We start from the raw sequence: 72,089 nt of genomic DNA, 5'->3' as shown, positions 1-72,089 counted from the left end.
ATAATAGGTGTTGGTCCACTTAACTACTCTTTAATTATTACAGGCGGGTATCTTTAAATTTCTTGAGAGTAGATACATTTTATTAATTAATTTACATATACACAGTCAACATAACAAAATTTCATAACGAAAACATTCGGCCAACGAGACACTACTAGTAAGTAAATATATTTCTTTAACTAAAAGTTATTTTATATTTCTATCAACTTTCCCTCCTAAAAATTTGATTTTTAACTATAAACAACCCAATTAACAACAATTTAATTATATTATATTCAAAACAATATGATGAAGAAGAGTAACTAACATGTAGTATGACAAGCCCATTTTTCGAACACCTTAAAGTTAAATTAGATACATACCATTTGTAAGAAAAATTAAAAAAACACAATCATCAGAAACCCCAGCAATTAGCTATAAAAGTACTGGTGATTTTTTCCTGTTCATCTTTTAGTATTATGATTTCCGTTTGGTTTTTTTTATTTTTATTTTTTTTTATTTTTTTAAAAAAAGAAATTGTAGTAGTCACCAAAACAAGATCGGGAGCGAGTAGGCCTCCACCAAATGATGTGGCTGGGAATCTCAACTTTTTCAGCTTCTCTCTGCTTGAGTTTATCATCCATGACTGCTACGGTCTTTGTAGCGCCCGGAAAGGGGCCGAAAAAAAAAAAAAGCCACGTCGGCGGCCACGTCAGCAGGTCCGGTCAGCAGTCCAGGCCAACCGGGACCTGCCACGTGGCAAGATCACGTCGTTCCGAAACGGGCCATGTTGGCGATCCGCGTAGGCGTGATCGGACGACCCAGATCAAGCGTGCGATCGGACGACCCAGATTTAATCGTACGGACGACCCAGATTTAATCAAAAACGGACGGCCCAGATTAAAACAAAATGGACGGCTGAGATCAAAAGGCAAAGGGTTATAAATAGAACCCCCACACCAGACCACAAACCCTAGCCGCCTGCCGCTCGCCGGAGAAGACGAACCAGAAGCCGGCCGCCGCCACCCGCCGCCGCGGCGGAGGGATTTCCGACCGCCGATCGAGGTAAATTTCATACCCCCGACTCGTTTTTCCACGCTGATTTCTCCGGTGGCCAAATCGGAGCCAAAATCCCGGCCAAACGCCGAAAAACACGGTCGAAAGCCAGCGGCGCCGCCGCACCCCTTCTCGGTTTTTGCCTCCGATGAGGCCCTTCCCGGCCTCCGTTTAATGCAATTTTTATATCACCGTGATCACCATTCTTTTCTCTACAGGTTGATCGGAGCCGAATCACCAAAACACGAACTTCACCGGAGAGCCGCCGCACCCGAGAGCACCGCCGCCTGTAAGCTTCGGTTTTTCATAAATTTTCGGCCCCCCGAGGGCCGTAGGGTTGTTTTATCGCAGGAACCAATGCGAGTGTGGCCGAATTTGGCCGAAAACGGCCGAAAACGGCCAACCCGAGGCAAACCGCCGCTGCAAGCGGCGGCGTCGTCGCCGGAGCACGGCAGAGCCGCCGTGCCGGAGTTGCGATTTGGGCCGAAAGGGGCCCTGGGCCTAATTTGGGATTTTTTTGGAACACGTGCAGGTACCAGTAGTGCGTTTCAGTTCCCCGAGAAAAATTCAGGAAAAATTAGGGACAACCTGTAGGCGCACTGTGAAGCCATGTTCGGACCCCGAAACGAGTAAGGACCCCTCACCCTATTTCCTATCACGGTTTTAAAGTTCAATGAATGATAAAACGGTATTTCATGAATCAACGAATGTGTGAAATTGCTTAAGGTCGCTAATGGAGCCCGAGTCTAGTGTGTTTGTCGGTTAACTGTTATTTGGCCTGTTTACGGTTTTAAATGCAGTATGAGATTTGATGTTTTCATTTTATAGTTTTGTGTGCATATTCTACTGTTTTATTGATTATGGATTGAATGACCGGGATATTGATGCTGTATGTTGTCTGTTTGGCATAAATTATCGTTTTGCTTGTTTGTATGTGATTGATAATGCTGACTGAGGGAAAAGGAGAATGAAAGATTATGTAAATGAAAATTGTATAATGTGGTCAGCCTGACTAGATATCCTGGGAGATGGTGGACGGACCGGGTCCGTAGGGAACCCTACCGGGATTGTGGTCTCCCATTCCGGACGGGGTATGGAGATCTTATGTGTTTTGGCGCCCATACCGGACGGGGTATGGGGACGGCCCATTTCACCCTCATACCGGACGGGGTAATGAGGTCTATGGTTTGGCGCCCATACCGGACGGGGTATGGGGACGGGCCTGGAATATGATTTCAAGTGTTAAGGGTTAACAGGTAGCGGGACCCCTATGGATCCCCATGGATACTAGTGGGCTGGTAAATGAGGAAAATATGTTGTGTAACGATTAAATTACGAAAAGCTTAATAGGTATTATGTTATACAGTTCATATATATGCTTTCATGATGATGATGATGTTATTGCTTTCGTATATTGTTTTATGAATTTTACCGAGGTAAGTGAATGGTAAAGGTTTTATTATTAATAAAAGAATTTGTTGTAAATTATGCTCCATTGGTCTTTTTGTGTTTTCTACCCACCTTTACCTCCGTGACGGTGAGATATCGTGATGTCCTTACTGGGCTAGTGTAGCTCATTCCTTATTTAATCATTTCAGATCAAGAGGACATCGTTCCCGAGCCGGTTCCGCAGGAGGACGACGAAGGGGACGCCTAAGGACTCCATAGTCACATTCATAGTTTTTACTTTCAAGTTTCCCCTTTAGGTAATTTAATCTTTTATATTTTGTGAGCACGTTTTTGGTTTTAGTGTAAGGGATGTTAATCAAATTTTGTCTTCGCTTCCACATTTGATATTTATAATATAATTTCCATTTTAAATTTCCGGGGCTGTTACAGTCTTCTTCTCTACTTGTTGTGCTTTACTGACAGTAAGCTGCATCCCCTTAAAAAGACTTGCCGGATTCAGCCATGGGTTTGGCTTGAGGAGTGTTGAATCGGTCCATTGAACGTCGGGAGATCTGGCGTTTCATGCCTTGAATTCCTCTTATCACACCTTGTTCGAGTAGGTTAATCTCATCTTTCTCTGTAAATTTAATTTGTAGCAGAAGAGAGAATGCATTTTGGGTGTTCCCTGTATGGCGCAGCAACTAACCAGCCGTTGTTTAACAGAATTTAATCCCTCCGATTTTTGGCAACCCCAGAAAAACGACGTCGTCCATTGTATGTTGATATACAAGGCCTTGTTGTGGGCTAAAATCAATGGGCCTGCTGCTATTTTACATTTTAGGATTTCGTAAATAAGAAAAAAAAAAGAAGAAAGAATTACAGTTTCGTCATACTTATTATGGTATTATTTTAATTTAAAATAATAGTTTATTTTTTATAATTTAGTATTATTTCATATAAAATTATTATATTTTAAACTGTTATGTTATTTTGTATTCTTTTTTATATAATTTTAATTTATTTAATTTTAAGATTTTGAATGTTTATGAAATCATTTAAATCATCAAAGCTTATGCATTGCTTTCTATTGCTGGTTAAGAAAAGTAAAGATTTCAATTTTGTTTATTTCGTTCGATTTTCCTCTCTATGGTGCCACCAAATGAATGAAATCAAAGATAAAATACAGTTTCATAACCTATACTTGGGATATTTCAGATTCAATTCATGAGACATATTTTTATCAATTTCAGTACTTATAGTTTTACATTTATTCATGTAACATAATAACATTAGTTTAAATACATGAACGGTATGGATTCTACGAAATTTGACTTGCAAACAGCTTAGATAAGATCTAAAACATTAAAAACCGAAAAAATAATTGAAAGTTTTATTAGCTTTAATATAAGACTTCTGCAAAACCTTTCCAATTTCTAATTTTGATATTTTAGTTTTATTTCATTCTAATTTTTTTTATTTTATATTTTTCTAATAGTAAAAAGTCTAATTTGAATTGTTCATGTGTCAAACATTTTAACACCTAAACCATCTACGTATTAAACTAATAATATTATATTGGCTTATTAACATTCAATTACGAGAATTGAAACAACAAAAATTTAAAAAACCTCAAAACTACAAGGTATTAAAATTTAATATTATATTGGCTTATTAATATTCAATTGCAAGTATTGAAACAACAAAAATTTAAAAAACCTCAAACTACAAGGTATTAAAATTTAATTTGTGCTAATTCAAAAGCAAGACATTAGTTTCCATCAATATACACTCTTCAAAATTTTGGTCTGGACTTCTATTCACAACAATGCCAAAGACCAGTTGCTTAGACGCAAATATAATACCCGAACATTAAATTTTGTCCGGAATTAATTTTAAAATTGAAAAAATATATAAAAATATAATTTTAAAATTAATAAATTTTTATTTAATGTAAAATTAGAAAAAAAAATAGGTTGAGAATAAAATTGAAAATAATTTTAGAAAAAAGAAGTGAAAATTTAGGTTCGAATGGTGTTTTTGAAAGAAAAATAAGAAACTGAGGGTCAAAACACAATTAAGAAAAACTGCGCCACGTATAACCGCTTAGTAAGCAGCTCCGAAAAACCTGAGCGCGCCGCGTGGCAAGGCACGCTGATTCGGTGCCATGCGGGAGGCTACGCTGGCATCTGCGTGCCCATGATCGGACAATCCGGAAGCGTTCCCGCGCGCGTGGACGGAGATCCGTTCCCTTCTCAGACGTGATTGGACGGACGTGATTAAATGCGATGAACGACCCAGATTTGTTCCTTCTTTAAACACAATCGAATGGTCGAGATCAAATTACGATGAACGGTTCAGATTCATTTCTCTTTAAATGTGATCGGACGGTTGATATCAAATGCGATGAACGGTCGAGATTTAAGTGAGACAACTATAAATATCTCACATCATACCGAATCCAAACCGTAGCCGCAACCTGTCATCGGAGAAGAAGAACCAGTCGCTGGAGAATGGAGCCGACTGCCACCCGTCACCGCGCCAGAGCCACCTCCGACTGCCAAAAAAGATAAGAATTCTCATATTCGCTCAGAATTTGATTCTGAGCACCCCCATAGCCAAATCGGAGTAAAAGAAAAGGCGGATTAGTAAAAAATTATGGGCAAATCTTGGCGGTGCCATCGCGGGTAAAACCCGAAACCGCAAATGATGAGCTCCTTCCCGTTTTTTATTTCGTACAATTTTTCCACCATTGTGTTTACCGTTCAATTTTCTACAGGTTCATCGAAAAAAAATGTCCAATTGTGAAGGTGAGTCGGCGGAGCCGCCGCACTAAAAAATTCTGCTGCTGGTAGATTTTTATTTTTTGACTTTTTTTCGATCAACCGATGCCCCATAATATGTTTTCTCCCATAGATGGGTATAAAATCGGATGAAACCGGTCAAAACTGCTCAAAAACGGCTAAGCTGAGGCAAACTGCCACTGCGGGTGGCGGTGTTATCATGCCAGAATTTCAAAATTGGTCGAAAAAAATTTTTAACACCGATTTTGAGTTTTTAAGAATATTTTTAAGTACGTGAATCTTATTTTAATCTCCGCAGAAAATTCAGAAAACCTGAGGACTGCCAGTAGGTGCAGTAAAAAGTTTGGTATTTTGAACACCAATTCGGGTAAGAATCATTTACCTTATTCTCTATTATGGAATTAAAGCTTAATAATTAGTAATATGGTATTTCGTGTAATTTAGAAAACTTTGAGAATAATTACAGGTTACCAATGTGCTGGAAACCGGTTAGTCATTTATTTGTTGTCCTGTTTAACTGATTGTTAAATTTACAGCTTTAAATACATGATGATATACTAGAATGGTTAAATAATTCAATTGTTCTTCCTTGATATATATACATTGCTTATCTTACATGATTTACGATTGATTTGTGAAATTGGTTAATATGCAAACGAAAAATTGTTTGGTCATGTGAATTAATGAATGATAGCCTTACTGGATATCCTAAGAGATGGTGGACGAACTGGGTATATAGGGAACCCTACCGTGAACGTTGCCTCATATCGGACAGGATATCAAGGAATGGTATTTTTTGCGCTCATACCGGACGAGATATGAGGATGACTCGATTGACCTTCATACCGGACGAGATATTGAGGGATGGTATTTTTGGCACTTATACCGGACATGGTATCAGGACGGCTGGTTTGTTCACAATGTAGGATATGAGTTCGCGCGTAGTGGGACATCCCTATGTGCCCCCAAGGATACCAGTAGGCAAATAAAAAAGGAAATGTATTGTTCTTGCTCACTTGAATATGAGGTTGGAATGTTATTTGAGTTATTGTCTCTATAGGTCGATTTTAAAAATCTCGTAACGGTAAATATATGCAATAAATGATTTTTCTTATGATAAATGAATCTATATAAATCAAGAGTTTCATTGGTTGTTTCTATGATTTTTACCAACCTTCAGTTTCTGTATCGGTAAGTAGTGTGATATTCTTACTAGGCTAGTGTAGCTCACCATTCATTAACTATTTCATATAAAGAGGACAAAGACCCAGATCCCAATCAACAAAAGAGTTGTGAATAGTTCACCATCCGGACTCCCTTTAAAAGCTAGTGAAGGTCGTCCTAGAATACTCAGTTATTGGCTTTTTATTTATTTTCTTGATTTTCATAATTTCTTTTAGAAAGGACATTTCTGTATCCCTATTGGACATTCTAAATTATTATGCAAGGAATGTAAACCCTAAATTCTATCATTTTGCTTTCGCATTTAATTCATGAATTTATTTCTTTTTAAGTTTCGAGCCTTTACAGTTGGTATCAGAGTCGCGTTCCTCGGAACCATTCCTTACACAAAAACTTTAGAAAATACCAAAAAAATAAATTATCACTCAACAATTTCTTATAAAATGCAGGTATAAATAGATGAGGAGAGAAAGATCTCCACTAAACCGAGCAGCCCGAGAGAGTTCGTTTCGAGAGGATGTTGACCGACTATTTAAAATGCTGGAGAGACTCATCAATACTCAGTAGGTCCTGGAGGAAAGGAGGGAGCTACCTGACCCTCCCCTGCTGCCACAGTTTGAGCCACTCATGCAGCGGGAGGATCCTGAGCCACTCTGGTATGACTCTGTTCCTTCACAGTACCATCCAGCACCACCATAGTATGGTCCGGTGCTCCAACCACATCACCCAGCACCACCACAATATATTTTGATGCCTTAACTGTATCACCCAGCACCACCACAGTACAATTCAGTGTCTCCGCCATATCATCCAATAACACCACAGGGCCATCCGTTACCTCCTTAGAAAATCCAGTCTATCTTCCACGGGACCCAGTTCCACCTATGATCGACCTAGGCTACATTGAGAGGTACAAAAGACTAAACTCATCTACTTTTGTAGGGGCATCCTTATTTGAAGAGATCGAGTACTAGTTAGCTGAGACAAAGAAGGTTTTTACGACTCTTGGGGTGGTTCCCGAACAGAGAGTTATACTTGTCACCTATATACTGGTGGGAGAGGCAGATCATTGGTGGCAACTCAAGCAGGCCACACTGCTCGTTCTAGTCACTTGGGAATAATTCATGATGGCCTTCAATGCAGAGTACCTCCCAGAGCATCTCCGACATATGAAGAAAATAGAGTTTGCACATCTGGTCTAGGGTGATATGATTGTGTCAGAGTATGCCTGAAAGTTCCTAGAGTTGGATCGGTATTCCCCTAAGAGCATGATGGATGAAGGCAGAAAGGCAAGGAAGTTCGAGTGGGGCCTCCATTATGAGATTAGACAGTAGCTGTATGTGTTCGAGCTCGGTATTTACTCGCCCATTCTGGCCAAGGTACAGCTAGTTGAGAGGAAGCTTCACATTTTTCCTCCAGCAGTAGGGAACCTCAGGCCCTCGGTTTCACACCACAGAGTAGCACCCACTGCACCTGTTTAATAGAATAAGAGACATAGGCCAGTGACTCAGGCTCCTCTTCAGATTTTGGTAACAGGACGCGGTAGGACTTGCCAGTACTGTGCCAAGGATCATGGGGACCGACCCTGCTATCACCTCAACAATACTTACTGTATATGTAGGAGTTCCCAACATTACGCGAGAGAGTGCTCTAGGAATCAAAATCAAGACAGACCTCCTATCTAGGGTAGGTCTTACAACCTCACTCAACAAGATGCAGAAGCTAACCCGGATGTGATACAATATACGTATACTATCTGTAATTATCTTACACATGTTTTGATTGATACTGATGTCTCACATTCATTTATTTCACATGCTTTTATACCAAATTTGAATGTATTACTTGAAAGACTTGATTGTATATTGTTTGTGTCTATTCTTGGGAGTAGGACACTATTGGGGGAGGTTATGTAGAGAGCTTGTATCATAGATATAGCATATAATGGACCTAATAGAGATTGACACAGGGGACTTTGGTGTAATCCTAGAAATGAATTGGCTAGCGGCGTATCACGCCACCGAAATTTGTATTCAACCCTCCTAATGAAGAGTCATTTACAAATTAATAAAATTCTTTAAACATTATTCCTTCATGTCAATTTTTCTATTACCAAGTACTTTAACTGGGTTGTTTTCTCTAACTAGGCAAATCTAAGAAAGAAATTTGTATTCGAGAGATTCCAATAGTCCAAGACTTTCCGAACGTATTCCTGGATGAACTACCCAGACTGTCAGTGACAAAGAAGTTGAATTCACCGTAGATCTTCAGCCAAATACCTAACCTAATTCAGTTGTCTCTTACCGTATGAGTCCTGTTGAGATGGAGGAGCTGAGGAAACAGATCAATGAATTGCAGGATATTGGATTCATTTGACATACTGTGTCCCATTGGGGTGCTGGAGTCACATTTGCAAGGAAGAGGGATGAGATGTTAAGATTATGTATTGACTACAGATGACTAAACAGGGTCGTGATCAAGAACAATTACTCTCTCCCTAGGATCGATGACCTTTTTGATCAGTTGTAAGGTGCCCAGGTCTTCTCCAAAATAAACATGCGTGCAGGCTACCATCAGGTAAAGATCAAGACAGAAGATATTCCTAAAACAACTTTTCGAACCAGGTACGGACACTATGAGTTCCTGGTCATGTCATTTGGACTAACCAATGCGCCAACCATCTTCATAGATTTGATGAAAGGGGTTTTCAGACAATTCCTGCATCAGTTCGTCAATTTATTTATCGATGATATCCTGGTCTATTCAAAAAATAGAGAGGAACACGTTCACTATCTAACTCAGGTTTTATAGATTCTCAGAGAAAAGAAGTTATATGAAAAGTTGAGTAAGTGTGAGTTTTGACTCGAGCAGACTACCTTCATAGGGTATATCATATCAAGGGATGGAGTGTCACTAAACCCTAAAAAAGTTGAGACAGTGCTCGGTTGGGAGAAATTGACCTCAGTTAAAGAGATTCATAGCTTTCTGAGGATGATAGGTTATTACCGCAGGTTTGTAGAAGGATTTTCTAGCCTAACTGCTCCTTTAACTCGACTCATAAAGAAGAACGTCAAGTTTTAGTGGAACGAGTACTATGAAAGGAGCTTTTCAGAACTAAAGAAGTGGTTGACTATTGCACCTGTGTTGGCCTTGCCGAGCGGGATATGTAGATATACAGTTTATAGTGATGCCTCCTACCTGGGGTTAGGTTGTGTTCTGATGCAGCATGGGTAGGTCATAACCCATAGGTCCAGACAGTTGAAGAGTCGTGAGAAAAACTACCCCATCCATGACTTAGAACTTGTCACGATTATCCACGCCTTGAAGGCTTGACACCATTATTTGTATGGGGAGACTTTTCAGATCTATACCGACCATTATAGCTTGAAACACAAATTCATTTAAAAGGATCTCAATATGCATCAGAGATGATGGATAGAACTCCTAAAGGACTGTGATTGCAACATCTTGTATCACGCGGGAAAGGATAACGTGGTAGCCGACGCACTCAGCAGAAAAAGTACAGATATATTAGCTCACCTAATGGTTTTATAATGCAGGGTAATAGGGCCGCGCAACAGGTACAATTTCAAGACTTGAAGAGAGTTACATGCTTGGCCCACCTAACTGTTCAACGTGAGTTGATCCAGAGAATAATGGAAGCCCAATCCGTCAATTCCACCTTAGCAGCCCTTAGAAAAGATGCAGAAGAAGAAGCAAATTCAGAATTTCGAGTCTCTGTCGATAGGTTGCTCAGATTTCAGGACAGGGTGTGTGTTCCATGTGACAATGAGCTGAAAAAGGACATCATGACAGGGCTCATATCTCAAAGTTTATCATGCATCCTGAGTATACGACCCCAATTTTGGTGGAACGAGATAAAAAGAGAGGTGGCCGACTTTATTTCTAAGTGTCTGTGTGTCAGCAAGTCAAGGCAGAACATCAATGCCCAAGCGGGCTCCTTCAGTCATTACCAATTTCGGAGTGGAAGTGGGAACACATCATAATGGATTTTGTGACAGGATTGCCTAGGGCACACTCGGGACGTGATGTCATTTGAGTAATTATTGACCGACTCACCAAGTCTTCCCACTTCTTGGCCATCAAGATAACCAACTCCTTGGACAAGCTTTCAAGAATGTATATTTGAGAGATAGTCAGGTTACATGGAGTGCTAGTGACAGTAGTATCCGACAAGGACTCCAGGTTCACTTCTCAATTATGGTTATATTTTCAGTAAGCCATGGGAATAAAATTGTCTCTTAGTACTGCATTCCACCCTCAGACCGATGGACAATTAGAAAGGACAATCCTCACACTGGAGGATATGCTCCAAGCTTATGTTCTTGACTTCAGGGGCAATTAGGATGATCATTTACCCTTAATAGACTTCGCCTACAGCAACAGCTACCAAGTAAGTATTGGCATGGCTCCGTACGAGGTGTTATATGGCCACCCATGCAGATCACCGATATGTTGAGAAGAGGTGGGTGAGAGAAAATTATTCGGCTCAGATCTTGTGGAGGAGACTATAGCCAAAATAGTTAAGATCAAGAAAAATATCTAGATCGCTCAGAGCAGACAGAAGAGTTATACGGACACTTGGATGAGGGATTTGAAATTTGAGAAAGGTGATCGACTATTCCTTAAGGTCACTCATTTTAAGAAAATCAGTAGGTTTGACAAGAGGAAAAAACTAAATCCTCAGTTTATTGGGCCATTTGAAATCTTAGACAGAATTGGTACCGCTGCCTACATACTGGCACTACCTCCAGAGCTATCAAGGGTCCACAATGTGTTTTATGTATCCGTGCTACGTAAGTACAGCCTGGACCCCTCTCATATCTTGGCCCACGAGCCCCTTTTACTACAGGAGGATCTATCATATGAGGAGGTACCAGTGGGTATTGTGGACCGAAAAAGCAGAGTACTCCGCAACCGAGAAATTCTTTTCGTTACGGTCCCATGGCAGAATCACACACAGAGAGAGGCTACATAGGAGCTAGAATCAGATTTCAAATCCTAGTATTTCCAACTGTTTGATTGAGTGAGAGAGAGATAAATTTACGGGACTAAATTTCTTTTAAGGGGGCAGAGTTGTAATACCCAAGCCTGAAATTTGGACTGAGATTAATTTTAAAGTTTAAAAAATATATAAACATATAATTTTAAAATTAATAAATTTTTATTTAATGTAAAATTAAGAAAAAAATAGGTTAAGAATGAAATTGAAAATAATTTTGGGAAAATGGGTAAAAATTTGAGTTCAGATAGTATTTTTTTTAAAAAAATTAGAAACTGAGGGTCAAAACGTAATTAAAAAAATTACACCACGTAGGACCGCCCAGTCAGCAGCCTGGACGAACCTGAGTGCACTGCGTGACAAGACACGCTAACTTGGTGCCACGCTGGCAATCCGCGTGCTCGTGATTGAATGGCCCGAAAGCATTTCCGTACACGTGGACTGCCCGGATCTGTTCCCTCAGGCGCGATTGGACAGTCGTGATTAAACACGATGAACGGTTCAAATTCGTTTCTTCTTTAAACGTGATTAGATGATCGAGATCAAATCATGATGAACGGTCTATATTCGTTTTCTTTTTAAACGCGATCGGACGGTCGAGATCAAACGTGATGAACTGTCAAGATTTAAGTAAGACGGGTATAAATATCTCGCATCACACTAAACCCAAACCCTAGTAGCCAGCCTCCCGCTGGAGAAGAAGAACCAGTCATCGGAGAAGTGAATCGACCGCCGCCCGCTGCCCGCCGCCGCATCGGAGTCACCTCCGACCACTAAAAAAGGTAAAAATTCTCTTATCTTCTTGGAATCTGATTCTGAGAACCCCCATGGCCAAATCAGAGCAAACAAAATAGCGGATGAGACAGAAACTGCGAAGAAAGCTCGACACCACCACCGTAGGCAAAATCCAAAATCGCCTCCGATGTGCCCCTTCCCGTTTCTCGTTTCGTGCGATTTTTCTACCATTGTGTTCATAATTCTATTTTCTACAGGTTGACAGAAGAAAATGCCTAGCCACGAAGGTGAGTCGGTAGAGACACTGCATCAAAAAATCCTGCCACCATTAAGTTTTTATTTTTTAACTTTTTTCGACTAACCGAGGCCTCCTAACGTGTTTTCTCGCAGGGATGGGTATAAAACTGGTCGAAACTAGCCAAAACTAGCAAAAAATAATAAGGTCGAGGCAAACTGCCACCGTGGGCGGTGGTGCCATCGCCGGAGCACAGCAGTGTCGCCATACCAGAATTCTAAAATTGGTTGGAAAAGGTTTTTAATACCAATTTTGGATTTTTTGAGATATTTTTATGTACGTGAAGCGTGTTTTAATTTTCGCAAGAAAATTCAGGAAACCCGGGGACAGCCAGTAGGTGCAATAGAAAGTTCGGTATTCAGACACCGATTTGGTTAAGAATCCTTTATCTTATTCTCTGTTATGGAATTGAAGTTTAATAATCAGTAATATAGTACTTTGTGTAATTTAGAAAACTTTGAGAATAATTACAAGTTACCAATAGAGCCGGAAACCGGTTAATCATTCATTTGTTGTCCTTTTTAATTGATTGTTGAATTTACAGCTTTAAATACATGATGATGTACTGAAATGGTTAAATGATTCAATTGTGCTTTCTTGAAATATATATTTCTTATCTTGCATGATTTACGATTGATTTGTGAAATTGGTAATTAATATGCAAACGAAAAATTATTTGGTCATGTGAATTAATGAATGATAGCTTTACTGGATATCTTGGAAGATGGTGGATGGAGTAGTTACATAGGGAGCCCTACCGTGAACGTTGTCTCAGACCTGATGGAGTATCGAGGACTGGTATTTTTGGCGCTCATACTGGACGGGGTATGGGGACGACCTGATTCACCCTCATACCGGATGGGGTATTGAGGGATGATATTTTTGGAGCTCATATCAGACTGGGTATGAGGATGGCCGGTTTGTTGACAATGTAGTATATGGGTTCACGTATAGTAGGATATCCCTATGGGCCCCAAGGGATATCAATAGGCAAATAAAAAGGAAAAGTTATTGTTCTTGCTCACTTGAATACGAGGTTAAAATGTTATTTGAGTTATTGTCTCTATAGGTTGATTTTGAAAATCTCATAATGGTAAATATATGCAATAAATGATTTTTCTTATGACAAATGAATCTATATAAATCAAGAGCTTCATTGATTGTTTCTATGATTTTTACCAACCTTTCGTTTCTGTATTTATGAGTAGTGTGATATTCTTACTGGGCTAGTGTAGTTCACTATTTCATTAACTATTTCAGATCAAGATGAGCAAGACCTAGATCCCGATTAACAAGAGGGTTGTGAATAGTTCACTACCCGAACTCCCTTCAAAAACTAGTGAAAGTCGTCCTAGAATACTCAATTATTGGCTTTTTGTTTATTTCCTTGATTTTCGTAATTTCTTTTAGAAAAGATATTCCCGTAACCCTATTGGGCATTCTAAATTATTGTGTAAGGAATGTAAACCCTAATTTCTATCATTTCACTTCCGCATTTAATTAATGACTTTATTTCCTTTTAAGTTCCGGACCTTCATAGCAAGTGAGTCCACCGATAAAAAAAAAATTGAATAAACTCTAAATACCCATTCATAAATCTTTTGCACCATGTCCTTTAACACATGAATAAAGTATCAACTAGATTAAACGTTTTGAGATTGCTGAAGATGTTGCAAGAGGCGTTTGAAGGATAAATTATCTTTTTTTATATAGAGGTTTATCACTTTGAGCAATTATATTAATTATTTTCTCTTGTTTATTCAGGGATTGAGTATCTTTATATTGGTTGTGTCCCAACTATTATCCACAAGGATCTAAAAATTAGTGATATTCTTTTAGACAAACATATGAGGGCAAAGGTTTCAGATTTTGGTCTTTCCAAATTTGTAGTAGATGGGGCTTCCCATGTATCAAGCATAGTTCAAGGTACTGTCGAATATTTAGACTTTGAGTAAGGCTACTTTTCTATTGAAATGTCCTACTTTATCTATGTTAAAGTTAATTACTGCAGTTGATATGACTAAATTGTGTTGTGTTTCTCTATTTTCTATACGTATATGATACATAGTGCACTTACTGTTAATTTACATAAAAAAGAACAAAATGATTATGGGCATATATGATTTTTGTACTCTAAATTCTGTCCATAATGCATAGATCGCTCTTGGCACCACCTTCTCAATTTCTGAAGTTATGGACATATTATATAAAATGTTGGTTTCGAACTTTGGCTTAGGCATCTATAATCTCACCAAAAGAGCAAGGCTAAAAGAAGAGTTGATTATGATTTATATGAATATGTATTGTATTTTGATGCTTAAAAGGAAAAGTAAAATAAGAAAGCATTACATTGAGATGATTAACACTACATAAGAATAGGCGTAATGCCCAAATTAATTTCTTATGTAATTAAATTAATTTGTAAATATAATTTTTTTAATTTTAATTTAGTGTAAAAATGAAGAAAATTTGAAAGAGGAATAAAGTGAAAACAATTTTGGAAAAAAGTGTGAAAATTTAGATTTTAAGAGTATTTTTAAAAGAAAAATCAGAAACTGGGGGTCAAAATATAATTTAAGAAAGTTATGCCACGTAGGATGCCCAGTCAGCAGCTCTGATAAACTAGAATGCGCTGCATAGCAACAAACGTTGAGTAGTGCCACGTGGGCGATCTGTGTGCTTGCGATTGGAAAGGCCCATATTCGCTACCGCACGCATGGACGGCTCAGATGCGTGCACTTCCCAGACGAAACCGAATGGTCAGATTTAAACGTGATCAACGATCCAGATCTACTTCCTATTTAATCGCGATCAAACGGTTCAGATCAAATGCGATGGACGGTCCAGATTAAAAAGAGACGGGTAAAAATAACCCTATTCACACCAAACCCTAACCCTTGCCGCTAGACACCCTCGCCGGAGAAAAGGACCCAGTCGCCGGGAAAGAGAGCCGCCACCACCCGCCGCCACGCCGGAGCCACTTCCAACTGCCAAAAGAGGTAAAAATTTTCTCATATACTTGGAATTCAATTTTAAACACCCCCATGGCCAAATCGGAGCCAAAGGACAGGCAGATTGGCTAGAAACTGCCAATTTTAAACAGATTGATTGTTTTTACGGTTTGAATGCATGATTAGTATCTGATTGGTCGATTTCATAGCTTTGAATGCATGTATTGGTTGTTTTATGTATTTACGGTTAAATTTGAAAAAATGTAGATTAAAGAAAAATGAAAAATTGCGTGATTAAGTGAATGGATGAAACAACAGCCTTATTGGATATCTTGGGAGCTGCTGGACGGACCGGGTACATAGGGAACCCTACCGTGAATGTTGCCTCATACTAGATGGGGTATCGAGGTTTTGTAATTTGGTGCTCATACCAGATGGGGTATGGGGACGACCCGTTAATTTGAAATATTAAAGGAATGGGTTCATGCATTGGGGGGAAACTCCCTATGAACCCCAATGGATACCAGTAGGCTGATAAAAGGATAAAATTATTGTTCAAATCGATTACATATGAAATCATGATCTGTGTTATGTTATTGTCTCTATAAGTTTTTTGTAAATTTTACTACGGTAAATAGATGATAAAAGATTTTGTTTATGATAAATGAATTTGTTTAATTAAGAGCTCCATTAGTTGTTTTTGATTTTTCTACCAGCCTTTATTTCTGTGTCGGTGAGTAGTGTGATCTTCTTACTAGGCTAGTATAGCTTATTCCTTATTTAACCATTTCAAATCAAGATGACTAAGATCTAGAGCCCGATCCACAAGAGGGTTGCGAGCAGGATACGAGTTTTATTTATTTTCCGTTTATTTCCTTAATTTTTTTATTTCTTTTAAAAAGAGTAATTCCCGTAGCACTATTTGGTACTTTAAATTATTGTGTAAGGAATGTAAACCCTAACTAATCATTTCGCTTCTGCATTTAATTTATAATTTATTTTTTTTGAAATTCTGGGGTCGTTACAGTTGGTATCAAAGCCACGTTCTTCAAACCCATTCCTTACACAAAATCCTTAGGAAACACCAAAAACAATGAATTATCACTCAACAATTCTTTGTGAAATGCAGGTATAGATAGATGAGAGAGGAAGACCCCTACTAAACCGAGCAGCCCAGGAGGGTTCGCTTAGAGAGGATGTCAATCAGTTATTTGAGATGTTGGAGAGACTCATTACTGCCCAATAGGCTTGAGAGGAAAGGAGGGAGCTACCGGATCCTCCCCTACTGCCACAGGTTAAGCCACCCCTACAGCAAGAGGGTCCTGAGCCCACCCGGTATAATGCTACTCCTCCACAGTGCCACCCGGTATGACGTTGCTCCTCCACAGTACCACCCGATACCACCACAGTATGATCTGGTGCCTCAACCACAGTACTACCCGACACCACCACCGTATGGTCCGGTGCCCTAATTGCATCACTCGGCACCACCACAGTACAATCCAGTGCCTCCATCGTATCATTCAGTACCACCATAGGGCCACCCAATCCATCCTCAGCGCAGTCCAGCCCCTCTTCCACGGGACCCAGCTCTTCCCATAATGGACCCAGGCTATATAGAGAGATATATAAAAGACTAAATCCATATACTTTTGTAGGGGGATCCTCATTTGAAGAGGTCGAGTACTGGTTAGCTGAGACAGAGAAGGCCTTTAAGATGTTTTAGGTGACTTCTGAATAGAAAGTCATCCTTGCTACCTATATGCTGGTAGGAAAAACGGGCCACTGGTGGTAACTCAAGCAGGCCACACTGCCCTTTCCAATCACTTGGGAACAGTTCCTGACGGCCTTTCATGCAGAGTACCTTCTAGAGCATCTTTGACATCTGAAGGAAATAGAGTTTACATACTTGGTCCAGGGGGACATGACTGTATCAGAATATGCTCTCAAGTTCCTAGAGTTGGGTTGGTATTCTTTAGAGACCATGACATATGAAGGCAGGAAGGCTAGAAGATTCGAGTGGGGTCTCCGTCTTGAGATCAGATAGTAGTTGTTTGTGCTTGAGTTCAACACTTACTCGGCTGTCGTGGCCAAGACACAGTTGGTGGAGAGGAACCTTCGCACATTTCCTCCAGCAGTAAGGAACCTTAGGCTCTCGGCTCCACACCACAGACCAGTACCTACTGCACTTGTTCAACAGAACAGGAGACCCAGGCTGATAACTCATGGTCCTCCTTAGGTTTCAGTAGTAGGGCGCGGTAAGACCTGTCAGCACTGTGGTAAGGATCATGGGGATCAACCCTGCAGTTGCCTCAAAAATACCAGCCGCATATGCAGTAGTGCGCAACATTATGCAAGGAAGTGCCCGAGGAACCAGAACTAAGTCATACCTCCTATCTAGGGTAGGGCTTACAACCTTATTCAATAGGATGCCGAAGCTGATTCGGACGTGGTACAGGGTACGTACACTATCTGTAACCATCCTGCTCATATTTTGATTGATACTGTTGCATCGCATTTATTTGTTTCACTTGTTTTTGCATCAAAATTAAGTGTATTATCTGAAAAACTTGATTCTGTGTTGTTTGTGTCTACTTATGGGAGTAGGACACTACTAGAAAAAGTTGTATACAGAGCCTGTGTCATAGATATAACAGATAAAAAATTGAGTGTGGACCTAATAGAGATTGACACAAGGGACTTTGATGTAATATTAGAAATGAACTGGTTAGTGGCATATCACGCCACCATAGATTATTTTAGCAAGAAGGTTGTATTCAACCCTCCTAATAAGGAGTCATTTACAAATTAATAAAATTCTTTAACATTTGTTTTCCTCATGAAAAATTCTCTTATTATCAAGTACTTTAACCCAACTATTTTCTCTAACTAGGCAAATCTAAGAAATAAATTTGTATTCAATAGATTCCAATTGTCCAAGACTTTTAAGATGTTTTTCCGGATGAACTATTTGGACTGCCAGTGGACAGAGAAGTCGAATTCACCATAGACCTTTAGCCAGGCTCCCAGCCTATTTCGGTTGCTCCTTACTGCATGAGTCGTGTTGAGATGGAGGAACTGAGAAAACAGATCACTGAATTGTAGGACAGTAGATTCATCTGAAATAGTATGTCTCCTTGGGATGCTAGAGTCATAGTTGCAAGAAAGGGAGATGGGACGTTGAGGTTATGTAACGACTACAGAGGCCTGAACATGGTCATGATTAAGAATAAGTACCCCTTCCCCAGGATCGATGACATTTTTGATTAGTTGCAGAGTGTCCATGTCTTCTCCAAGATAGACCTGCATTCAGGTCACCATCAGATAAGGATCAGGGTAGAAGACGTTCCCAAAACAGCCTTTGGAACCAAGTACGGACATTATGAGTTCCTGGTCATGCCATTTGGACTAACCAACACTCCAGCCATCTTCATGAACTTGATAAACAGAGTTTTCAGACAATTCTTAGATCAGTTCGTCATTGTATTCATCGATGATATCTTAGATTATTCAAAAAGTAGAGAGGAACACACTTACCATATGACTAAGGTTTTGCAGGTTCTTAGAGAGAAAAAGTTGTATGCAAAATTGAGCATGTGTGGATTCTGGATTGAGTAGACTACCTTCATAGGGCAAATCATATCAAAAGATGGAGTGTCGGTGAACCCCAAAAAATTTGAAGCAGTGCTCGGCTGGGAAAGATTGACATCGGTTAAGGAGATTCGTAGCTTTCTGGGGATGTCAGTTTATTACTGCAGGTTTGTTGAAGGGTTTTCTAGCCTAACTGCTCATCTGACTTGACTCACAAAGAAGAATGTCAAATTTGAATGGAACGAGGACTGTGAAAGAAGTTTTTCAGAATTAAAGAGATGGTTGACTACCGCACCTATGTTAGCCTTGCCGAGCGGATCAGGTGGATATACAGTGTATAATGATGCCTCCTACCTAGGGTTAGATTGTGTTTTAATGCAGTATGGGAAGATCATAGCTTACGAGTCCAGGCAGTTGAAGATTCATGAGAAAAACTACCCCACCCATGACTTAGAACTGGCTGCAATCATCCACGCCTTGAAGATTTAGCGCCATTACTTGTATGGGGAGACCTTTCAGATCTATACTGATAATAAGAGCTTGAAACACATATTCAATCAAAAGGATCTCAACATGCATCAGAGAAGGTAGATAGAAATCCTCGAGGACTATAATTGCGACATCTTGTATCATCTGGGTAAGGCAACGTGGTAGTCGACACATTGAACAGGAAAAGTGCAAGTACATTAGCTCATTTGATAGTTTTAGAATGCAGGCAGATAGGGGCCGCACAACAGGTATGACTTTAAGACATGAAGAGAGTCATATGTTTGGACCACCTGACTGTTCAACCTGAGTTAATCCAGAGAATAAAGGAAGCTGAGTCCACCGATTCCACCCTAGCAGCCCTCAAGAAAGATGCAGAACAGGGAGTTGATTCATAATTTCAAGTCTCTACCGATGGGTTACTCAGATTTCAGGACATGGGGTGTGTTCTAGGTGACAGTGAGTTGAAAAGGGACATCATGACAGAGGCCCACATCTCAAAGTTTGTCATGCATCCCAAAAGTACTAAGATGTATCAAAGTATGCGACTCCAATTTTGGTAGAACGGAATGCAAAGAGATATAGCTTGTAACGTCCCCGAAAATAAAAAGGGAATGTATAAATTTATTCTAAGTGCGGAAGCGAAATAAAATAGATTATGATTAACATCCCTTACACAATAACCAAAACTAATTAAACGTATGAAAGAATAAACTAACTAAAGGAAATACTATGAATGAATACTATAAGGAAAACTAATAAATTCTTATGCTTCTACTCGCCGTCTTCCTGTAGAACGGGCTCGGGAATCAAGTCCTCCTGATATGAAATGATTAAGTAAGGAATGAGCTACACTAGTCCAGTAAAGACATCACACTATCTCACTGTCACAGAAGTAAAAGTTGGTAGAAAAAAAAAGAACCAATGGAGCATAATTTATAACAAACTCATTTATCAGTAATAAAAACCTTTACTGTCCACTTACCTCAGTGAGATTCATGAACACAACTTATGAGAAACAATAACATCATAAACATCATAACATCATGCACACTCTGTAACATAACACACATCATGCTTTTTTATTTCAATCATCAGAAAACAAATTTCCTCTTTTATCAGCCTACTAGTATCCATGGGGATCTATAGTGTGTCCCTGCTACACGTGAACCATTCACATTAATAACTTAATTCCAGGGCCGTCCCCATACCCTGTCCGGTATGAGCACCAAAACCATAAACCTCAATACCCCGTCTGGTATAAGAGTGAAACGGGCCATCCCCATACCCCGTCCGGTATGGGCGTCAAAACACATAAACTCTCCATACCCCGTTCGATATGAGAGACCATGTTCCCGGTAGGGTTCCCTATGGACCCGGTCTGTCCACTATCTCCTAAGATATCTAGTCAGGCTGTCGACATTATCCATTTATCAATTCACATACCTTTTTCTATTTTTTCTTAATCTCAATTATTCAATCAAACATAAACACGTAAACCAGTAATGGACACCAAATAAGGCAACACAACATCGGGTTCACACTAATCAAACCATAATAAATTAAATAGTGAATCATGCATACGAAGCCATAAAATAAACAAATCAGATACTACACTGCATTTAGACTATAAAATAAATCAAATAAGAACTGACCGACAAATACATCAGGTTCGGGCCCCATTAGCAATCTTAATTAATTATATATATATCTATTAATTCATAAAATACTGTTTTATCATTTATTAAGCTTTAATACCGTGATAGGAAATAAGGTGAGGGATGTTTACTTGTTTCGGAGTTTGAAATTGGATTCTCACTACGCCTACGGGCAATCTCTAGATTCCCTGAAGTTTTTTCCGGAAACTGAAACACACTTCTAGTTCCTGCATATGTCCCCAAAAAACCCCAAATCAGACCTAGGGCCCTTTCGGCCAATTTCTGAATTTCGCTACGGCCGAGGAGCCAAGGGGAGAAATTTTACCCCATTTAGCGGCTGAAAAATCGTCCGGCGCGGCAGGGGGTGGCGGCGACCGATTCCTCCGGTGGCTTGGTCGTCTTCTCCAGTGAGGGTTCTGGCGGCTAGGGTTTGGGGTTGGGTGTGGATGCGATTATTTATAACCTTCCCCTTTTAATATGAACCGTCCATTATGATTTAATCTGGGTCGTTCGATCACGATTAAATTGGAAATAAATCTGGACCGTCCATCGCGATGCAATCTGCGCCGTCCGTGCGTGATCAAATCTGGGCCGTCCGTGCGTGCGGGAACGGATCTGGGCTGTCCGATCGCACGCACGCAAATCGCCCACATGTCTCTATCCCGCGTGGCTTCCCGCGTTAGCGTCCCTGCCACGCGGCGTGTCCTGTTTGGCCGGAGCTGCTGACGTGGCTCTATTTTTTTAAATTACGTTTTGATCCCCCGGTTTTCGATTTTCTTTTCAAAAACACCTACAGAATCCAAATTGTCACCCCTTTTTTTCAAAATCAATTTCAATTAAATCCCAAAAATAATTTTATCCCATTTTATTATTATTATTATTATTATTATTATTATTTCTATTAAATTAAATTAAAACTTTATAGATTAATTATTAAAATAAAACAAAATTAGACAAAATTCCAATAAAATAAAAATAAAATAAAAGAAAAGTTTTGGGTGTTACAACTTTCCCCCCTCTTGGTCGAACAAATGGGGATACTGGGCTCTAAAGTCTGATTCTAACTCCCAAGTAGCCTCCATTGGTGAGTGGTTCTGCCACACTAACTTTACAAATGATATTTTCTGGTTGCGGAGTATTCTGCTCTTTCGGTCCGTGATACCGACTGGTACTTCCTTATAAGATAAGTCCTCTTGGAGTGAAAGCGGTTCATGAGCCAAGACATGAGAGGGGTCCGGGTTGTACTTACGTAGCATGGATGCGTAGAACACATTGTGGACCTTGGAGAGCTTTGGAGGCAGTGCTAGTCTGTAGGTGGCAGTACCAATCCTGTCTAAGACTTCATATGGTCCAATAAATCGGGGGTTCAGTTTTCCCCTCATGCCGAACCTGCTAATTCCTTTGAAATGAGTGACCTTAAGAAATACCCAGTCGCCTTGTTCAATTGCTAATTCTCTCCTCCGAGTGTCCGCATAAGTCTTCTGCCTGCTTTGAGCCGTCTGAATGTTCTTTCTGATTTTAACTATTTTAGACGTGGTCTCCTCCACCAACTCCGGGCTGAATAATTTTCTGTTGCCCACTTCTTCCCAACAAATCAGTGATCTGCATGGGAACCCATATAACGCCTCATACAGAGCCATGCCAATGCTTGCTTGGTAGCTATTGTTGTAGGCAAATTCTATCAGGGGTAGATGGTCGTCCCAATGTCCCCCAGAGTCAAGGACGCAAGCTCGAAGCATATCCTCAAGTGTACGGATTGTCCTTTCTGACTGTCCATCAGTTTGAGGATGGAAAGCAGTACTGAGAGATAACTTTGTTCCCATGGCTGCTGAAAGCTACTCCAAAACCGAGAAGTGAACCAGGGGTCCCTGCCGGATATCACTGTCACTAGAACTCCATGCAATCTGACTATTTTCCGGATATACATTCTTGCCAACTTGTCCAAGGGATCGGTCATTTTGATGGCTAGGAAGTGGGAAGACTTGGTAAGCCGGTCAAAAATTACCCAGATGGCGTCATGTCCTAAATGTGTTTTGGGTAATCCTGTTACGAAGTCTATGGCGATATGTTTCCACTTCCACTCCGGGATCAGTAAGGGCTGAAGTAACCCTCCTGGGCGTTGATGCTCTGCCTTGACCTGCTGACATACCAAGCATTTAGATACAAAGTCAGCTATGTCCCTCTTCATCCCATTCCACCAAAACTGAGGTCGCATGCTTTGGTATATTTTGGTGCTTCCAGGATGCATGGTAAACTTAGAGTTATGGGACTCTGTCATGATATCTCTCTTTAACTCACTATTATCGGGGACATACACCCTGTCCTAAAACTGGAGTAACCCATCGGTAGAGACTCGAAATTCTGAGCTCGCTTCCTGTTTTGCATCATTCTTACGGGCTACTAGGGCGGGGTCGACTGACTGGGCTTCCCTTATTCTCTGTATTAACTCAAGTTGGACGGTCAGATGGCCTAAACATACGACTCTCTTCAGGTCCTGAAGCCGAACCTGTTGTGTGGCCCCAATTTGCCTGCGTTCTGAAACCATTAAATGGGCTAAGATACCTGTACTTTTCCTGCTTAGGACATCTGCCACCACGTTGCCCTTACCCGGATGATACAAGATATCACAATCATAGTATTTAAGGAGTTCCATCCACATTCTCTGACGCATCTTGAGATCCTTTTAAGTGAATATGTGCTTCAGACTCTTATGATAGGTATAGATCTGGAAGGTCTCTCCGTATAAATAATGGCGCTAGGTTTTCAAGGCGTGTATGATTGCGGCAAGTTCCAAGTCATGGGTGGGGTAATTCTTCTCATGATTCTTTAACTGTCTGGACCCATAGGCTATGACCTTCTCATGCTGCATCAGGATACAACCCAGGCCTAGATAGGAGGCATCACTATAAATCGTATATCCCCTCGATCCACTCGGTAAGGCTAGTACGGGTGCAGTGGTCAGCCGCTCCTTTAATTTTGAAAAATTTCTCTCACAGTCCTCATTCCACTCAAACTTGGCATTCTTTTTTGTGAGTCGGGTTAGGGGAGCCGCTAGACTAGAGAATTCCTCGACGAACCTGCGGTAATAACCTGCCATTCCCAAGAAGCTACGGATCTTCTTAACTGATGTCAACTTCTCCCAGCCAAGTACCGCTTCAACCTTTTTGGGATTTACTGATAATCCTTCTTTCGATATGATGTGTCCTAGGAAGGTGGTCTGCTCAAGCCAGAATCCACACTTACTCAAATTTGCATATAACTTTTTTTTTTCTGAGGATCTGCAAAACTTGGGTTAGATGATGAGCATGCTCTTCTCTGCTTTTTGAGTAGACCAAGATGTCATCGGTGAACACAATAACAAATTGATCCAAGAATTCTCTGAAGACCCTGTTCATCAGATCCATAAAGATGACCGGGGCGTTGGTTAGCCCAAATGGCATGACAAGGAACTCATAGTGTCCGTACTTGGTTCGAAAGGCCGTTTTTGGGGATTTCTTCTGTTCTTATTTTCACCTGATGGTAACCTGATCGCAAGTCTATTTTGAAGAAGACCTGCGTACCCTGTAGCTGATTGAAGAGGTCATCAATTCTGGGGAGGGGAAATTTGTTCTTGATTGTGACATTGTTCAATCCTCTATAATCAATACACAGTCTCAACGTTCCATCTCCCTTTCTGGCAAACGTGACTCTGGCACCCCAAGGAGACACACTGTGTCTAATAAAACAACTATATTGCAATTCAGTGATCTGTTTCCTCAGCTCTTCCATCTCAACGTGGCTCATGCGGTAAGGAGCAACCGAAATGGGCTGGGTGCCTGGTTGTAGGTCTATAATGAACTCAACTTTCCTATCCACTGGCAGTCCGGGCAGTTTGTCCGGAAACATATCTGGAAAGTCTTGGACGACTGGAATCTCTTGGATACAAATTTCCTTCTTGTGCTTGCCTAGTTAGAGAAAATAGTAAGGTTAAAGTACTTGAAAATTAAGAAAACTTGCCATCAAGGAATAAGTATCAAATGATTTTAGTAATTTGTAAATGGCTCCTCATTAGGAGGATTAAATACAACCTTCTTGTTAAAGCAATCTATGGTGGCGTGATATGCCGCTAGCCAATCCATCCCTCAAATTACATCAAAATCCCCCGTGTCTAACCCTATTAGGTCTACACTCAGTTTCCTATTTGCTATCTCCATGGTTCAAGCCCTGTAGACAACTTCCCCGAATAGTGTTTCACCCCCAACAGTAGACACAAACGACATTTAATCAAGTTTATCAGGTGATACATTAAGTTTGGATGCAAAAACATGTGAAACAAATGAATACGATGCACCAGTGTCAAATAAAACATGAGTAATATGGTCACAGATAGTGTACATACGATGTACCAAGTTCGGGTCGGCATCGGCATCCTGTTGTGTGAGGTTGTAAACTCTGCCCTGAAAAGGAGGTCTTTCTTGGTTCTGGTTCCTCGGGCACTCTCTCGCATAGTGCTGGGCACTACCACATATGCGACAGGTGTTGTTGAGGCGATAGCATGGTCGGTCCCCGTGATCCCTGCCGCAGTGCTGACAGATCTTGCCACGTGCTGCCCCTGGAGCTTGAGGGGGAGCCTGGATCGCCGGTCTGGGCCTCTTATTTTGTTGGACAGGCGCAGTAGGTACTGGTCTGCAGGGTGGAGCCGATGGCCTGTGACTCCCTGTTGACTGGGAAAGGGTGTTGAAACTCATCTCCACGATTTGTGCCTTTGCCAGAACGACTAAATATGTCTTGAGCTCTAGTACCAATAAGTGCCGCTTGATCTCTAGGCGGAGGCCCCACTAGAACCTCCTGGCCTTTCTGCCCTCATCCATCAATTTCTCAGGGGAGTATCGACCCAGCTCTAGGAACTTACGAGCATATTCCGACACCGTCATGTTTCCCTGGACCAGCTGAACAAACTCCATCTCCTTTAAATGTCGGATGTGCTCGGGGAGGTACTCCGCATGAAAGGTTGCTAAGAACTGCTCCCAAGTGACTGGCGTAGACAGGGTGGTCTGCTTGAGCTCCCACTAACGATCTGCTTCCCCCATTAGCATGTAAGAAGCAAGAGTAACCCTATGCTCAAGAACCACTCCTAAGGTCTTGAAAGCCTTCTCTGTCTCCACCAACTAGTACTGGGCATCTTCGAAAGAGGACTCCCCTGCAAAAGTCAAAGGGTTTAATCTCATGTACCTCTCTACGTAGCACGGGTCAATCAGGAAGGGAGGTGGGTCCCGTGGAAGAGGGACTAGGCCGGGGTGAGGATAGACTGGGGGGCCCTGTGGTGGCACTTACTGATATAGTGGGGGCACCGGATTATACTGTGGCAGTGCCGGGCAATACTGTGGCTGAGGCACCGGATTATACTGCTGTGGTGGTGCTGGGTGTTATTGTGGAGGAGCAAGCTCTTGCGGGGGTGGCTCGGGATTCGCTTGCTGCAGCGGTGGCTCAAATTGTGGTAGTGGAGGAGGGTCGGGTAATTCCCTTCTCTCCTCTTGACCTTGCTAAGCAGAAATGATCCTTTCGAGTATCTCAAATATTCTGTCAACATCTTCCCGAAGTGAATCATCCCGGGCTGCTCGGTTTTGTGGGGGTCTCCCTCTCCTCATCTCTCTGCACCTACATTTCACAAGGAAGGGTTGAGTAACAATTAATCGGTTGGTATTTCTCTAAATATTATTGTGTAAGGGACGAGTCCGAGGAATGCAGCTCTGATACCAACTGTAACGTCCCCGAAAATAAAAAGGGAATGTATAAATTTATTCTAAGTGCGGAAGCGAAATAAAATAGATTATGATTAACATCCCTTACACAATACCAAAACCAATTAAACGTATGAAAGAATAAACTAACTAAATGAAATACTATGAATGAATACTATAAAGAAAACTAATAAATTCTTAGGCTTCTACTCGCCGTCTTCCTGCAGAACGGGCTCGGGAACCAGGTCCTCCTGATCTGAAATGATTAAGTAAGAAATGAGGTACACTAGCCCAGTAAAGACATCACACTATCTCACTGTCACAGAAGTAAAGGTTGGTAGAAAAAAAAAAGAACCAATGGAGCATAATTTATAACAAACTCATTTATCAATAATAAAAACTTTTACTGTCCACTTACCTCAGTGAGATTCATGAACACAACTTATGAGAAACAATAACATCATAAACATCATAACATCATGCACACTCTGTAACATAACACATATAATGCTTTTTTATTTCAATCATCAGACAACAAATTTCCTCTTTTATCAGCCTACTAGTATCTATGGGGATCCATAGGGGGTCCCCGCTACACGTGAACCATTCACATTAATAACTTAATTCCAGGGCCATCCCCATACTCCGTTCGGTATGGGTGCCAAAACACATAAACTCCCCATAAACTCGGGTTGGCCGTTTTCGGCCGGATTCGGCCAAATTTGCATTTGTTCCTGTGATAAAACACCCCTTGGGCCCTCGGTGGGCCAAAAAATTTGAGAAAATTAAGACTTACCGGCGGTGAAGTTCTCAGGTGTGGCGGCTCCTCTGGCACGAGTTGCGATTTGGTGTTTTGCTCCAGTCAACCTGTAGAGAAAAGGACGGTGGTCACAGTGGTATAAAAATTACATCGAACAGGAACCAGGAAGGGCCTCATCGGAGGCAAAAATTGAGGAAACCCGCGGCGGCGGCGGCGTTGGACTTCGGTGGTTTTTTCCAGCCAATTGGCCGGTGGTTTGACTTCGATTTAGCCACAGGGAGGTTCAGCATCGAAAAACGAGCCAAAGGGAGAAATTTTAACTCGTTTGGCGACCGAAAAATCCTCCGGTGCGGCGGCGGGTGGCGGCGGGTGGTTCCTCCGGTGGCTGGGTCGTCTTCTCCGGAGAGGGTTCTGGCGGCTAGGGTTTGGGGTTGGGTGTGGATGCGATTATTTATAACCTTTTCTTTTAATCTGAGTCGTCCATCATGATTTAATCTGGACCGTCTGATCACGATTAAATTGAAATAAATATGGACCGTCCATCGCGATGCGATTAGGGCCGTCCGCACACGTGAGATCTGGGCCGTCCATGCGCTCTTTTGATCTGGGTCGTCTGATCGCGTGCACACGGATCGCTCACGTGTCTTTGTCCCGCGTGGCTTCCCGCGTCAGCGTCCCTTCCACGTGGCGTGTCCTGGTTGGCCGGGGCTGCTGACTCGGCTGCTGACATGGCACTATTTTTTTAAATTGCATTTTGACCCCCCGATTTTCGATTTTCTTTTCAAAAACACCTCCAGAATTCAAATTTTTACCCATTTTTTCCAAAATCAATTTTAATTAAATCTCAAAAATAATTTTACCCCATATTATTATTATTATTATTTTTATTTCTGTTAAATTAAATTAAATTAAATTAAAACCTTATAGATTAATTATTAAAATAAAAAAAATTAGACAAAATTATAATAAAATTAAAATAAAATAAAAATAAAATAAAAGAAAATTTTGGGTGTTACATAGCTGACTTTGTTTCTAAGTATTCGATTTGTCAGCAGGTCAAGAGAAAGTATCAATGCCTAGGTGGGCTACTTCAGCCATTGCCAATATCTATAACTGTTTGATTGAGAGCGAGAGAGACAAATTTGAGGGACTAAATTTCTTTTAGGGGGGAGAGTTGTAATGCGCAAATTAATTTCTTATGTAATTTAAATTAATTTGTAAATATAATTTTTTAAATTTTTTAAATTTTAATTTAGTGTAAAAATGATGAAAATTTGAAGGAGGATGAAATTGAAAATTGGGGGGTCAAAATACAGTTTACAAAAGTTGTATCACGTAAGATGCCTGGTCATCAGCTCCGACAAACCAGAACGCACTGCGTGGCAACGAATGCTAATGCGGTGCCACGCGGGCAATCCGTGTGCCCGCGATCGGACGACCCAGATTTATTCCCGTGCGCACGGATGGCCTAAATGCATGTACTCCCAGACGTGATCGGACGAGTCAAATTTAAACGTGATCAACGGTGCAGATCTACTTTCTATTTAATTGCGATCGGACAGTTTAGATCAAACGTGATGGACGATCCATATTAAAAGGAGATGGATATAAATAACCCTATTCATGCCAAACCTTAACCCTAGCTGCCAGACACTCTCGCTGGAGAAGAAGACCCAGCCGCCTGGAAGGAGAGCTGCTACCACCCGCCGCAGCGCCGAAGCCACTTTCGACTGCCAAAAGAGGTAAAAACTTCTCCCTTTGCTCGAAATTCTTTAAAAAACCCCATGGACAAATTAGAGCTAAAAGACTGGCGGATTGGCCGAAAACTGTAGGCAAAACCCAGCGGTGCCACCGCAGGAAATTTTAAAAATGGCCTCTGATGAGGCCCTTTATGCGAAATTTTTCTACCGTTGTGATCACCGTTACCTTCTCTACAGGTTGACTGAAGCAAAACACCCAACCGTAAAAGTGAGTCGGCGGAGCCGCCGCACCGGAGAGCCCCACCGCAGGTGAATTTCAGTTTTTCATTTTTTTGGGCTAATCGAGCCCCCTTAATGCATTTTCTCGCAAGGATTAATGCAAAATCGGTCGAATTCGGTCGAAAACGGTCAAAAATAGCCAACTCGAGGCGGATCGCCGCCGCGAGTGGCAGCGCCGTCGCCGGAGCACGACGTAGCCACTGTGTCGGAAGTGGCCAAAAAGGGGTTCTGACACTATTTTTGGGATTTTTTTAGGTACTTATAGCACATTTTAATCCCCGAATAAAAGTTCAAAGAATCTGGGGACCGCCGGTAGGCGTCGTCAACAAGTTTCACTTTTCGGACATCGAATTGAGTAAAAATTTCTCACTCTATTCTCTGTTATGAAATTAAAGTCAAATTAAAAATAATACGGTGTTTTGTACAATTTAGAAAATATCCATAATTAATTACAGATTATTAATAGAGTTAAAATAGAAAATTATCTACTGTTGTTTCTGTTGATTATTTTTATAGTTTGAATGCATGATTGGTATCTGATTGGTCGATTTCATAGCTTTGAATGCATGTATTGGTTGTTTTATGTATTTACGATTAAATAGAAAAAATAGAGATTAAAAGAAAACGAGAAATTGCGTGATTAAGTGAATGGATGAAACGACAGGCTTACTGGATATTCTAGGAGCTGGTGGACAGACATGGTACATAGGGAACCCTACCATGAACGTTGCCTCATATCGGACGGGATATGAGGACGACCCGTTTCACTCTCATACCAAACGAGATATTGAGATTTAGTAGTTTGACACTCATACCGGACGGGGTATAGGGACGACCTGTTAATTTAAAATGTTAAAGAAAAGAGTTCACACGTTGGAGAGACATCCCTATGAACCCCCATAGATACCAGTAGACTGATAAAATGATAAAATTATTGTTCAAATCGATTACATATAAAATCATGATCTGTGTTATGTTATTTTCTCTATAAGTTGTTTTATAAATTTTACTACGGTAATAGATGGTAAAAGATTTTACTTATGATAAATACATTTGTTTAATTAAGAGCTCTATTAGTTATTTTTTATTTTTCTACCGACCTTCATTTCTGTGTCGGTGAGTAGCGTGATATTCTTATTGGGCTAGTGTAGCTCATTCCTTATTTAATCATTTCAAATCAAGAGGAGCAGGATCTAGAGCTCGATCCACAAGAGGATTGCGAGTATGATACCAGTTTTATTTATTTTTCGTTTATTTCCTTAATTTTTGTATTTGCTTTAAAAATGATAATGTTCGTAGCACTATTTGGTACTTTAAGTTATTGTATAAGGAATGTAAACCCTAACTAATCATTTTACTTTTTGCACTTAATTTATGATTTATTTTATTTTTTGGAATTCCGGAGTCGTTACAATAGGGGAGTTAAAAAAATGGTGGTTCGTCTACCATTATATTCTTCTTCCAGACATGTTCTTTCAAGTTATGAGCATTTGGATTGTGATTAGTATTTTTTATTATTTGATCATTTCTTGTACCAGAGATAGCTAGTATTTTGCTTTGTCATTTTGTTGTCGGATTTTTCACTACTTTGTTAATTTACTTTTTTGACAATGTAAGTAGGTCATACTATATAAATTTATGTGAAGATTTGATTTATTGTGAATAGCAGGAGACTATCTCATAAAAGATTTGCCAAGTGGATCAAATGTCTTGGCCACATTAAATTAATTAAATTTTATATGGTATGTAGGTATTATATCTTGCAGCAATTAATAGACAAGAGTGATGTGTATAAGCTTTAGTGTTATTCTTCTTGAGTCTATGTTTGGTTATGAAGTTATATTTAATGAATCTTTGGTGTACATTGCCACAACATAGTCCAATGGGTAAGTTTAGTTATAAACCCAAAGAAATATGGGTTCTATTTTACTATATGAAAATATGTTTTAGTTTTTATTTTCTATGCAGTATAATTCTAAAAAATAAAAACGAGGTTTTGAAATTGATAGCAAGGATATGGCATGATGAAGAAAATAACTTATAGTTTCACTATTATTTTCTATATATTATTTTCATTTTCATAACTAATATGACTTTAGGTAAAAAATATATATAAAATCAGAAATCGAGAACTAAAAAATGTATAAATGTAGTAAATACAATCATAAAGGTTCATTAAATAAATCCACGATGAAATTTCTAACTTGAAGTTTGTCTTTTGATTATCTTAAGATTCCAATGTTATTTAAATAAGAAACTATAGCCTATGAATATGAAATGATATAAGTTGTGTACAAGTTCAGAAGAGTTCCATTTTCTATGTGGACTTTTAATTACAAGTTTTTATGTTCTAATAGTTTTGAAATATGATATTATTACATGCATGAACTTGGTCTCACATATTAAATTTCCTTCTGTAATTATGTTGTAGGCAAAGTTACACGTAGAAAGTGGTACATATAGGGAGTGATCGACCCTTCTTTATAAATGATATCAAGTCTATGTGGAAGATAGCAGAAAAAGCTTTGATGTGTGTTCAACCTCATGGACACATGCATCTATCAATTTTTGAAGTTTTAAAGGAGATCTAGGATGCAATCTCAATTGAAAAGGAAGTCTTAGCTGTAAGAGAAGGTAACTGAGATGATATGTGAAGAAATTTTATTCATTCTTCACTCAACATGGGTTCACTGGATTTCGTTGGAGCTAAGAATTATCTATCACTAGATGAGTTATCGCCCAGCTAACTGCTCGATAAGCTCGATAAACTTTTATTTTTTTTGTTATTTTATTTTTTGCTTTCTATCCTGCCAAACATCATGTTCAAAAGAGCAAAATTCTTCTCATTTTTCTTCTTTTTTTTGACCTATTATTATGTGATTTGTTGTAGCAAGAAATTTGGAGTTAGAGGATAGAAAAATATGGAAATTGTTGATAACAAAATTGAATATCTGAAAATTATAATTAATTTTTATTATTAGATTTTACAAGATAAAAATGAACTCTATTTTTAGTTAACCCCTAAAGGGTTATTGTAAAGGTTCAGAAGCGAGATATTAAGAACCTCATATAAACAATGAACTAACTGACTTAAATCGTATTGGTTTAAGAACTTTATTTAGGAAAATAAAAGTTGGTGTAATTGCAGTTTGATTTTCTAAGTCAAAATTATAACAAAATTATAGAAAACTCTCCCATTAATATTAGAAATAATAGATCTTATATTTTATCATCCATCTCCATATACTTCTGTGATATTTGATTACTACTCTACAAAAAACACATAAAAGAAAAATAGAATTATAATAGATAAGTATTTTTATATTTTTCTCATAAAGAAAACTAGGAAAAATATAAAAAGTAAAAAATAAGAAATAAAAAAGAAAAAAGGAAAATAGAAAAAGAGAGAGCCCAACCAAGTAATTTTTCAAAACAAAACTTACAAAGCCACCATCAAAGCCAATCATCTGCTACCAAACAAAACAAAACAATTAGACCATACGAAGGGAATTTCCGGGTGCTTCGAGTTTGTCCAGTATAAAAAACACACATACACACAGAATACCCACTATTTTATCAATTTCAATTAGAATGAGAGAATTACAAAACTGGAGATTCGGGATGATTTCCCTTTTCCTTATAAGACCAAGGTACAGAAGAATTTTTCAAACTAACCCTAACCTAGTTATGTTGAATTACAGAAGAAATTTACAGATGATGCTCTGATGGAATGTTACTGAACTAGTCGGCGACACATGGGGCAAGTGTTATGGTTTTTCAACCAGCGGAAGACGCAAGCTTCGTGAAAGATATTGCGGTAGGGCATGTCAACCAGGTCTTTGCAGGCCGACATATTATCCAGACAAATGGCACAAATCCCCACCTCACTATCATCAAGATCCTCCAACCTTCTTTCTCTTCTCAACTTTTCAATAACCTTTTCTGAATCTTGATTTTGAGCTTGTCTGTCTTGATGATGATGATGATGATTTTGATTTTCATAATCAGGATCCATCACCGAATTATCGAGCCATTCGATTAAAATCCCCTCCCGCTCTGCACCTCCATTTTCTTGATCTTGATCTTGATTTTCATAATCGAGATTCATCATCGACATAAGGTTCCATTCGATTACATCCATAGTTGTCTCAGTTACGATAAAATCAGTCCACAACACCTCTGTATCAACAAAAACAAGGAAGTTGTTGGTGCCGGAGCCAGCAAGGCGGCGTGCATAAGAGTAGATTTTAGACGCCACGAAGTTGCGGAGATTAGGGTCTCCATTAACATTCGACATCAAGTGATTCAGAATGTGATTCTCAGCAGTGACTTGGGAGATGAGGAAGTTGATTGGAACGTGAAAGCAGAAGATGGTGGGTGCCCATTGGTTGGATATTACAGATCGTCTCACCACCTTCCATATCACGCCTTAGAGTTTGCTTGATGTTGCTCAATCGGATGCTGATAGTTGGAACGTTTTGAGTAAGCTGCGGCCATATAAATGCACTCAACCCTATCTTCACCTCCCTTAAACCAGTCGCCATCTTTGAGGAAAACAGAGAGATAGCAAAACAGAGAAGAAAAAAAGGTTGATTGCAGAGAAGACAGAGTAGAGAACTAAGTGTTGGTAACAAAGGTTGTCTTTGCCGGTCTTTATTTATAGAAGAAAATCGAAATAGGATACGAGGGTCCATTCCTGGAAGGGGTCGGAAGACCAAGGTTGATTCCTGAAAAGTTGAAGGAAAATTATATCCGACCGTTGGCAGTTTCTGAATTGATTTTAATTAGGAAAACCAACTAAAGAACTAAACTCGGTGATAATTTTAGAAGGGAAAATAGATAGAGAGATATAGGTGAAGGAGAGAAGAGAGGGAGAGGGATTTATGTGGGTTATGTATGTCTTTGGTAGTTGCCGATTTGTCTAGATAGTGCTGTATATCTTAACAGAAGAAGGAGACTATTTATATATGCACACATACGTATAAGCATGATTCCATTTGAGTTTTAATTATTTTTTCATAACAATAAATTTTAATAGTCTTAATTTGTATTATTTTTTCAAGTGTGTTGCCTGGACATAGAAAGCTATTTACTAAATACGAACACCACTCAACCAATTCGTCATTTAAATGCTAAACTCAAACAATTTTAAATTGTGCAAAAAAAAATAAAAAAAAATTCTGATTTTTTATTTATTTTTAGGATAAATTATCAAACTAATCTTCAAATTTTAATACTTCTTACAATTTGATAAATAATTTTTTATCATTTTTTGATCCCCAACGTTTTCAAATTATTCCTAATTATCAGTTTCCTTTGATTTCTTAATGAAAAAATTAAAACAGTTAGGCCATATTTGGATATTTTAGAAAAGAACTTAAAAAAATAGCTTTAACTAATTAATTATATTAATAAATTAATAAATAATAATATTAGGCCTACTTTTATGTTATTAATTTATTAAATTAATTAATTAATCAAAATTATTTTTTTGAGTTATTTAATTTAAAGCATCCAAATACAATATAACCATGTTAGCTTTTTTACATTAGAAAATAGAAAGAAGTTTTACATTTGGAATAAATAAGAAACATCATGAACCAAATTGACGGATCTCTTGAAAAATGTTCTTGAGTGAAAGGAGAGGTATTCGATACAAGAGAATATGAAGAGGCATGAGGCACAGGACAAGGTAAAGGAACAGCCTATGATAGAGGATGTAGGAGAGGCAAAAACAAAGGAGTTGAGAAAAAGAATTCCTTCAATGAGCAAAAAGTTTACAAAAATAGCATTTTGGCATCATTTCGAGAATTATGAGCATGTAAAAGCATATTATAGGTACCAGAAACAAGTGAATAATGCAGAAAAAAGTGAAAAAGAAGGTTAAGTTATTCACGACACTTTCTTATTTTATTAATGTTTTAAATGATATGTGTTTTGTAATAGTGGCTACTCAAATCATGTCTGATACAAAGAAAATCTTTAGAGAACTTGATGAAACTTAAATGATGAAAATTAAATTTAGTGACAATAAAAAAATACAGGTTGAAGAAAAATGAATCGTTGTGCTCTAGACTAGTCATGGTAAGGGAAAAATCCTCCAAAAGTTCAATTTGTTGGAAGCTTGGCATATAATCTGCTAAGTAGTGGACAATTAATGGCCAGTTAATATTCAATTTTATTTGAATGAACAAGAAAGTGTTACTAAAGATAAATAGTCAGGGTAGTAATAGTTACTGTCCATATGATATAGTAAATGATGTTTTTGTAATATCCTTAATTTATTTTAATGTAATTAAAATTAATTGTATAAATATAATTTTTTAATTTTGATTTTTTTTATTTAATGTAAGAAAAAAAGATGGAGGATGAAATTGAAAATAATTTTGAAAAAAATAGGTAAAAAATTGTGTCATAGAGGTGTTTTTGAAAGAAAATTCAAAAATTAGGGGTCAAAACGTAATTTAAAAAAATTATACCACGTAAGACGCCCCGTCAGCAGCTCCGACGAACCAGAGCACGCCGCGTGGCAAGGCAGGCTGATGTAGTGCCATGTGGGAGGCAACATTGGCGATCTGTGTATCCGTGATCGGACAGGCCATATTAAACGTGATAGACGGTTTAGATTAAAAGGAGATGGATATAAACAACATTTTTCACACCAAACCCTAACCTTAGCCGCAAGACCCCCCCTCTCCCCCCCCCCCCCCCCCCCCCCCGGAGAAGAAGAGCCAGTCGTTGGGAAGGGAGTCGACCGTTGTCTGCCGTCGGGCCGGAGCCACTTTCGACCGCCAAAAGAGGTAAAAAAATTTCCATTCGCTCGAAATTCAATTTTGAACGCCCATATAGCCAAATTGGAGTAAAAGGACTGGTGGATGAGCCGAAAATCGAGGACAAAGCCCAGCGGCACCGTCACAGAAAAAAGTAAAAATTACCTCTGATGAGGCCCTTTCTAATTCCTATTTCGTGTAATTTTTCCACCATTGTAATCACCATTCCTTTCTCTACAGGTTGACCGAAGTAAAACACCCAACTGTGAAGGTGAGCCGGTAGAGTCGCCGTACCGGAAACTCCGCCGTCGGTAAGCTTCAGTTTTTTTTTTTTATTTTTTTAGACCAACTGAGGCCCTTTAATGTATTTTCTTGTATGGATGGATATAAAATCGGCTGAAATCGGCCAAAAATGACCAACCCGAAATAAACTGCTGTGCCAGAATTCTCGAATTGGCCAAAAAAGGTTTTTAAACTGATTTTCAGTTTTTAAAATATTTCTAGATACTTGAAGTATGTTTAATCCTCAAAGAAAATTTCAAGGAACCCGAGGATCATTAATAGGCGCGATTAAAAGTTTGATATCTCGGACATCAATTTGCGTAAGAATCCCTCACCTTATTCTCTGTTATGAAATTGTAGTTTAATTAATAATAACATGGTATTTTGTGTAGTTTAAAAAATATCCATAATTAATTACAGGTCACTAATGGAGCTGAAACTGGTTATTTATTACTGTTTGCTGTGTTTGGCTGATTGGTTGATTTTATAGTTTTTGAATGCATGATAATACACTGAAATTGGTATGATGATGCGATTGTGTTTCCTTGATGCATGTATTGCTTGCTTTATGTAATTACGGTTAAATTAAAAAACTGAAAATCAAAGGTAAACTTGAAATTGTTTGATTAAGTAAATAGATGAATGGTACCCTTACTGGATATCCTAGAAAATGGTGGATGGACCGGGTACATAGGAAACCCTACCGTGAATGTTGCCTCATATCGGACGGAGTATCGAGAATTAGTATTTTAGCACTCGTACCGGATGGGGTATGAGGATGGTCCGTTAATTGAAAATATGAAAAAGGATTCACGCATAGTGGAGACATCCCTACGGACTCCTATGGATACCAGTAAGCTGATAAAAGAGAAAGTTGTTTGTTGTCGTCTGATTGCATATGAGATTATGATATTGTTTATATTATTGACTCTATAGGTTGGTTTTGGAAATCTCGCTATGGTAAGTATGCGGTAAATGATTTTATTTATGATAAACAAATTTACTTAAATTAAGAGCTCCATTAGTTGTTTTCATGATTTTTACCAACCATCATTTCTATGTCGGTGAGTAGCGTGATATTCTTACTGGGTTAGTGTAGCTTATTCTTTTATTAATTATTTCATATCAAGAGGACCAAGATCTAGAGCCCGATCCACAAGAGGGTTGCGAGTAGGATGCCGAATTGTTTATTTTTTATTTATTTATTTGATTTTTGTTATTTCATTTAAAAGGGTCATTCCCGTAGCCCTATTGGGTAATCTGAATTATTGTGTAAGGAGTGTAAACCCTAACTATTTATTTCACTTCCGCATTCAAGTTATAATTTATTTCCTTTCAAGTTCATGGACCGTTACAGTTTCCATTTAATATCTCAAATTAGAATTAACATTGCCCGTGTTGTAGGTGAAGAAAATGATTCTAAATTTTGGCATTTACGATAGGGGTTTCTCAATATCAAGTGACTGAAGTTGTTGAACTAATAAGATATGCTTCTTGGTTTGTTGAAAAAATATATTTTTTTATTTAAGTAAAAGATATCTATATGGCAAACAAACAAAAAAGTCATTTCTGGATGGAAATGCTTTGAGAGCTTTTAAATGCCTTGAAATAGTATGTGTAGATTAATAAATGCTAAATTTGGTTAAGTCATTATTTTTTGCTCATAACAGATGACTTTAGTCACATGAACTTTATGTATTTTTTGAAAAATAAATAAAAAAACTTTTGAATATTTTAGGAAATTTAAGGTCTTAGTTATGAAGTAAATATATTCTTGAATAAAAGTCCTTCGCTTTTATAGAGGTGACAAATTTTTTTCAAATAAATTTAACTATTTTTGTGAAGAAAATGACATTCACAAGGAGTTGACAGCATGATACACACCTGAAAAAGACAATATAGCTAAATGGAAGAATCATACTATTTCTGAAATGACAAAAAACTTATTAAAGGCAAAAAATCTTCCAAATAAGTACTAACAAAAATAGTTGCAGCTTCAACGTATTTTTTGAATATTTTTCTTATAAAAATTATTACGATATTAAGATTGGAGAGGTTTAACTAATCAGTTAGCTACTTAAAGAAGTTATTGTTGTATTATATATGTTGGTAAATCCAAAAAAATCAATAAATTATATGAAGAATAAACAAATTGTATTTTTATTGGTTATTGTCCTTACTACTAAGCATATCACTTATATTGTCACGGACCATACCCCGTCTTATAGAGTAATGATCGGAGTATACTTTCTTAAATCATATATACTCGAGTTAAGTAAAATAATTTAACTTTATTAATAACAAAAGAGTCGCAGAAGCGTTACATCCTTTAAAACATAAACATATGTACGAGACTCTAAATTTTTTTACCTACGTTATTAAACAAAAGTATGAAACAGTAACCTTAAAATCAAAGTCTAGACTTCAGAAATTTTTTCCATATCACTGCTCACTCTGCAGCGGTATCTTCAATATTTGGAAGGTGATAGGTGGGTGAGATAAAATATCCTAATAAATAACTTCATGTTATATACTTCATCACTATTATGGAAGATCAATCAGTTACCATATATTATGCGTATGTACAGATACTTATCATTGGTTCTCCATGTACCCAAACACGGAACGATATAAATGAGTACTTTGAAACACTACTACCCACCGAACATGGAACAGTTAAGATGTGCAAATCAGACTGTTTTTTCATACACCCGAACATGGAATGGTTACGTATGGGTACGCATTTATTACTTCGTCAATACACTCAAACATGGAACAGTTATGTGTAGCAAGATTGAAGCCTAGCATAATGCAGGTTCTTTTGGAATAACTTCTTTCTATAATGAGTGATGCACACATATCAAAATCACGTTTCGAAAATACAAAACGAAATAACATTTATATTGAAGTAAAACTTAAACAAATACTTACTTACCAAACACGGAAGATAAATTAAACATGTACACATTTTTATACTAAAAATACGAAAAGTATCTCAAAACTATGTAGGCTATGAATCCATAATATTCACTTACCTTAGGTCCTTAGCAGTCGTAATCTTAATTCTAATAGAGTTCCGACTTTATTTATGACTTTTTTCTTTAAAAAATATGGCAGAGTTTCGGAATATTTTTAGTCACTTTCTTTCTAACAGTTTATCACTTCCTTTTGATCGTAAGCCTTATTCCTCTTCTCTTCCTCTTTCTCCACTTTCACAATTTTAGCAGAGTTTTCCAAAAAATTTTATCTAAAACCTCAAGATACTCTAAAGATCACACACTTCGTACTTCCTATTCTTCCTTCACCTCTATGCTTTTCACTATTTTTCTCTCATTTGGAATGTCTCTTCGTCCCTTCTCTTATCCTCTATTTATAAAAGTGGGGAGCCACAAGAGAAAGGTTACTACCATTTCTTCTTACTATTTCATTTAAAAGTTATAACCTTTCATCATGTCACTTCACTTAAAAAGTTACCACTCTACACATGTCGTTTTATTTAAAAAGCCTTTTCACATGCCACTTCATCTAAAAAGTTACCATTTTTCATATGTTGTTTTATCTAAAAGTGCTTTTCACATGCCACTTCATCTAAAAGGTTACCACTTTTCACATGTTACTTCATCTAAAAGTTGTCATTTTTCGTTATGTCATTTTATCTAATAGTTATCACTTTTTATTATACTACTTCATTTAAAAGATTCTCACTTTTTCTCATACTTCTTCATACTTATTCTAGCTACTTCATCTTTATCCATCATTTTTCCGTTTGACTTTAAACTATGTCTTTAACCTTATACATTTTCAAACATATACAAAATTAAATTAAATATATCAATTATACGAAATTAATTTAGAGGTATTTTTAAGCTATCACATCCTCCCCCCTTAAAAAGAAATTTAGTCCTCCAAATTGGACTTACTAGTAGTCATAAATAGATGTGGGTATTTGGCCTTCATTTCCTCTTCTAGCTCCAACGTGGCTTCTTCAATCGAATGGTGCTGCTATAATACCTTTTCTAAGGAGATTATCTTGGATCGTAATATCCTTTCTTTACAATCCACTATCTGCACAGGAAGCTCAATATAGGATAGGTTATCTTGAAGTGCAAGGGGTTCATAACAGAGTACATGCGATGGATCTGGGTGATATTTCTTCAACATCGACATATGAAAGACATTGTGTATGTTGGCTAACTCAGGTGACAATGCTAAACGGTAGGCGACAGCTCCCATTCTATCTAATATCTCGAAAGGTCTAATAAATCAAGGACTGAGTTTTCCTTTCTTCCCAAATCTCATAATCCCTTTAATTGGAGAGATTTTTAGAAATACATGGTCGCCTACTTTGAATTCTAAGTCTCTTCTTTAATTGTGGGCATAATGTTTCTGAAGTTTCTTTCACTAGTTCAGGTCTAACCAGTTTTCCTTCTCCAACTTCTTCCCAACAAATAAATGATCTGCAGGGTCTTCTGTATAAAGCCTCATAGGGTGTCATTTGAATGCTCGACTGACAACTATTGTTATATGCGAACTTAATTAGAGATAAATGATCGTCCCATTTACCTCGTAACTCAATGATACAGATTCGTAGCATATCTCTAAAGTTTGGATTGCTCGTTCTGATTGACCATCTGTTTGAGGATCGAAAGCCATACTAAAGGATAGCTTGTCCCTATAGCATTCTATAGATTGGTCCAAAATCTTGAAGTAAAGCGGGGATCTCGATCAGATACAATTGAGATTGGAGTTCTATGCAATCTCACAATCTCCTTGATATAAAGTTTGACCAACTTGTCTAGTTGGTCATTTACTCTAATAACCAGAAAATGAGTAGACTTAGTTAATCTATCAACAATAACCTAAATAACATCATATTGGGATCTTGTTTTAGGTAGAGCCACCACAAAATCCATAATAATATGTTCTCATTTCCGCTATGCTATCGGCAAGGGTTGAAGTAGTCCTATTAGTCTATGATGTTTAGCCTTTACTTGTTGGCATATAAGACATTTAGAAACGAACTATGTTATATCATTCTTCATCCCACTCCATTGATATTTGGTCCTTAAGTTCTGATACATCTTAGTGTTGCCAGGGTGCATAGAAAATCTAGAGCAGTGCACTTATTCTAATATCTCATTTTTTAGACTATTTGGGCACACATGCTCTGTTTTAAAACCTCAATACACCATCTATCGATAGTCTAAATTCTGGCCTAAGTCCCTTACTGATATCTTCCATAATTGATTTCAAGGTAAGATCATATTGTTGAGCTTCTCTAATTTTTTGCATCAAAATGGGTTACACTTTTATATTGGGCTAGGTATCCTCCTGATCTCTTATGTCGGATATTCAGATTCAATTTCTGGAACTCCTCTATGAGTCTCCACTCTGAGGCCATTATGTAGGTAAGAGTGCAAATACTCTTCCTACTAAGTGCATCTGTAACCATATTGTCTTTTCCCAAATGGTATAGGATCTTACTATCATAATCCTTCAGTAAATCCATCCATCTCCTTTGGTTCATATTAAGTTCTTTTTGCGAGAACAAATACTTCAAACTTTTATAGTCTGTGTGAATCTCGATACTTTTACCATATATATAATGTGGCTAGATCTTTAAGGTAAAAACTATAACGGCTGGTTCTAAGTCATGATAGGATAATTCTGCTCATGATTCTTTAATTGTTTAGATCCATATGCTATCACTTTTTCGTATTGCATTAGTACATATCTCAATCCTTGCTTTGAAGCATCATTGTAAATAGAGAATCCACCAATACCGTTAGGAATAGTCAATATTAGGGCTATTGTCAATCACTTCTTCAGTTCTTGAAAACTTTGTTCATACTTGTCATTCCACTCAAACTTTGTGTCCTTTCTAGTGAGCTGAGTGAGTGGAGTAACAATCTTTAAAAATTTTTCAATAAACTTCCTGTAGTGTCCAGCTAGACCGAGGAAATTTTGGACTTCAGTTACCATTGTAGACATTTTTCAGTTTACTATTACTTATGCTTTAACTAGATCTACCGATATTCCGTCCTTTGAAATTCTATGTCCGAGGAAGGCAATCTTCTTCAACCAAAACTCATACTTTTTAAACTTGGCATATAATTTCTCTTTCCTAAGTATTCCAAGCACTATTGCCAAATGCTCCGCATGTTCAGCTTCGCTCCGTGAATAAATTAGTATATTTTCAATGAAGATGATAAAAAACTTATCCAAGAATTGATGGAAGAATTCGTTTATCAAATTCATAAATACTACAAGAGCATTTGTTAGACCAAAAGCCATGACTAAGAATTCGTAATGGTTATACTTAGTCCTGAAGGCAGTTTTGGGAACATCCTCTTTCTTAAGTTTTAGTTGATGGTATCCAGAATATAGATCAATCTTTCAAAATACTTGGGTTCCTTGAAGTTGGTTGAATAAATCATCGATACGAGGCAACAAATACTTATTCTTTATGGTGACTTAGTTTTATTGCCTAAAGTTGATACAGAGTCATATGATACCATCCTTCTTCTTCACAAATAGTACTAGAGCTCCCCATGATGATACACTTAGTATGATGAAACCCTTATTCAATAATTCCTACAACTATTTCTTGAGTTTCTCTAATTTAGCTTTCACTATTCAATACAGAGCTTTAAAGATGGGGCTCGTACTAGGAATTAAGTTAATAAAGAACTTGATCTCCCGATCTATAGGTAAACCTGGAAGATCTTTTGGGAAAACTTCATAAAATTCCTTTACCACTGATATCTGTTGTACATTGACTTCTTTACTTTTATTCCCCACTACATAAGCCAAATACCCTACATATCCCTTCTCAAGTAATCGTTGAGCTTAAATGCAAGATACAAGACATGGATGTTAGGGCTCCCTAATCCCTTTGAATTTAAAAACCTTATCATTGGGAATATTAAAGGTCACCGTCTTTCCATGACAATCTATATTGGCATGGTATGTTATCAACCAATCCATTCCTAGTATGACATCAAAATCATGCATGTATAGGAGTATGAGATTTACTGGTAACTCTCTGTTGGCAATCTCTACAATACATGCTTGGCAAACTATACTAGTGGTCAAGTCTTTATTGGCTGGGGTAGAGACTACTAATACATATTCTAAAGGTGACTGTTCAATGTTCAGATGCTGAGCAAACTCATGTGCTACAACAGAGTGTGTAGAAGTCTATTAAAACTTTAGCCAAGGTACTAGAGATAGTGAACATACCTTGGATTACATCCTGAGAGGATTGAGCATCTCGCTCTATAATGGCATATACTCTTTCTTGAGTTCTTGGTCTGATATGCTCTTTGTTGATATGATACTCTTTGATCCGATGTTGAGTACTACCACATCTAAAGCATCCATTTGTCAACTTGTAGCAGAGTCTGCTACTATGGTTTTTTCTATAATGGGGGGCATATATGTTCTGGCCCTTGTGTTGGGACTAAGAGATATGTTTTCTACCTTTTATCAGGTTGTTGTGGCTCATAGACCTTCCTTTTATTGTTTTGTATGAATGGTTAAACCTGTTAGATTTGTTGTGGGACTGGGCTTGTAGTCTCTTCTGCAAGCTGGGCTCGTTCTAGTGGTTCTTGATAGTCATTAATTTTTAGAACCGAGATTTTATCCCAGATCTCTTTACGCAGGCCTCTCTGAAACTTCTTGGCTCTTAGACTTCCATCTGCTACCAAGTTGGGCGCAAACCGAACAAGCTCTATAAACTTTTCTTGATATTCTGCCACCCTCATATTCTATTCTTCAAGTGCCAAGGGTGTTTTGTAGCTCCCTTGAACATGAATGTGGCTAATCGTACCTTTTGATCTGAAGTGGCGCTGAGAACATCAAATATCTTCTCTAACTCCATGATCCATTGTTTGACTAATATCGGGTCTGTTGCTCCAGTAAATGACGGTGGGTTCATCCTCTTAAACCTTTCAATGAGCTTTTTATTATTTTCCTCCATTGATTGGGTGTTATTGGTACTAGTATTATTACCATTGGTAGCACTTTGGCTATGAACTACGTGTTGACTTACCACCGTAGCTAAGCCTTCAATTATATGCATGAGTCTTTCTAGACTCTGCTCGATCCGGTCTTTCAGAACTCAATGTGTCTGCTCTCTCGGTATCCTTGCCATTTCCTATATTCATGAAATTTAAATTTAGAGACATTTCTCTATGTTTCACAACTCTATCTAAGTCTTATGCAATCTTAAGTCTCGTATTCAAGGGATGTCTAAGAACTGTGCTCTGATACCACTTATCACGGACCACACCCTGTCTTATAGGGTAATGACTGAAGCATACTTTTTTAAATCATATAGACTCGAGTTAAGTAAAATAATTTAACTTTATTAATAATAAAAGAGTCGCAGAAACGTTACATCCCTTAAAATATAAATATATGTACGAGACTCTAAATTTTCTTACTTACATTACTAAACAAAAGTACGAAATAATAACCTTAATATCAGAGTCTAAACTTCAGAAATTTTCTCTGTATCACCGCTCACTCTCTAGCAGTATCTTCAGTATCCGGAGGGTGATAGGTGGGTGAGATAAAATATTCTAATAAATAATATTATGAAATCACAGCATAGTACATACAATATATAGTTTTTTTACACACAGCAAAACATATATCATATAATCTTTCTAAAACAGATATAAATCAGAAGACGAAGGCACAAATCAGGAAATAGTTTCGTATTTATACTTCATCACTATTATAGAGGATCAATAAGTTACCGTACATTATGCGTAGGTACGGATACTTATCACTGGTTCCCCATATACCCGACCATGGAACGACATACATGAGTATCTTGAAACACTGTTACCCCTCGAACAGGAAATGGTTAGGGCATGCAGATCAAACTATTTTTTCATACACTCGAATACGGAACGATTATATATGGGTACACACTTATTACTTCGCTAATACACCCGAACACATATAAGTAAGTTATGTACAGCCAGATTGAAGCCTAGCACAATGCAGGTGCTTTCAGAATAACTTTTTTTTCATAATGAGTTAGGCACACATATCAAAATCACATTTCAAAAATACGAAACGAAATAACACTTATATCGAAGTAAAACTTAAATAAATACTTACTTAGTAAATATGAAAGATAAATTAAACATGTACACATTTTTATACTGAGAATACCTAAAATATCTCAAAACTACGTAGGCTATGAATCCATAATATCCACTTACCTTAGGTCCTTAGTAGACGTAGTCTTAATTCTGGTAGAATTCTGGTAGAATTCTGGCTATATTTATGACTTTTTTCTCTAAAAAATCTGGCAGAGTTTCAGGATGGTTTTTATTCAATTTCTCTCTAATAGTTTATAACTTTCTTTTGATCGTGAGCCTTATAAATCTTCTCTTTCTCTTTCTCTGCTCTCACAAATTTAGTAGAGTTTTCCGAAGATTTTTATCTAAAACCTCAAAATACTTTAAAGATCACACACTTCATTCTTCCTCTTCTTTCTTCACCTCTATGCTTTTCACTATTTTTTCTCTCGTTCGGAATGTCTCTTCCTCCCTTCTCCTATCCCCTATTCATAGGAGTGGGGAGCCACGAGGGAAATGTTGCCACCATTCATCGTACTATTTCATTTAAAAGTTATAACCTTTCATCATGTCACTTCACTTAATAGGTTACCACTCTACACATGTCGTTTTATCTAAAAGGTCTTTTCATATGCTACTTTATTTAAAAGGTTACCACTTTTGACATGTCATTTTTATCTAAAAAGCTTTTTCACATGTTAAAAGATTACCACTTTTCACATATTACTTCATCTAAAAGTTGTCATTTTTCCTTATGTCATTTTATCTAATAGTTACCACTTTTTATTATACCACTTCATTTAAAAGATTCCCACTTTTTTTCATGCTTCTTCATATTTATTCTAGCTCCTTCATCTTTATCCATCATTTTTTTATTTGACTCTAAACTATGTCTTTAACCTTATACATTTTCAAACATATGCAAAACTACTAATGGTTCTTAGACTCGGGATGTAGCAACCATATGTGCAGACGAAAAAAATTCTTTTTAGAACTGAATGGGAGCTTTCATAAGTCTGTGAAGCTAGGCGACGACTCAATCATTGGTGTAATGGGAAAAGGTTGCATTCAACTCCAAATTAATCATGTTTCACAAGTTATTACTGAGGTATTTTATATTCCTAAATTAAAAAATAATCTCTTAGGCATTGGCCAACTGCAGGAGAAAGATTTGACAATTTTATTTTGAGATAACAAATGTAAGATGTACCACCCCAAGAGAGCCTTATTACTGAAAAAACCATGTCCCTAAATATGATGTTTATCCTCCTTGCCAAGATTCAACTTCAAAACCAGAATTGTTTTTTCACTCCTACACAAAATCTGGATTTTCTCTGACATTTCGTATCCACCCAGTTTGGCAAGTTCTTTGGAAATGATACAAAAAAAGATGATTTTGTTCACACAAGAAAAATTATCCTTTAATGAATTCTATAATCATTGGATTCTTACCAATGAGAAAAAAAAAGAGCAAGTTAAAGATATTCTTTCTTTTCCATTACTTTGACATGTATTAAAAAAATATTGTGACATTTAATTTCGTACAACATTTTCAAATTAATCATTTTTTAAATATCAAAATAGCCGATTCCACCATCTATAATAAAAAAATAATCATAAAAGGTTTTTCAAACCATAATAAATATTTATCTTTTTTTTCTTTTTAATATTTCTAAATTGGAGTTTTCTTGATTTTCATAACATAGCCTATTTTTATATTTAAAGTTAGAGGATATCTCTTTAAAGATAAATTCATTATCCTTATTTTTTTTCCTTTATATTCGCTCGAATCTCTTCTTTTTCATCAATTTTGTCTGGATTCTCCCTTTCTTCTAGTACAGTCACTTAAGTCTTGTAGGCTTTATAACTCTATAACAAAAAATAGATGGTTCATGGGTTGCCACAGCTGCTATGTTTTAGCCTGTTATGCGAAGATTGTGTGCGAGGAAAACAACATAGAAGTTCTTTTCCACGAGAAAGTATGTAGAGAGCATCGCAACAAGTTAAACTCCTTTATTCAGACATATGTGGGCCAATTTCTCCTATCTCAAATAATGGAAAAAGGTATCTTTTAACCTTTATTAACGATTTTAGTCGAAAACTATGGGTATTGTTCTTAACAGAAAAATCATATGCCTTTAGAATGTTTTAACTTTTCAAACAAAAGATTGAGAAAGAAACTAAGACTAGTATTCGGAGCTTGCAAACTGATCGAGGTGGAGAGTTCACATCTACTAAATTTTTTAAATTTTATTCAACTAATGGGATACATTGTCAACTCATTATAGCCTACACTAATCAGCAAGGAGTGGCGAAAAGAAAAAATCGAACGATCATGAACATGGTTCGAAGTTTGCTTACCAATAGACGAGTTCTTAAAACATTTTGGCCTGAGGCTATCAATTGGGCAGTACATATTCTCAACAAAATTCCTACACTTGCGATTCAAAATAAAACTCTAGAGGAGGTATGGAGTGGGACTAAACCATTTTTTGCTCATTTTTGAGTGTTTAGATGTATTTCCTATTCTCATGTTCCAAATAATAAGCGCACCAAATTATATAGCGAGAGCTTAAAATGTGTTCTATTGAGAATTTATGAGGAGTCCAAGACATATCGCTTGTATGATCCACTATCTCAAAAAGTGATTATTACTCGCGATGTTATCTTCAATGAAGAGGAAAATTAGCCATGGAATGATAATCACGCTGAAGCAATTCAAACACCTCTTTATTAGAGTGATGTAGATGAAGACAATCATTATGATAATCAAGATGGAACAACAATCAACAATTCAGATGGCAAATTTCATGAGGAAAATTTGGAGCATCAAATATTTGAAGAACACTCAATTGTTGATCCTATTTTTAGACCTACCGAAAGACACTCTCGACGCCCACTAATCTGGATGCATGATTATCCAGTGGGGAAGGCCTCTCTGATGATGATCAAGGTAATTTTGTTTTACTTGTTAATAAAGATCATTTACCCTATAAAGATGTAGCTAAGAGTGCTAAATGGAGATACGCCATGGACTTTGAAATTGAAGCCATCCTAAAGAATGATACATGGGACCTCACTGATCTTCTTTGTGGTTCAAAAATAGTTAGGGTGAAATGGGTATACAAGACTAAGCTAAATGAGGATGGAGAAGTCAAAAAATACAAGGCATGCCCTTTATCCCCAAAGGGTACATACAACAACATGGGTGGATTACACAGAGGTCTTTGCAACTGTGGCTTATATGGACATTATACAGCCGATGCTTGCTCTAGCAGCTCAAAAGGGGTGGTCTGTGTTTCAACTAGATGTTAAGTTTATTTTTCTTCATGGTGAGTTAAATGAGGAGGTGTATATTGAACAACTCCCTGGTTATGTTGTAAAAGGAGCAGAGAATAAGGTATGTAGCTTACAAAAAGTCTTATTCGGTTTGACCCAAGCTCCATAAGCATGGTACAATCGCATTGAAACTTACTTTCTAAGGGAAGAGTTTGAGAAATGTCCTTATAAGCATATTTTATTCCTTAAAAAATCTTCAAAAGGTACTTTATCATTTATGTCCCTTTATGTAGATGACCTCATCTTTACTATTTTTCTCTTTTAAAAGTTCCATGATGAAGGAATTTGATATGACCGATTGTAGTAACTAAAAAAAAAAAAGGAAAAATGACGTCGTTTTGAGAGGTTGATGAGGTATAAATAGCATAAGAGAAGGAAAAAAAAGAGGAAAAAGAAAAAAAAAAGAGAAAACAGAGAAGAGAGAGAGTGACGAGGAAAAATAAAAAGAAAAGAGAAAATAGAGAAGAGAGAGAACAAGGAGGGAAAAGAAGGTTCGAGAAAGAGAGAGAGAGGAGCCAGAGCGGAGAGGAACGAGAAGGGAGAGAGAAGAAGAAAGAGGACAGTGACAGTGCGATCAGTGGGAGGAAGGAAGATAGAAATGTGAGGTACAGTAATTTTAAGTTTCCTGTTAGTTGATGTGGATTTAAAAATTTGCCATAGGTGGAGGAGTTTGTGTGAGTGTGAGTGGAGGTGTGTGGAAGAGACCGCGGAAGGAGAGAGAAGAAGAAATATGGTGTGGGAGAGAGGTCTGTGAGGGAGAGGTGATGCCGAGTATGAGCGGGGCATATGGAGGAGGCTAGGCCGCAGGAGGAGAGAAAGGAAGGAGTGCGGTGTGTGTTAGTGCAGTCTGTGAGGGAGAGGAGATGTTGTGTGTGAGCGGGGGTGTATGGAGGAGGCTAGGCCACGGGAGGAGAGAAAGGAAGGAGTGTGATGTGTGTGAATGCGGTCTGTGAGGGAGAGGAGATGTTGTGTGTGAGCGGGGGCCTATGGAGGAGGCTAGGCCACGGGAGGAGAGAAAGGAAGGAGTGTAGTGTGTGTGAGTGCGGTCTGTGAGGGAAAGGAGATGTTGTGTGTGAACAGGGGCGTATGAAGGAGGCTAGGGCGTGAGAGGAGAGAAAGGAAGAAGTGCGGTGTGTGTGAGTGCAGTCTGTGAGGGAGAGGAGATGTTGTGTGTGAACGAGGGCATATGGAGGAGGTTATGCCGTGAGAGGAGAGAAAAGAAGGAGTGCGTGGTATGAGTGAGGTTCGTGAGGGGGAGAAGATCTTGTGTGAGCGTGAATGGAGGTGTATGCAGGGGGCCACGGGAGGAGAGAAAGGAAGATATGTAGTGTGTGAGTGAGGTTCGTGAGAGGGAGGAGATGTTATGTGAGTACGAATGGAGGTTTGGGGAGGGGACCACGGGAGGAGAGAGAGGTGATTTTGAAATTTAAGAGTGGAGTATCTAGAGTAGGCCGTGGAGGGGGAGAGAAGAAGGGATTTGGTGAGTGAGGTGGATATGTGTAAGGGAGAAAGTAGTGTGTGTGGATGTAGAAAATTTGGGAGGAGGAGAGAGAGGCCGTAGACCGTGGGAATGAAGTGTCGGAATAGAGGTGTAGGGGTGTCTCTGTGTAGGGCAAGGGGATGAGTGGTGTAGTTGTGTGGTGTGAGGGTATGGGTTGTATATAGGTTGGTATAGTTGCTGTAAATTTGGTAGTTGACAAGGGAATGTTATAGGGGTGAGTGTGTTAAGTGTTAGTGCGTGTCTTATGGGGAGACACGTGTAGTTTAGGTATACAGGTTAAAGGTATAAGAAAGCTTCAAGATAAGGTGGGGGAATAAGGACAAGATGATATTGTGTTGAGTTGGTAGCATTGGGGGACGCCGATATTGGTTGTCGCTACCTAGAAAAAGTAAATTGATCGCCGATAGTGGTGATGGTCGAGAGACTCTGACAGGGAGGGGTTTGGTCGCCGATATTGGTGATGGAAAAGGATGGTATCTGTGTGTGTGTGGCCTATTAGGGGTCGAGAGATAGGCGGTTTATTGGTAGTCGCCGATACTGGTGACAAGTGAGAATATTTATACGCTTGGGGTGATGTTGGGAGACAGTCACACATGGTATGCATGATATTTAAGATACCGAGGTACATTTTAGTCCTGCGTAGTCCCATAGTGATAACAAGGTAGGACTTAGGTTGGGTGATGGGTATATATAGAAATACTGGGTTTCATAGTTGTGCATATCATATTTGTAACTTAATTTTTACTGTACTGAGTTATATGAACTCACTCTCTATTATTCACAGATGATGTAGGAATGGAGTCGAGATCGAAGTTGCTGGTTTTCGAGCTTAGCGTATAGAGCAACAGAATAAGGATCTTTATTAACAGAATTGAATGTGTAAAAATTAGTTGTAAAGTAGATAGTATGTCTGTTGATAGTATATACGGTTGTATTTCACGTGATGTTACATGTATGATTGCAGGTCTATCTTGACTCTGAACAATAGATTTTGATAATGTTTCTATGTGCATGACTAATTTGAAACGAAATTTCCGTATTTGATCATGGATTTGTTGTAAACTACGCCATTAGAAATAAAGAAAAAAAAAACGGGGTGTTACACTGATCTTGGACGAATACGATATTTTCTTAGTTTAGAAGTGTTACAAAAAGCTGATGGTATTTTTATTTATCAAATGAAGTATGCCCAGGAGGTGTTAGAAAGGTTTAATATGGCTAGTTGTAATGTCGTAAGTAATCCTAGTTTTCCATGATTCAAGTTGGTTAAAGACTCTACTGGCATGGCAGTGAACAACACCTTGTATGTGAAAATGGTAGGAAGTTTGATGTACTTAACATCTACTGGACCGAATATTATGTTCGTTATTAGTTTACTTGGCAGGTATTTGACACATCCTACAGAAATCCACCTTCAAACTGTTAAGATAGTATTTTGTTATATAAAGGGACACTTGCATATGGAATTTTTTATTAACAATATGGTAATAAAGAGCTTATTGCTTACACCGATAGTGATTATGCAAAAGATTTGGAGGATAGAAAAAGTACATTGGTTTTGAAATCTGTAGGTTTAGCAAGAGAGAAAAACTAAATCCCCGATTTATTAGGTCATTTGAAATCTTAGACAGAATTGGCACTACTGCCTACAGACTGGTACTACCTCCAGAATTTCTCAGGGTCCATAATATGTTTCATGTATCCATGCTACACAAGTACAACCCGAATTCCTTTCACATCTTGGCCCACGAGCCTCTTTCACTTCAAGAGGATATGTCCCACGAGGAGGTACAGATCGATGTTGTAGACCGAAAGAGCAGAGTACTCCGCAATCGAGAAATTTTATTCGGTAAGGTCCTATGGCAGAATCACATACAGAGAGAGGCCACATGGAAGCTAGAATCAGACTTCAAAGTCTAATATCCCCAACTGTTTGATTGAATGAGAGAGAAACAAATTTGAGGGACCAAATTTCTTTTAAGGGGAGAGAGTTGTAATACCTTTCAATTAATTTTAATATATTTAAAATTAATGTAGAAATATAATTTTTAAATTTTTATTTAATGTGAAAATGAAGAAAAATAGGTGGGGGATAAAATTGAAAATAAGTTTGAGGAAAAAAGGGTGAAAACTTGGATTCTGGGGTGAAATTTTGGGTTCTAGGAGTGTTTTTAAAAGAAAAATAAAAAATTAGAGGTCAAAACGTAATTTATAAAAAATGTACCACATAGGACGCCCAGTCAGTAGCTTTAACAAATCGAAACGCGGTGCCATGCGAAAGGCCACGCTAGCAATCCGTGTGACCACGATCGGAGGTCCAGATTTGTTTCCGCACGTGTGGACGGTCCGAATTCGTTCTCCCTTTAAACGCGATGATACGGTCTAGATCAAATTACGATGAACGGTCCAGATTCACTTCTTATTTAAATGCGATCGAACAGCTTAGATCAAATCGCGATAAACAGTCCAGACTCACTTCCTATTTAAACATGATTGGACGGTCCATATCAAACGCGATGGACGACCCAGATAAAGGAAAGGTTGTTGTTCTGATTAATTGTACATGAGATTATGAGATTTGTTGTGTCATTGCCTCTATAGGTCAATTTTAAAAATTTCTCTACAGTAAGTGTACAATAAATAATTTTACTTATGATGAATGAATTTACTTAAAATAAGAGCTCCATTAGTTATTTTTATGATTTTTACCAACTTTTATTTCTGTATCGGTGAGTAGTATAATATTCTTACTGAGTTAGTGTAGCTCACTCTTTCATTAATTATTTCAGATCAAGAGGACCGAGATCCAAATCTCGATCCACAAGAGGGTTGCGAGTAGGATGTCCAATTTGTTTACTTTTCGTTTATTTCTTTTATTATTAGTTGTTCCTTTAAGATGGTCATTCTCATATCCCTATTGGGTATTCAGAATTATTCTGTAAGGAATGTAAACCCTAACACTATTCTTTCACTTCCTCATTTAATTTATAATTTACTTCCTTTCAAGTTCCGGGCCGTTACGGTTAGGGTTTAGTGTGAAGTGATGTATTTATATTTATTCCATTTTAATTTGGGTCGTCCATCGCGTTTGATCTAAACTGTCCGATCGCATTTAAATAAAAAGCGAATTTGGATCGTTTATCGCAATTTAATCTAAACTGTACGATCGCGTTTAAAGAAAGAATGGATCTAAACCGTTCATCGTATTTAATCGCGACCGTCCGATCGCGCCTGAGGAGGGAACAGATCTGTACCGTCCAATCGCGGGCGATTGCCAGCGAGGCCTCTCGTGCGGCACCGCGTCAGCGGGCCTTGCCACGCGGCGCGCTCCGGTTCGTCAAGGCTGCTGACTGGGCGGTCCTACGTGATATATTTTTTTTAAATTGCGTTTTGACCCTCAGTTTTCGATTTTTCTTTCAAAAACACTCCATAACCCAAATTTTTACCATTTTTTCTTAAAATTATTTTTAATTTCATCATCCACCTATTTTTCTTAATTTTTATATTAAATAAAAATTAAAAAATTAAAAAATTATATTTTATATATTAATTTTAAATATTTTAAAATTAATTCCGGATATTACACTCTAAATGTTTTTCTTCGTTGCTTTTACTTACCGTTTTTGCTTTTCTTTGGTTTCCAACCTTTGTTTAACTTATTTTAGGTATTGTTTTAGTTTATTATTTCAATGTTTTGTCACATAAACCTTTGCTGAAGTTTTTAGCTGCCAATATGAGTTAAGAAGAGTTGTCATGCTTGTATGAAATTTGGTGATTATCTCTAATTTTCTAGTTACCACCTTCTCTCGTAATATAAAAAATTGCATTTTGGAATACCTAAAGGCCATATTAGGAATTTACCATGCATTAATTTATACTGGGAATTAGTCGAGAATTTTTGAGGAATTTATTTAAAAATTAAATTTAATCTATTTTATGAAAATTTTTACCACATGGTAAAAAAAATAGACCTTCAAGAGATTTAACTATCACAACTTCAATTTATATTGAGAATTAGTTAAGAATTTTTGTACAATATATTTAAAAATTATATTTTATTTAACTCAGTAAAATTTTATGTGAATAATAAAAAATAGACATTTCAAAAAAAATTGAAATATTTACACGTCAAATTTTATTAATTTAAAGAAAATTATTTTTAATTTTACTGTAAATTACATGCAAAATTAGCTACAATCAATTTTTATTTTCATTCAATTGAATTGACAATAAATTTTTAGATTGACTTTATTTTTGCAACACTCTGCTTCCTAAAGACTGGCAGGGGGTCGAAACTTTATTTTTGCAGAGATAAACTACTAATTTCCAGGAAACCCATGTGTAATATAAGAAGATCCAACGATCGAAACTTTATTTTCCCTAGCTCCGCCTGGATTCAAAGCCGGAAACCTGTAATTAATTAAAATCAATTCATAAACTGCCAACGGTCGAATGTGATTTTCCTGAACTTCTCAGGAATCAGCCCTGGTTTCCTATTTCGATTTTCTTCCATAAATAAAGACCGGCAACGGCAACCTTTGTTACCAACACTTTGTTCTCTACTCTGTCTTCTCTGCAATCTAGCTGTCTCTCTTCTCTGTTCTGCTGTTTCTCTGTTTTCCTCAAAGATGGATACCGGTTAACGGAGGTGAAGCTGGGGATGAGCTCACGACCGTGGCCGCACCCTATCCAAAACATTGCATCTCTGAACATCCGAGTGAGCAACATCAAGCAAACCATAAGGCGTGATATGGAAGGTCGTGAAACGATCTGTAATATCCAACCAATGAGAGGACCCATCGTCTTCTCCTTCCATATTCCAATTAATATCCTCATCTCCCAAGTCACTGCTTGGAATCACATTCTAGATCACTTGATCGTCAACATTAATGGCGATCTTCGTCTCTGCAGTTTCATGGCAAACAATATCTACTCCTATGCACGCCGCCTTGCTGCCTCCCTCCACAACGGCTTCCTGGTTTCGGTTGACACGGAGGTGTTGTGGACGGATTTCATCGAAGAAATCATGGAGGCACCCATGAATATCAGCGAATGGCTCCGTACTTCGGCTATGCATCCCCATTATCAGCATCAAGATCATCATCATCATCATCATCATCAAGACCAAGAAGATCAAGATTCAGAGGGTGTGATAGAAAAGTTGAGAAGAGAAAGAAGGTTTGAAGGTAATGATGGTGATGAGCTGGGGAATTGTGCCATCTGTTTGGATGATATGTCGGCTTCTAAAGATCTAATTGACATGCCCTGCCATCATATCTTTCACGATTCCTGCATTTTCCGCTGGTTGGAAAATCACACCACTTGCCCCATGTGTCGCCGCGTAGTTTATTAGTATTCCATTAGATCATCATCTGTAATTTTCTTCTCAATTCAACATAACTAGGTTAGGGTTAGTTGGAAAATTCTTCTGTGAGTTGGTCTTGTAAGGAAAAGGGGAATCATCCCGATTTTCCAGTTTTGTAAATCTCATATTCTGATTTCAATTGATAAAATAGTGGCTACATGTATGGGTGTATGTGTGTGCATATATATATATATGTATATATATAAGTTTTTATTATTAGACAACTCCAACCACCCAAAAAATCCATTTCTCTATTGGGTGCCACGCGTCCTCTCTCCCTTGGTCGAGTTTGTTACAGTTGAAGCCATTCATCGTACAGTCACCAATTCCCCATCTCTAGACATTAAGTTTCCTCTGGTGGACGTGCAGCCAGTGGATTTGTTTGAAGATCCAGTTGTTTCTTCTTTCTTGGTGTCTTGTGTGTTCTTCTTGTTTTATTGTTATTTTCACGTTTTTTTTGTTTTCAAAAAAAGAAAACAAATACTGAAGAGCATGGAAACGGTGCCGTTTGGTGCCAGATGATCGGCTTCTATTAAATATCGTTATACCCATTGATGCCGCTAAACAAAACCCTCTAGAAATGATTCGTTCACTATTATTGCTGAGGTTATTATCTGCTACAAACTATCAAAATCTGCAAAATGATTATCCTCAAACAATGTGTTTTTTTTTTTTTTTTTTTTTTGAATTTGAAGAAAAATTGAAATATCTTATTATAATTTTGCTCTATAACTGAAGCAATTAAGGTATGTTATATTATTTGCTAACAGAATCACATGATTCTTTTTCATTAGTACACTTATTGCAAATATCGTCAATTACAGGGCATGCTTCGGTTTAAAGATTTAATTTTCTATTGTTATGGCCAAAAGGTCATTTGCATGATCTCTATCATATTTTATCCATCTTAAGTTTATTTTCCGAATATTATTTAATAATTTAAGTCACTAAAGTTATATTAGAACTTGTATTCTAATTAAAGTAGATAATTTTTAATTACAACATATATTCAATACTTTCTCTAACTACCACAAATTCAAGATTGTATCTAATTTTCTTTTTTAATTACAAAGAGGAAAGAGAAAACAATAGAAAGATCTAATATCCACCGTCTTCTTCTTCACTAGACTCCACCAAAAGTAAAATCTTCTTCTTGTTCTTTTTCTCGGCCTTAAGCTCCATCATCTTCGTGGGATCTCTTTTCTCTGCTTCTCTCTAAGAGCTCCCATCTTTGAGCTTTTTTTTTTATTTTACGGTTTCCTCCTTTTTTCAGCCCTCTCTTTTCTCCCCTTTTCTTTTATATTAGCCTCTATATGCATACTCCCTTTATTTTTTTTTTTCCGAACAAATTGAAACCTTAAGATTTCTAATTTTATCTTAATAAAAAAAAATGTAGTTTTATTTAGTGAATGAAACGACGTCATTTCTAGTCGGTTGCCTTGAAACAACATCGTTTTAGGTGTTGGGCTTCGCGTGACCAGGTAGGACCACAGGCATTAGTGGACTACGCAGCTTATTTTACTTCTTTTTTTTTTGTTTTTTGATGAGTGGTTTGGGCTTCATCTTCTCTTTTTCTTACTTTCCTCTTATTTTATGTGATATTCGACATATGGTTGAAAGGTTTCCTTGTATAAATATTTCCATTAATTAAAATGTGTATAATTCTTTAGTAATGGTGAAATTCGCACCTCTTAATTAAATTCTCAATGATGATAATAATGGTACAGTAAATGTTAATAATATGTTTAATTTCTGATCAAACCCTCAAGTGTGTATATGAAATGTGAGTTAGGACGTGATACCAAATGATAATGATAAAGAATAATAAGTAAATAAAATAAGAAAGAAAAGAGAGTGCAAACTCTTTTTTAGGGTTTCGTTCATATTATTTGTTTTTATATCCTCTCTCTCAAATCAACTACTTAATATTATACTATTTCTTTTAAAATATTACAACACACTAATTGTTCATCATGACTAGTTCACCAACCATTTATCCTTCACATAAGAACTCCTAAAAGTTACCTTACACCTCTGTTATACTGTTAGTTGTATTTAATTCACGAATCTTCTAAGTTTTTTTATGTCTAATTCACTAATAACTTGTGTTTTCTCGATAAAACAAAAGTTTATAAAAGTTTGCTCAAACGTTGTTTTACAAAGTCTATGAAATATATATGAAAATTTTATAGTTTTCTTTCTCAAAGAGTTGACTTCCAAGTGATATCAAGCTAGGATAAAACAACAACATCATTTTCTCAGACACCATTCCAAATAAAATAGCATTAGAACATATCATTTAGGAGTATGTACAGACTCAGAAAACTCTAAACAAAAGTAAGTATTTATCAAAATTATGACTTAAAAATTAATTTTGGAATATGTATAGACTTAGAATATTAGTCAAATATCACTCTGTTGTTTTATCCTAGCTTGATATCATACTTTTATTGTAAAAACACTAGAAATCCAAAAGAAAATATATAATCGGAAAGGGTCTCATCGGATGCGGTTTATGAAATTTCCCGCGGTGGTGCCGTCGGGCTTCGACGGTATTTTTCGGCAATTAGTTGGTTCTTTCACTCCTATGATAAACTTTGAACTTTTGGCCTCTGTCATGATGTCTCTCTTTAACTCATTATCACTTGGAACACATACCCTATCCTGGAATCTGAGCAAACCATCGGTGGAGACTCGAAATTCTGAGCTAACTCCTTGTTCTGCATCTTTCTTGAGGGCTACTAGGACATAATCGGCAGACTGAGCTTCTTTTATTCTCTAGATTAACTCAGGCTGAACGATCAGATGACTCAAACATGTGACTCTTTTTAAGTCCTGAAGTCGAACCTGTTGTGTGGCCCCAATCTATCTGCATTCTGAAACCATCAAATGGACTAATGTATCTGCACTTTTTCTGTTGAGTGCATCGGTTACCACATTGCCTTTACCAGGATGATACAAGATGTCACGATCATAGTCCTTAAGAAGTTCTATCCACCTTCTCTGATGCATGTTGAGATCTTTTTGAGTGAATATGTATTTCAAACTCTTGTGATCGGTATAGATATGAAAGGTCTCTCCATATAAATAATGGCGCGAAGTCTTCAAGGCGTGTATGATTGTGGCAAGTTCTAAGTCATGGATGGGATAGTATTTCTCATGACTCTTCAACTGTCTGGACCTATAGGCTGTGACCTTCCCATGCTGCATTAAAACTCAGGTCTGGATAGGAGGCATCACTGTAAACTGTATATCCTCTCGATTCACTTAGTAAGGCCAACACAGGTGCAGTAGTCAATCATTTCTTTAGTTTTGAAAAACTTCTTTCACAGTCTTCATTCCACTCAAAGTTGATATTCTTATTTGTGAGTCGGGTTAGGGGAGCAGCTATACTAGAAAACTCTTCCACAAACCTAAGGTAATAGCCCGCCATTCCCAGAAAGTTATGGATCTCCTTAACTGATGTCAATTTCTCTTACCCAAGCACTGCTTCAACCTTTTCAGGGTTCACTGATACTCTATCCTTTGATATGAAGTGTTTCAGGAAGGTGGTCGGCTCAAGCCAAAATCCACACTTACTCAACTTTGCATACAGCTTCTTTCCTCTAAGACCCTGCAAAACCTGAGCTAGATGGTGAGCATGTTCCTCTCTACTTTTGAATAAAACAGGATGTCATCGATGAACATGATAACAAATTGATCCAAGAATTGTCTGAAGACCTTGTTCATCAGATCCATAAAGATGGCTGGGGCATTGGTTAGCCCAAATGGCATGACCAGGAACTCATAATGTCCGAACCTGGTTCCAAAGGCTATCTTGGGGATGTCTTTTGTCCTAATTTTTACCTGAGAGTAACCTGAACACATGTCTATTTTAGAAAAAACCTGCGCACCCTGCAACTAATCGAAGAGGTCATCAATCCTGGGAATGGGATACTTGTTCTTGATTGTGACTCTATTCAACCCTCTGTAATCAATATATAACTTCAACGTTCCTTCTTCCTTTATGGCAAAAGTGACTCCGGCATCCCAAGGGGACACACTATGTCTGATAAAGCCAATGTCCTACAATTCAGTGATCTGTTTTCTCAGTTTTTTCATCTCAACATAGGTCATGCGGTAAGGAGCAACCAAAATAGGCTGGGTGCCTGGTCATAGGTCTATGGTGAATTCGACTTCCCTGTCCACTAGCAGTCCAGGTAGTTCATCTGGAAACACATCTGGAAAGTCTCGAACTACTGGAATCTCTTGAATACAATTCTCTTTATTGGGTTTGCCTAGTTAGAGAAAACAGTAGGGTTAAAGTACTCGACAAATAAGAAAATTTGCCTTCAAGAAATAAGTACTAAATGATTCTATTAATTTGTAAATGGCTCATCATTAGGAAGATTGAATACAACCTTCTTGCTAAAACAATCTACGGTGGCGTGATACACTGCGAGCCAATTCATTCCTAAAATTACATCAAAATCTCTCGTGTCTAATGCTATTATGTCCACACTCAATTTCCTATCTGCTATCTCTACGACACAAGTCCTATAGACAACTTCTCTCAATCGTGTCATGCTCCTAGCAATAGACACAAACAACATAGAATCAAGTTTATCAGGTAATATATTAAATTTTGATGCAAAAATAGGTGAAACAAATGAATGCGATGCACCAGTGTCAATCAAAAGATGAACAAGATAGTTACAGATAGTGTACATACTTTGTATCACGTCCGGGTTGGCTTCAGCATCCTGCTGGGTGAGATTATAAACCCTGTCCTGGATAGGAGATATGTCCTGATTCTGGTTCCTTGGGCACTCTCTCGCATAATGTTGGGCACTACCACATATACGACAGGTGTTGTTGAGGCGGTAGCAGAGTTGGTCCTCATGATCCCTGCCGCAATGCTCATAGATCTTACCACGTTTTGCCACTAGAGCCTGAGGGGGAGCCTGGATCACCGGCATGGGCCTCTTGTTCTGTTGAACAAGCGCAGTAGGTGCTGGTCTGCGGGGTGGAACTGAGGGTCTGAGGTTCCCTGCTGCCTGATAGAGGGTGCAGAAGCTCCTCTCCACTAGCTGTTCTTTGGCCAAAACGGTCGAATAAGTCCTGAGCTTCAGCACAAATAAATGTTATCTGATCTTTAGGCGGAGGCCCCACTCGAACCTCCTAGCCTTCCTGCCTCCATCCAACAACGTCTCAAGGGAGTATTGACCCAACTCCAGGAACTTACGAGCATATTCTGCCACAGTAATGTTCCCCTAGACCAACTGGACAAACTCCATCTCCTTTAGATGTCGGAGATGCTTTGGGAGGTATTCTGCATGAAAGGCTGCTAGGAACTATTCCCAAGTAACTGGAACAGGCAAGGTGGTCTGTTTGAGTTCCCACCAGCTGTCTGTTTTTCCCATTAGCATGTAGGTAGTAAGGGTGACTTTCTGCTCAGGAGTCACCTCTAGGGTCTTAAAGGTCTTCTCTGTCTCTGCCAACCAGTGCTCGACATCTTCAAAAGAGGATCCCCTGCAAAAATAGATAGGTTTAGTCTCTTATACCTCTCTATGTAGCCTGGGTCAATCGTGGGAAGAACTAGGTCCCATGGGAGAGGGATTGGGTCAGGCTGAAGATAGACTGGGGGGTCCTGTGGTGGTACTTGCTGATACGTTGGGGGTACCAGATTGTACTGTGGTGGTGCTAGGCGGTACTATGGCTGGGGCACTAGGTCATACTGCGGTGGTGCCAGGTGGTACTAAGGTGGCTCGGGATCCTCTCACTGCAGTGGTGGCTCAACTTGTGGCAGTCGGGGAGGGTCAGGTAGCTCCCTCCTCTCTCCTCGGCCCTGCTGGGCAGCAATGAGTCTCTACAGCATCTCAAATATTCGGTCAACATCTTCCCTAAGTGAACCATCCTGGACTGCTTGATTTAGTGGGGGTCTTTCTCTCCCCATCTCTTTGTACCTGCATTTCACAAAAAATGGTTGAGTGATAATTCATTAGTTTAGTGTTTCTCTAAGTATCATTGTGTAAGGAATAGTTCCGAGGAACGCGGCTCTGATACCAACTGTAACGACCCCGGAAATCTAAAAAGAAATATATAATAATTTAAGTGTAGAAGCGAAATAAAATGTTAAGGTTTACATCCCTTACACAATAACTTAAAAGTATTAAGCAAACATTACGGAATGAATTCTCTGAAAGAAACACGAGAAATGAGAAAAGTAATGGAAAATATAAAGTATCTAGCATCTACTTACAATCTTCTTACGGATTGGGCTCTAGAACCAGATCCTCTTAATCTGAAATGGTTAAATAAAGGATGAGCTACACTAGCGTAGTAAAGATATCACACTATATCACTGGCACAGAAGTAAAGGTTGGTAGAAAACCAAAACAACTAATGAAATACTAAATTTAAAAAATTTGTTTATTAGTCATAAAATCATTTACTGTTCACTCACCATTGTGGAATTCATGAAAACAACCTATAGAGATAATAATACCATACAGATCATAACTTCATGCACAATCAGCAACATAGAACATATCATAAATTCATATTCATTAACAATAAACCAAATCATAACATTTTTCCGTTTCACCAACCTACTAGTATCCATTGGGGTTCATAGGGGTGTCCCCGCTACACATGAACCCTTTCCCTTAACAATCTCAATTACAAGGCCGTCCTCATACCCCATCCGGTATGAGCGTCAAAGACATTAAACCTCAATATCATGTCCGCTATAAGGGTGAAACAGGTCGTCCCCATGCCCCGTCTGGTATGAGTGCCAAATTACCAAATCTCCATACCCCGTCCGCTATGAGACAACGTTCACGGTAGGGTTCCCTATGTACCTGGTCCGTCCACCATCTCTTAGAATATTTAGTAAGGCTGTCATTCTATCTGTTTACTTGATCACACTCCTTTCCTGTTTTTTCTTAGTCTCCATTATCAAATCAAATATAATCACATAAACAAATAAATATACATCCGGTAATGCAATCATGTCTCAAATCCAAAAATCAAACAGTGGTCAAGTAAGGCAGAAATACATGCATTTAAACTATAAAATAGATAAACTAGATAACATCATGCTTTTAGACTGTAAAATAAATCAATAGAGAACAATGTCCGATTCGGGCTCCATTAGAAATTCGTAATTAATTATGCACATCTATTTAATTTGTACAAAATACTGTAATATTATTTATTCAAACTTCAATTCTATGATAGGGAATAGGGTGAGGGGTCCTTACTTAATTTGATGCCAAAAAACTAAATGGTTTACTACACTTACGAGCAGTCCTTGGGTTCCCTAATTTTTTCTCCGGGAACTGAAACGCGCTTATTGTACCTACAAATGTCCCAAATAAACCCAAAAATCAGTGCCAGGGCCTACTCGGCCAATTTTAAAAATTCAGCACGCCAGCTCTGGCGTGCTCCAGCGACAGTGCCGCCGCCCGTGCATCGGGTCGGCCATTTTCAATAATTTTTGGCCAAATTTGGTTGATTTTACATCGATTCCTGTGAGCACACACGCTAAAGGGCCTTGGTGGGCCGAAAAAATATGAAAAACCAAAACTTACCGGTAGTAGGGCTCTCCGGTGCGACGGCTCCTCTGACTCACGTTGCGGTTGGGTGTTTCGCTTCATTCAACCTGTAGAGAAGAAAAAAGTGATCACAATGGTGAAAACATTTCACAAAATGGGAATCGGAAAGGGTCTCATCGGAGGTGGTTTGTGAAATTCTGCGCGGTAGCGGCGCTGTGCTTTGGTGGTGTTTGCCTCCCAATTGGTCAGTTCTTTCACTCTAATTTGGCCATGGATGGGTTTAAAATTGAATTTCGTGCAAAAGGAGAAATTTCTACCTTTTTTGGCAGTTGGAAAGGGTTTCGGTGCGGCGGCGGGTGGCGCCTACAGCTCCGCAGCGGCTGGGTTATCTTCTCCGGCGAGGGGGTCTGGCAGCTAAGATTAGGGTTTGGGTGCGGATGAGGTTATTTATACCCATCAACTTTTGATCTGGACTATCTGATCACGATTAAATAGGGAGTGAATCTGGACCATTCATCGATATTCAATCTGGGCCGTTCGTGCGCGATTCTCTTTGAGCCGTCCGTGCGCAATTCACTCTGGGTCGTCCGTGGGCGCAAGAACGGACCTCAGCCATTCGATCGCACGCACACGGATCACCCACGTGGCTCCCCCCGCATGGCCTCCTGCATTAGCGCCTCTGCCACTTGGCGCGTTCTTATTGGTCGGGGCTGCTGACCGAGCGTCTGACGTGGGCAATTTTTTTAAATTGCGTTTTAACCTCTAGTTTCTGATTTTTCTTTCAAAAATACCCCCAAAACCTAAATTTTCACCCCTTTTTTCCAAAATTATTTTCAATTTAATCCTTTATCAACTTACTCAATTTTTTTCATTAAATTAAAAAAATAAAATTTTAAGTGGGTGTTACATTTATAAGCTATACTTCATATTAATTTTTAATTACTTGTGAGTTTAATGCTCATTAAATATATATGTAATCATTGTCTTCACATTTCCCTGTCCATATTTTTTGAATAGTTCAAGTTTTTAACATTTCTTTTGGCTAGTGACCTAGGATGATTATGGATCATATGCATTGTTTAGAGAACATGCTTTAATTTTTGACTATTTTTTATTAATTTACTATGAAAATGAAGGACAATCTCATCGTTGATTTGATTATGCAAACCCCTCCACACTATGCCACCATCATTTGCCAAATCTTTCTCTGACACCCTACTATTATCATTATTGGAACTTTTCACAATTACTTACTTTACTATTGAGTGTAGTGACTAGAAAGAATTTTGAGTGCCAATATTATTGTAATTTTTAAGGAAGAAATTGTGAAAGATGAGATGACTTAGTGAGCTACAAGGACTATGGTGATTTACTTTATGATGTCTTGTATCGACTTTTGTACCAGAGATGGCTAGGATTGCGATATGTCTTTTTATTGTTAGACTTTTCACTACTAAGAACTTTTCACTACTAAGTTAATTTACTTATTTGATATCTAAGTACATCATATTGTATAAATTTTTGTGAAAAAATGGTTCATGTGAAGAACAATAAACTATCTCAGAAGAGATTGAAGTGAATCAAATGCATTGGCCACAATGAATTAATTAATTTTCATAAGGTATGCATGTATTATTTCTCGCAACAATTAACATATAAGAGTGATGTGCATAGCTTTGGTGTTATTCTTCTTGAGTTGATGTCTAGTCAAGAAGCCATATCTAATGAAAGCTTTGGTGTAATTTTTCGCAAGATAATCCAATGGGTAAGTTCAGTTATAAACCCAAAGAAATATGGGCTCTATTTACTATATGAAAATATGTTTTAGTTTTCATTTTCTCTATATGTTTATGTTATGTAATTTGGAAAACAAAAACAAGGTTTTGAAATTGAGAGTAAGGATATGGCATGATGAAAAAAACAACTTATATTTTTGTTATTATTTTCTATATGTTGTTTTTATTTTCATTAGTAATATGACTTCAAGTATAAAAATATATATAAATTCAGAAATTGAGAACTAGAAAATGTATAACTGTACTAAATACAATCATAAAAGTTTATTGAACAACTTCGTCTAGAGTAAATACCTAAGATGAAATTTCTAACTTGAAGTTTGTCTTTTGATTATATAAAGATTCCAATGTTATTCAAATAAGAAATTAGAGCCCATGAATGTAAATGATATGGGTTGTGTAAAAGTTCAAAAGAGTACCTTTGTAACGATTCAGAAAATTCCAAATAAAATAAATCATAAATTAAGTGCGGAAGCAAAATAATTAGTTATGATTTACATTCCTTACACAATAACTTAAAGTACCAAATAGTGCTACAGGAATTACCCCTTTGAAGAAAATACAAAAAATTAAGGAAATAAACGAAAAATAAATAGAATTGGCATTCTACTCGCAACACTCTTGTGGATCGGGCTTTGCATCCTTGTCCTCTTGATCTGAAATGATTAATAAAGAATTGAGTTACACTAGCGCCGTAAGAATATCACGCTACTCACCGACAAAGAAATGAAGATTGGTAGAAAAATCAAAACAATTAATGGAGCTCTTACTTAAATAAATTCATTTATCATAAACAAAATCATTTACCGCTTACTTACCGTAGCGAGAATTACAAAATAACTTATAGAGATAATAACATAACACATATCATGATCTCATATGCAATTGGTTGGAATAATAATTTTCTTTTTTATCAGCCTACTAGTATCCATGGGGGTTCATAGGGATGTCCCCATAACGCGTGAACCATTTTCTTTAACATTTTTAATTAACGGGACGTCCCCATACCCCGTCTGGTATGAGCAACAAATTACAAAACCTCAATACTCCATCCGGTATGAGGGTAAAACGGGTCGTCCCCATATACCGTCTGTTATGAGTGTCAAATTATTAAGTCTCGATATCCCATCCGGTATGAGGCAACGTTCACAGTAGGGTTCCCTATGTACCAAGTCCGTTCACCATCTCTCAAGATATCCAGTAAGCCTGTTGTTTCATCCATTCACTTAATCACACAGTTCCCCATTTACCTTTAATCTTCAGTTTTTCAATTTAACCGTAATCACATAAAACAACAATATATGCATTCAAAACTATAAAATCGATCAATCAGATACTATAATGCATTTAAACTATAAAATCAATCAACAAAATCAACAGTGAATAATTTTCAGTTTTGACTCCGTTAGTAACCTGTAATTAATTATAGATATTTTTTAAATTGTACAGAACACCGTATTTATTGTCAATTTGACTTCAATTTCATAACAGAGAATAGGATGAGGGATTCTTACTCAAATTAATGTTCGAAAAGCTAAATTTGTTGACTGCGCCTACTTGCGGTCCTCGAGTAAACCGAAAATTTTTCTTCGGGGATTAAAATGCGCTATAAGTACCTACAAATATCCCAAAAATCTAAAATCGATGTCAGGACCTCTTTTTGGTAAATTCTAGAATTTCAACACGGCGCTGCTGTCGCCCGCAGCGGCAGTTTGCCTCAGGTTGACTGTTTTATACCGAATTTGGCCAGTTTTGCATCAATCTCTGTGAGAAAACACGTTAGGAGGTCTCGGTTAGCAAAAAAAAATGAAAAATCAAAACTCACCGGCAATGAGGTTTTCTGGTGCGGTGGGTCTGCCGGCTCACCTTTGTGGTTAGGTGTTTTGCTTCGGTTAACCTGTAGAGGAGGAAACGGTGATCACAATGGTGAAAGAATTACGCAGAACAGGAATCAGAAAGGGTCTCATTGGAGGCAATTTGTTAAAATTTTCTGCGGCGGCGCCGCCGGGCTTTGCCCGCAGTTTTCGGTCAATCTATTGGTCTTTTGGCTCTGAATTTGCCATGGGGGTGTTTAAAATTGAATTCTGATCAAAGGAGAATTTTTTTACCTCTTTTAGTAGTAGGAAGTGGCTCTGGAGTTGCGGCCGGTGGCGGCGACTTCCCGTCCAGGCGGTTGGGTCTTCTTCTCCGACGAGGGAGTCTGACGGCTAAGGTTTGAATTTAGTGTGAAAAGGGTTATTTATATCCGTTTCTTTTTAATCTTGGTCGTCCATCGCATTTGATCTGGACCGTCTGATCACGATTAAATAAAAAATAGATCTCGACCGTTGATCGCATTTAAATCTGACCGTTCGAACGCGTTTGGGGAGGGGACACATCCGGGTCGTCTGTGTGCGCGAGAGCGGATCTGCGCCGTCTGATTGCAGGCACGCGGATCACCCACGTGGCACTGCGTCAGTGTCAGTTGCCACGCGGTGCTTTCCAGTTCGTCGGGGTTGCTGACTGGGCATCCTACGTGGCACAACTTTTCTAAATTGTGTTTTAAACCCCGATTTCTGATTTTTCTTTCAAAAATACCCCTAAAATTATTTTCAATTTCATCCTTCATCTATTTTTTTCTATTTTTACATTAATATAAAATTTAAAAATATAAAAATTATATTTATAAATTAATTTTAAATACATTAAAATTAATTGGGCATTACAACCTTTTTCTATGTGAACTCTTAATTACAAGTTTTTATGTTCATATGGTTAAGAAATCTGGTACTATTACATGCATGAACTTTGTCTTACCTGTTAATTTTTCCTCATGTAATTATCTTACAGGCAAAGTTACATATAAAAAGTGGTGATATATAGGGAATAATTGACCGTTCTTTACACGATAAGTATGATAGTCAGTCTGTAACGGCCCCGAAAATTCAAAAGGGAATATATAAAAAAAATCTGAGTGCGGAAGCGAAATAAAGGTTCTTATTAATATCCCTTACACAATAGTTTAAACGTGCTAACAATATCAAAGAATAAGTCTTATAAAGGAAATACTAGAAATGAAAGACTATAAAGAAAACTATAAGACATTTATGCATCTACTTGCCGTTTTCTTGTGGATCGGGCTCGGGAACCAAGTCCTCCTGATCTGAAATGGTTAAGTAAGGAATGAGCTACACTAGCCCAGTAAAGACATCACACTATATCACTGTCACAGAAGTAAAGGTTGATAGAAAATAAAAAACAACCAATGGAGCACAAATTTTAAACAAATTCATTTATCAATAATCAAACCATTTACCGTCCACTTACCTCAGTGAGATTTATAAAAAACAACCCATGAAAATAATAAGATCATAGATATCATGAATTCATACATAATTTGTAACATAGCGCATGTTATACTTTTATATTTCAATCATCAAAAAATAGTTGCCCCATTTTCATCAGCCTACTTTTATATTTGCACGTTGTCCTCACCCGGATGGTACAAGATATCACAATCATAGTCTTTAAGAAGTTCTATCCACCTTCTCTTACGCATGTTGAGATCCTTCTGAGTGAATATGTGTTTCAAACTCTTGTGATCGATATAGATCTGAAAAGTCTCTCCATATAAGTAATGGCGCCAGGTCTTCAAGGCGTGTATAATTGCGGCAAGCTCCAAGTCATGGGTGGGATAATTTTTTTCATGACTCTTTAATTGTCTAGACCTATAAGTTATGACCTTCCCATGCTACATTAGAACACAACTCAGGCCTAGATAGGAGGCATCACTGTAAACCGTATATCCCCCCGATCCACTCGGTAAGGCCAGCACAGGTGCAGTAGTTAGCCACTTCTTTAGTTCTGAAAAACTTCTTTTACAGTCCTCATTCCACTCAAACTTGGCATTCTTCTTTGTGAGTCGGGTTAGGGGATCCGCTAGACTAGAAAATCCTTCAACGAACCTAAGGGAATAGCCCGCCATTCCCAGAAAGCTACGAGTTTCTTTAACTGATGTCAATTTCTCCCAGCCGAGCACCGCTTCAACCTTTTCGGGATTCACTTATACTCCATCCTTTCATATGATGTGTCATAGGAAGGCGGTCTGCTCAAGCCAGAATCCACACGGCGCGTCCTGGTTGGCCGGGGCTCGGACCGGGCAGCTGACATGCTGCAATTTTTCTAAATTGCATTTTGACCTCTGATTTTTAATTTTTCTTTCAAAAATACTCTGAGAACCCAAATTTTCACATTTTTTCCCAAAATTATTTTCAATTAAATCCCTAAATAATTTTAAGCCCTTTTATTATTATTTCCATTAAAATAAATTAAACTAAATTAAATTCAATATATTATTACATAATTAATCGTTATATTCATATAATAATTACAAAATAAAAAAAATAAAAAATAAAAATAAAATTAAAAAAAGAAAAGGGTTGAGGTGTTACACAGTCCACGTGGAAGATAGCTAAAAAAGTTTTGATGTGTTTTTAACCTCATGGACACATGCGTTCATCGATTTCCAAAGTTCTGAAGGAGATCCAGGATGAAAGCTCAATTGAAAACGAAACCTTGGCTGCAAAAGAAGGTAACTCATATGACATGTTAAGGAACTCTATTCATTCTTCACTCAACATGGGTTCACTAGATTTGGTTGGATATGAGAATTACTTGTCTCTCGATGAGTCTATTGCCCTACCAACTACTCGATAAGTCTGCTCTTTGTTATATCTTTTTTTTGTGGTTCCTATTCCTGCAAAAAATTATATTCAAAGAGCAAAATTCTTTTTTTTTTTCAATTTATTGTTATGTGATTTTATTGTAGCTAGGATTTTGAGTTGAAGGGTTAAAAAATTGGAAAATCATCAATAACAAAGCTAAATATTTAAAAATTATAATTGATTCTTTTTATTAGATTTCATAAGATAAAAATCCATTCTAATTTTAATTATTATTCAAAGGACTGTTGTAAAGGCTCATAAATAAGCTATTAAGAACCTCATAGAAAAATGTACCAATTGAGTTAGACCGTATTAGTTTTTAAGAAGTTTCTTTAATAAAACAAAATTTGGTTAGAGTTGTAGTTTGTAGCAGTAGAAACACATGTATAATGAGTTAAATGCTTTGTCAACTAACCAATATAAGAATGTTTATTGAGATATTAAAAATTTCAAGTAAATTTTTTAAATAGAGGATGTAAACACGAGATTGGTGGTCGTAATCTCTTTTTCTACTCTTTTTAACTTATATATTACATTAAATTATAAGTTATGAATTAATTTTTCTTATTTCAACATTTTGCTTTTGCATGGGTACTTTTTTTATTTAAATTGTTTAATTTTTAAAAAAATTCAATTAATCTTTGTAACACCCAAATATTTTTTTTTATTTTTATTTTTGTATTTGAATTTTTAGTTTAATTTTTTATATATTTAAATTATAAGATTTTAATTTAATTTAATTTAATGAAAATAAAAATAATAAAACTGATAAAATTGGATAAAAATATTATTTGAATTTAATTGAAATTGATTTTGAGAAAAAGAGGTGAAAATTTAGATTATGGGGTGTTTTTGAAAAGAATATCAGAAACTGGGGGTCAAAACGTAATTTAAAAAAATTTTGCCACGTCAGCAGCCACGTCAGCAGCGCCAACCAAGACACGCCGCATGGCAAGAAAACACTAACATGGGATAGGCCACGTGGGCGATTCGCGTGCGCGCGATCGAACAGCCCAGATCCGTGGGCACGGACGGCCCAGATTTCACGCGTACGGATGGCTTAGATTTCACGCGTACGGACAGCCCAGATTCAATCAGGCACGGACGGTCCAGATTTAATCCCAATTAAATCGTGATCGGACAGTCCAAATTTAATCTTGATGGACGGTTGAGATTAAAAAGCAAAGGGTATAAATAACCCCACCCACACCTGACCACAAAACCCTAGCCGCCAGTGCCTCGCCAGAGAAGAAGAACCAGACGCCGGAGGAGCCGACCGCCGCCACCTGCCGCCGCACCGGAGAAGTTTCCGACTGCCGATCGAGGTAAATTTTCTCCTCCTGGCTCGTTTTTCGATGTTGAATCTTCCTATGGCCAAACCGGAGCCAAACCACAGGCCAATCGGCCGAAAAACCTCGCCAAAGTCCGGCACCGCTGTTACGACTCCCCTCTATTTTTGCCTCCGATGAGGCCCTTCCCCGCCTCCGTTCGATGCAAATTTTATACTACTGTGATCACCGTTCTTTTCTCTACAGATTGATCGGAGCCAAACATCAAAACGTGACTCACGCCGGAGGAGCCGCCGTACCCGAGAGCACCACCGCCGGTAAGTCTCGGTTTTTCGTGATTTTTTAGCCCACCGAGGGCCCTAGGGTTGTTTTATCGCAGGGATCGATGCAAGGTTGGCCAAATTCGGTCGAAAACAGCCAACCCGGAGCACGACGGAGCTGCTGTGCTGGAATTTCGATACTGGCCGAAAGGGGCCCTAGGTATGGTTTGGGACTTTTTGGGACACGTGCAGGTACCGGGAGTGCGTTTCAGTTTTTCTGAGAAAAATTTAGGAAATTAGGGACAGCCCATAGGCGCACTGTAGAGCCGATTTCAGTTCCCGAAATAAGTAATGACCTATCACCCTATTTCCTATTACGGTATTAAAGCTTAATAAATAATTAAACGGTATTTTGAGACTTTATAGATGTATAATTGATTGAGGTTGCCAATGGAGCTCGAATCTGGTACATTGTTGGTAAGTTGTTGTTTGATCTATTTTTTAATATTAAATACAGGATGATGTTTGATGTATTTATTTTAT

At 37.9% G+C, this 72,089-nt stretch overlaps 1 pseudogene; it reads left to right on the top strand.

The window, feature by feature from the left end:
- Positions 1 to 14,060: 14,060 nt before the first annotated feature.
- LOC148240425 (putative LRR receptor-like serine/threonine-protein kinase At1g67720) lies at positions 14,061 to 69,989 on the top strand (annotated as a pseudogene).
- The last annotated feature ends 2,100 nt before the right edge of the window (positions 69,990 to 72,089 follow it).

This window comes from Carica papaya, chromosome 8, assembly GCF_054855325.1.
Source record: "Carica papaya isolate Zhongbai chromosome 8, ASM5485532v1, whole genome shotgun sequence".
NCBI classification, from domain to species: domain Eukaryota; kingdom Viridiplantae; phylum Streptophyta; class Magnoliopsida; order Brassicales; family Caricaceae; genus Carica; species Carica papaya.
Note: the sequence above shows the minus strand (reverse complement) of the source record. Positions and strands in the feature narration are given on the sequence as shown.